This window comes from Nelumbo nucifera, chromosome 6, assembly GCF_055504915.1.
Source record: "Nelumbo nucifera cultivar China Antique chromosome 6, China Antique-T2T, whole genome shotgun sequence".
Lineage (NCBI taxonomy): Eukaryota > Viridiplantae > Streptophyta > Magnoliopsida > Proteales > Nelumbonaceae > Nelumbo > Nelumbo nucifera.
Genome location: NC_142654.1, coordinates 61,743,270 through 61,803,460, shown reverse-complemented (window position 1 = coordinate 61,803,460; position 60,191 = coordinate 61,743,270). Strand labels below are relative to the sequence as shown.

Genomic DNA, 60,191 nt, shown 5'->3' with positions numbered 1-60,191 from the left:
ACCCTAAATAGATTGTTGCTCGATGAATAAGCAATGAACGAAAGCCACATTAGATTAGAAATTTAGAATAGGTAAGGCCTAAAGCCTTGTTGATTGGTGGATAGCCTTGTTTCTATCTTTCTAACAATTTAGTTTACAAACAGTCAGCTAGCTAGGTAAAGTGCAAATGAGCCAAGCTTTTGACAAAGCTGCAGGGCTCCAGAGTGGCAGAGTGGACACAACCAAAAGGCAAAAGCACTTTGATCGACCATCATCATTTAGTGAGTACTGAGGAGGATCTTTTAAATGCCCAGGTCCCAGAAAAGTAACAAACAGGCTATATGAGTATATTTCAGCTCAGCAATCAACCAATCCTCGTGTGTCATTATAATCAATTTCATGCACCAAAAACAACGTGAGCCATGCTGTTACCATACTTTATTTTCATTAAGCAGGGTAAGGTTTTTAAAACCGGTCTAGATAGGGAATTGTTCTGGGACCGGTTTTTGGGTCAAACGGTTCGTCTGGGTTAATGATTTGACTGCTCGAGTTAATGGGTCACTGACCAAATCAATAGTTTTTTGTCAAAAAACAATTTTAAGGTGAAACGGAACCGATTATCTGACTGATTCTCGGTTTTTCTGGTCCAACTGTCCGATCCAGTCTAATCTTGACAACCATGGAGCAGGGAAATCTCATGAGAGGACATGGAACTGGAATGTTAAAATTGAGGGTAATGATCATGGCTTCACGAGGAAGCAGTCAAATAGTTTGAGACTTTGAGCCCTACTACTGTAATTAAAATTTGCCACGTCAAAGGTACGAGTAGCACAGGGTGTTCCATGTCCTTCATGCAAGGGCTACCACAAATAAATTCCCACTCTGCTGTTCCTGAGAAAGGAAGAAAATCATTGGGGAAACAACAAATCAAAGCAGTCTAGATCTACTACCTACAAATTGTTCCCACATCTTTACCCACATAACATCACCTTCGTGTATTGGGAGCGATCTCCCCATGAATGACAAGGGAAATATTTCCAATTTGCAGTTATAATGTCTTCCTATGTGAGAACAACTCATGGGCAGCAAACCCCACCCTGCACTCTTATGGAAGTCGGATTAGATCCTCACAAGACCATACACCATTTGCACCAAGGTTTTCAAAACCAACCTGGAGACCGAACCGGTCAGGGGTCCAGTTCCCAGGTCAAACGAACGATGAGCCTGTTCTGACAAAGAAATAAAAAGCGATCAAAATCGTTAAATGATTCGAATGGTTCAACCGCCCAAATCGACAGTTTACTGACCAAATCAACGATTTATTGCAAAAATCCGGTTTTATGGAAAATAGGACCGATCACCTGAGCGGTTCCCGATTTTTCCGGTCCAACCGATGAAAACCATGGTTCGCACAGTCCCTTACAACCTTGCATTAAAAATATCTCCCCATAAAAAAAGGCATACAAGGACAGAGACATTCCTAATACACGGCTGTAAAAGGCTGTGAGGACCGAGTGAGCACTGAATCCGATCTCATTTTTATGAGATGCCCTCCTTATTTCCTACACAATCGGAGCAGCGCTGAAATTCTATCTAAGCAAATCCAAATGGCATCGAATGGTGAACAGATCATCAAGTTTTACCCCCTGTAGGGTATAAGAGAGAACTTTGAGGCCAAAGCGCTCAAAATCAGTCGACTGCTTTGGTTGCATCATTTGCCTTAACCATGCTTTGATCCTTTATCTTATTTTGAGCAAGTTCCACTGTAATACCATTCCATTCATTTTAGTAGTTCCTAAAAACTTGGTTAAGGTCATCCATATGCGCAACCGATTAAGGTCATAGGGTGTCGATAAATAAGCATGTTAAAGGAAAACGTATAGCATTTGTACTCCTTCCAAACTAAGCCTAAACAATCAATAACTAAGACAAATGAAAGTGTAAAGTTCTAGAAAACTCTTGAGAAGCTGTAAATAAATTAGAGACCACATTCACAATCATCCCATAAACCCTTGGGCAGAGTACACTCTTCACTCTCTTAAATCACCTGTAACCGCTAAGAGACACAGAAAGGAAAGGAGAAACTAAAGAAGTAGAATCAAAATCTTCAGTAGCCAACGTCATAAATTTTACAGAAAAGAAAAATAAATACAAAATCGCAAGCAACACAATCAACCTCTGAGAAGCGTCTCCATGGCTTCAAAGAAGAGTGGTGCCATATCGGGACCAGGAGTCTTGATTGCACACTTGACGCCAGGGATACCAACAACTGCTGTAAGTTCAATTAGGAATGAGGTTCCCCTGAGGATTTTGGCTGAGAGATACAGTACCTCCTGGTTTGCATGCCTCCGCTTTGCAATGAAGAAAATGTTGGATGCAGCAAGGCGGTCAAGGGTGGCTTCAATGCTGTTCACCACGGCGCCTGATATGTCCTTAGTGACCTCATTTGAGTCGGGTAGGGACTTCCATGTCTGCAAAGCAACAGAAAATCTGAAATGATCAGAATGAGCAACAGAAATAAAACAAACTTCAATCCATATGCTCGCCCAGAGGAATAAAACATTATCTGACCAAGGTGAAAACAGGAGGGAAGAAATTCGCTTGTTATATAACAATCTGGCATAAAAGCAACAGGATCTGCCAAACTTCTAAGAATTTACCTCAAGAAAGGTTGTACGCTCCATTTTACCATCCTCGGAGAAGAAGACCAACAACGAAATTTTATCATTGAAGTACCACACAGGCTGTTGATTATTTTTTACCGCAACCTGCAGAAGGGTACTTGGAGGACCAGGAGAGACATTCTGGAACAACGCCATAGGTAGAAGGGTCCTGGTCGATGTGCCTGGTTGCAATTGTGGGACCTAAGGAACAGAAGAAAAATTATAATTTTGACAGAGACACAGAAAACGAACTAATCAAAGGCCAGGTATCTACCTGCAGGGGTGCAGCAGCTGCAAGACCAAGTGTATTCTTGTTGAACTGAATCAGGAAACCATCAAGAGTGATCTGTGTGTTGTTCTCAAACAACATGCTGTAAAATATCTGTCCATCATGTTGTGTAAGCTGAGCACTTATCTGTAGGCCCTGACCGTTGGCAGACGGTAGCAAAACAGGTAAAGGAGGGCTGCAGAGAGCGTTTGCAATAATAATCAGTGTCTTTAGCGTAATATGCATTTATAACCCCAAAACTGTTGGTTATACCGGTAGACAGGCGGTAAAATTCAACAATACTCACCCACTAGGTTTTGGAGGCTCATCAGCAGGGACAAGTGTATTATCCAGGCCAATCAAGTCACCCAGTAGGTCTGGCACTGGAGCAGGAGGTGCAGGTACTGGTGCTGGCTGCCTTGCTGCAGCATTGGGAACATTACTTGAAGCAGTTGGTGCTGAAGTACTACCATCAGCCGCATGAGAAGGAGTTTCAGAATAACCTGTCTCACCCCCATCAGGATATTCATCATCTTCTGGTCTTTGGACTGCAGTTTTCACACGACTTACAAATGCATCCGGTGGCTTATGATATACAGAAGATAGAGTAGCAATGTTCGCTAGAAGTTCATCAAGAAGTGAAGGATCAAGTTGGTTCGAATCATCGCTGATCACAGGCTTCTCTGCTAACACGACATCTTTAGCTGCCTGAGATAATGGGGGTCCAATGTCATGGGTTAATGGTAAATATTACAATTATCTTAAGATATTATAAACATGCACAACCATAGAAGTGCTTATATACACTAGATCTACCTCAGGATCAGTTGAAAGAAGGCGCCAGTAAATGTAGGCACGATCCCGGAGATCTGGATTGTCTGTCTCTACAGTGGCATTATTCAGAACAACCTGTAAAAGCACAGTTAAAGCATAAACCAAGATGGCACGAAATCATATAGAACAACAATTAAGAACTGTGAACTTCAAGCATTTTCCAATACACAGAAGAAGAGTAAAATCAACCTTCTAGATTGTAGTCCGATTTGTAATTATCACATGCAGTTTGATGGCATGAGCAGGGCATGCAGAAATACACAACAGAATCTAAAATACAAGCTATTTTCACACAGTGTAACATATCTGAACTACTACTATAGGCCAATAAATTCATCAAACATGGATTCAACACCTTTATAATTGGGAAGAGAAATGCATAACCAGACCCAGTCTATGTATGTTAGGGTTACCCAACCTAAACCCTCAACAAGGGAGGAGGAGGAAGGAGAAAGAAAAAAAAAAAAACAATAAGGTAAGTAGCTAACTGGCCTGCAAAGAATAGAAAAAAAAAACTAAAGGAAAAAAAAATCTATAAAGATCAAGAGGAAATTTACATATTAAATAGTCAAAGCATCATGTCTTCTTGTTGATTATTGGTCTTGACAATGTCTTAAGTGAGACCCTTCCAGTGTTGGGCCCCAAGTCTCCCAGACCTATGCACATGGCATATGTTTAGATATTGAGTGGTAGCAAACAGGAAGAAAAAAATGGTTGTGGTGGAAATAAACAAAACCTACAGTCATGTCAAGGATAAAGGATCTTCAAGTGGTATAGAAAGACTGACTAAAACAACCCCAACAGGAAGGTATAACCAGAACAAGTGACTGATTTACAATGGGGAGAAAAATTACTGACTACAGGAAACAGCACAGGAACCATTTGTATTAAGAACAAGACAGCTTGATAAAATGTCTCAAATCAACCACGAAATAAAAACAGAATCACAGTAATAGTAGCCATAAAGGCATACCTGAATCATCTGTTGCGGGCCTTCAGTTGGCTTCTTTAAAAATAGTTTGACGGTTGCAGTTAGTAATTGCAACTGGACTTGAGCAGGCTCTTCTGGAAAACTCTCTAAGAAACTTTCAAGGAGCTCATCAGCATTGTCAATTCTTTCCGCATATTCACCAATTATCCAGATCATTGATGCCTGTGGAAACCAAAAGAAATGTTGCAAATTTTATGAATATGAAGGACAATACAATAGAATTCAATGGGTCCACATAAACTAGACAACCTTTGCTTCGGGCTCATCTAAAGTGTCCAAGCTCTCACACAGTGTTGCAATAATAGACTCATAGCTGCACGGAAATATAGAATTCAAGAATAAGCTTCCAAACAAAAACTATCAATTAGCAGGAAACTCAACGACCAAATACACCAAAAAGATCTGAAACTTACGTGTTAGGGTATCTTCTAAAAATATCCTTGATTACTATAATAGCCTCCTGAACGACATAATTAACCTTTATTTTTATCAGCTCAAGCAAAACACTTATGCATCGCTCAGCTGCTCTCTCCAACTTGATAGCACAGCGACCAATAGCACGGACAGCCTTTCTAACAAAATCCACATCTACTTCTGTGGCATATTCCTTGAACTCCAACAGAACCTGGAAGAACACACTAATAGAGTAAATGTATGCCAAGAATGTAAAGAAACCCACAAGTTTCAATACAGATTTGTAATTTAGGTACTGGATTTGATCATATCAGCCAAGGTGCCATTATTTTTCCTTTTTCTTTCTTTTCTTTTTTCTCTAAAAAGCTAACTTGAAGAATTATGTACCTGGTCTATGTTCCGATCAGAGGCAAGCTTTATCATGATTTCTAATTTTTCCATCTTCACATAAATTGGATCATTGTACTTGCAGAAGAAAACCTATCAACAGACATCATAGCTACATATTCAGATTTCAGAACCACCTTTTATTTGTGGGTGTGTGTTGTGGGAAGGGGGGCGGGGGGACAGATAACATGACTTTAGACAAGGACTTTATATCTCAAATCACCTTAATTTCATGGGCAAGGATAGTAGGCCGCTTTTGTACAATAAGGTTGATGTTTCTAAGTGCAACATACTGTATCTCAGGTTCTGCAGAAAGTAATGTTACAAGAGGAGGAGCCATTTTCTTGCAAAGATTTCTGACCACATCAGTGCTAGTGATGAGTTCCATTTGTAGAAGGATCATCTGCAACATCCACTTCATGATGTGATTTAATGCATGGATGCCATAAAGAAAGGAACGTGAAAGAAAATGTGGAAATCATCAAAGTTTTGAATCAGCATACAGATGAGCATTTGGTATTTGACAGTTCTACCAACAATGATGACAATACAGTTTAAACCAAAGAAAATAAATGCCACCTTAACAGCTGATAGTACAACTGCACAATTTGCATGTTGAAGTCGTGGAGTAACTCGCTCCACTATATTTTCAGCTTCACGAGCATCAGCTGCCTTGTATTTGGAAAGAGCATCCAATATAAAAACTTGACCCCATCTGCACAGCATATAAATCACCTCAGGAGTTAGATACAACCCAGTCCACCAACATATAAATCACCTCAGCATATAAATCACCCCAGATAACCAACATTGGATATTGGCCTTTTTATATAACAAATGAATTACCAACTTACTAAGGCAACTCACTCAGACAACTGGCTGTGACAAATATATGAAGAACTAAATTTCTCTAGAAATTTATGTTGAGATTGATGTACAGTTAAGGACTTGAACGCTAAACCACCTCATGCATAGAGAGGCTAATAAAAGAACAGGCTCTATCTAAAGGCGAGGTTTAGAGAGTAATAGTGGCAAGTGATAGTTTCATTTCTGGTCTAATTCTGTATCAAAATTTCTCTTTTTTGTGTGATACCCTTCAGCCTCTTCCATGTAATATCTTTTTTTTTTTTTTTTTTTTTGAACAGGTAAAAGTAATTTATTGATGAGAAAAATAGTCACACAGAGGTAAGGTGGAGGAGAAGTAAATCAGCTCCACCTCATAAGGAGATCAGAGATCCCATACACTGACGGACTTAAGCATCAGAAATACATTTTGATTACAAAATTCTGGAAGGACTGACAACCAGGATGCTAATCTAGCCACTATACACTGGATCAACACCTTGGGGCTCTTCTTCTCTTTTCTAAAGATTCTGTTATTCCTCTCCGACCATATAGTGCTGATAACTACCGCAGGGATAGATCTCCAAATGAGCTTGCCTTTCTTTGATAACCTCGGAAGATTCCGGCCTTCTAGCGGCTCCTTTACAGTGTTCGGCATAACCCAGCAAACATCCACTGCAGAGAAGAAATGAGACCAAATCCTCCAGGACAGATCGCAATGAATGCAGAGATGGTCCATAGTTTCCTCGACCTGACCACAATTTCCACAACTTATGTCCTCTAAGCTGAAACCCCTCTTATCCAGGTTGCTTCTTGTTAAGCTTTTTCCTAGTGCAGAGGTCCAGACCAGGAAATTGACTTTTGAAGGGGAAGAGGGGATCCAGATTTGCCTCCAGGGGAAGTCTGCATTCCTACAACCAGTTAGACTATCAGCAAAGGACCTCACTGAGAAATTTCCATTAGCAATTCAGGCCCAAGTCCATTGGTCTCTTGATTGAGGTTGAAAAGAGAAACTGTTTAGGTTCTTTAGCAAGTTCACCACCTCTGCCACTTCCCAGTCTTGAAAATCCCTTCGGAGGTTGGGATTCCACACCACTTCACCCCAGACTAACTCAAAGGAATCAGCCACAGTTGCCTCTTTGTCCTCAGCCACTGAAAACATAAGGGGAAAAGCCTCTTTCAAAGAGATCTAATTTAGCCATTTATCCTTCCAGAAACGAACTCTTCCATGTAATATCTTCATCATTATCTGTCACTATAAAGCAGATGTTGGTGAAACATAGCAAGTTCTTCAGCAAGGAATCATGTGAATTTAGAATAGTCCCTGCCTATGACTGGAGATATTAAGTTGAATTTTGGTGGATGCAGTTTATACGACTCTTGTAGCTCAGTCACAGCATTATACTTACTATTTATTCTAGGCCCATAGACTATGGCGAAGGGTTCAGCTGCTAGAAGTATTACAAGGATTAAGAAATGCAAATCCCTAAATTATAGCAATCTAGTGGTGGAGGGAGATTCCAAGATGGCAGTGCAGTGGATAAAAAACAAGAATCCAAGATGTGTAGGCACATCATGAGGAAGGTACAACACTTGGCTAGGAAAATAGGAACATCTTTCAACTGGGTAAAGCAATCAGCCAATGATGTAGATATATAGAAAAGGGGTTCAAAGAAACCATTAGTGTTGGCAATTTGTCTTCTACCTTGAAATATAATGGATATTTAGTAGGGTAGATAGATAGGGCTAGTCTACCAAAGAAGGGTGCTTTGCACAGTTTGCAACACTGTAATTCATTAATAAATCAATGAAATGCCAGCTGCTGATTGTAATGATTATGTCAATATAATAATGAGGTGAAATGGATTTCATTTACTTGAAATGATATGTAAGTTGAAACCAACCTGCTTGAATAATCACAAGTGCTATTTTCAGCCATAAGACAAGTATCAAAAAGTCAATAGCATTTATATGCATATGTTTACTCAGCTCATTAAAGAGAGGGGGGGATAGATATGTAAGGCATATGTAATAAAAAAAGAAGTTGGATCTTTTCCTCTTTCAAAATACTAACTTACTCGGTACACTCATTTAAAGCAGTTAAGAGCTTCGAAAGTGTGTGACTTGTGATCTCAAATATTGGTCTAGTACTGGTTTCTTGAATTTCAGCAAGAGCTGCAACAGCGTTTGCAACAACCATAGGATTGTTGTCAGAAAGCAAATCCTTGAGAGTCTCCAAAAATCCTCTATCTTCCACTAGCTCAGCATTTATATCATAAAGTTTGGCAACACAAATAGCGGCTGTCTTTCGAACATAAGGATCATCATCCTGTCAAAGAATAGATCATAAGAAAAACATAAACTTAGATGTTAAACACTGTAGTTCCTTGTCTACACTGCAAAAGCACCATAATCACAAAAAGGAGTAAAGAAATTTTAACAACGAATAAAGTTATATGAGGTTCCACAATACTGAAGAAACAATTCTATTCAAGATGAATCAACCTTGAGGCATCTCTGAAGAGGATCACACAGATATTCTGTAATTTTATCAACCCGAATGCATCCCATTGTCCTTACAGCTAAAGCGCGGATTAAAGGATTTGGATCCTGTGAATCCTGAAAAGATGATCGGAAGTTAAACATTCAATAGGAATTTGCAAAAGCACATTTCATGATCATTAATGTAAATAAATACTTATATATTCAAAAAATAAAATTAAAATAGATATGCACATGTCATACTGAAGTACTTAAGATTACTGAATCAAATATAGAATCTCTAATTTGCTTTCAATCTCTAAATTTTACAACTAATTTACTACTATTTATTTATGAACTTTGCTTTCAATCTCTAAACTTACCTAGACCTTGGATTGTATTGTAACTTTTTTCCTACACATTGTGCCTTCTAGGACCGGCTGATGAGGCAAACAATTGGGAGTGGTCTTGAGGCTGGCAGTCTCTACCATCTCAATGAAGACATCAATTCAGTTCTTAAAGCTTCAACAAGTCATAGTGGTGAATGCAAGGAGTCTAGTGCAACAAGTCACCGAAGAGAGGAAGAATAATGTGAAAAGCAATGAGAGCGGCACTTGTCTAGACCACATGGGAAGAAAGGGATGGGAGGATCTTCAATGAAAAGAGTAGGTCTAAGTGGGAGATCATTAACACCATAAAAATAAAAGTTGCACTTTGGGTGAAGACTTCGGATACCTTCCAAGCATTTTCATTTGATGGTATTTGTTAGAGTTAGCCGAATAAGGGTAGATTAGTCAACTCACCTTGGTTAAGTTATGAGCTTATGTGGCAGTCTTATTAGAGGTTCTGTCCCATACTTAAGTAGGGGCAGTTTAGTCCTTGTACATTTAATTAGAAGCCTAATCACTATTAAGAGGTCGACTGGTAGGGTTTAGCTATCAGGTTCGACAGTTCTTTCATCTTCTTCTTCTTCTCTTCTTCTTCTTCTTCTCCTTACTGGTTCGGACTACTGTAGCAACAGTAGAAACATGGTATCAAAGCGTGACAACTTCAGTTCGTGACCTGTTTCAGTTCGTGCTTCAGTTCTCTCATTTTTCTTCTCTGGGCTGTCAATGGAGAAAAGTGGTTCGTCCCAGGCCTGAAACATCACAACTCTTCTTTTTTCTGGTGCACAGAACCTCATTTCCTAAGAAAACAATTTCAGCAGTGAATGGTTGGCTGAAGCTCTCAAACGAAGGTTGGTCATCTCTCCTCTGTGTGCTGTTGGTATTTCTGGGTTGAAAATCTTCAAGAACTTGAGAGGAGTGATCAGAACCTAGAGAACTAGGTTGGTTGTTGCCCTGGTTCTTGGAAAAATTCCAAAAACAGGCTGTGTTTACAGTGACCAAATGGTGTAAGGGCTGCTATTGTAGGTGGCCGAATGGTGCAAGGTGTAATGCAATGGTACTAGTTGAGTTTTTGTTGGTCTTGTGGTGCCCTCTTAAAAGCGTTAAAGCAGGTCTGTATTGTGTGTGACAGCTATGGCTGTGTGGTGGTGCTTGTGATGCACAAACTCTGTTGAGTAGTTGTAAGAGAGCTTGCATGTGGTTAGTAAGTGCTGAATTAATGTCGGTGTAGTCTGTGTTTTTTTTTTGTGAAATCAGTAGTGGTGTGGATAAGAACAAAGGCGTGTGTATCTATCATTGTGTTTAGGGACTGCTGTAGGTTCTGGAACATCAAACTCTTGACAGCAGCACTTAGTTGGTGATTGGGAATTCAGATTAGAGGCAGCATTGAAAGAGTATCATGGCAGCAATGGGAGATGGCTGTAGTGATTAGAAACCTAGTGTGGTGGTTTCCTTTGACTATCTAGGTGTACAGATGACCTCAATTAAACTGAATGGTGAGAACTATGTTCCATGGGCCAAGTCAGTGGAAGTTTTTCCCAAGGCAAAGAGAAAAGTGAAGCATGTGAAAGAAGATAAACCATCGGCTGACTCTCCAGGGTTCGATGATTGGGAACAAGAGGATGCTCAAATCATGACATGGCTATGGAACAGTATGGAACAGTATGGAACCCAAAGTAAGTGCCAACTTCATGTTCTTAGATACAACTAAGGACATATGGGAACATGCCAAGAAGCTGTATTCTGGGCAAGATAATACTACAAGGGTATATCAGCTCTATCAAGAGTACTTTGGTCTGCAACAAGGAAATAAAACCCTAGAAGAGTACTATGCCAGTATGAAGAACCTCAGAAATGAGCTCAATGTCTATCATTCTCTCACTCCAGATGTTAAGGTTCAGCAACAACAGAGGGAACAACTAGATGTCACAAGGTTCTTAGTGGGGTTGAAATCAGAGTATGAACCAGTTAGGGCCCAAATATTGGGGGGCTCTACCCTTCCTACACTTGAGGAAGTGTTTGCTCGGCTTCGCAGGATTTCTTTGGAACAGACAGAGAATCCCACACAGTCTGATAGATCAGCTTTTGTGACAGCCAGAGGAGGTGGACGTGGTACGAAAGGGGGAGGACATGCCTCCTGAGGAGGTCGTGGTGGTTCCATATTTGGCCGTGGTGGTGGTCGTGACTCAGGGGGAGGCCGTGGCAAAGAAAAAGGCAGCTCTACAAGGAAGTGTACTCACTGTGGCAGGGAAGGACATTCCGTAAATTTCTGTTATGATCTTCATGGCCGCCCTCCCTCTAAATGGGCCAATCATGATGTTGCTGGTGGGGTTGATGTCAGTGATAATCAACAGGCAGACCTAACTCCTTCCACATCTACATCTGTTTCCGAAAGGGAGATGGTGAGTGTACCGCGTGATGAGTATGAGCAGTTCCTTCAGTCCATTTCACAGCACACTACTGCTACTCTTGCCGACTCAGGTATAGCTTGCCTGTCATCTAAAACCTCTCCTTGGATTATTGAATCTGGAGCCTCTGATCACATGACTGGGACTCCAGGTGTGTTCTCTTCTCTCTTTGAAACTTCCACATCTCAAACTGTTACCCTTGCCAATGGTTCCTCCTCTCCCATCTGTGGTGTTGGCAATGTTGACATGACTTCTCTTTCTTAATCAATTGTTCTATATGTCCCTAAGTTTCCATTCAATCTTATGTCTGTTAGTAAATTAACCAAGACTCTTAACTGTTTTGTTACTTTTTTCCCTTCCTCTTGTGTTTTTCAGGATCTCAGGACGGGGAAGAAGATTGGTGGGGGGCATGAAGCTGGTGGATTGTATTATCTTGACGGTGGTGGATCGTCAGTTGCACTTCAGACTTCACTCACTCCTCTACAGTGGCATTGTTGACTGGGACATCCTTCTCTCAAGGCACTCAAGATACTAGTTCCGTCTTTGAGTCATTTGTCACTGTTACAGTGTGAGTCGTGTCAGTTTGGGAAACATTGTCGTGTTTCCTTCAGTCCTAGAGTTGAAAGTCGTATGTTGAGTCCTTTTGCTTTGGTTCATTCAGATGTTTGGGGCCCGATCAAAATAGAGTCTTATAATGGTTACAAGTATTTTGTCACTTTTATTGATGATTGTTCAAGAATGACATGGATTTATTTAATGAAAGAAAGGAGTGAATTATTTTCCATTTTTCAAAAATTCCATGCTGAAATACGTACACAATTTGGTGTTCCAATCAAAGTTCTTCGTTCAGATAATGGTCGTGAATATTTTCTAACTTCCTTTCAACAGTATTTAGAACAACATGGCATCATCCATCAAACTTCTTATGCATCCACTCCTCAACAAAATGGGGTGGCTGAACGGAAGAACCGTCATCTCCTTGAAACAGCTCGGTCTATTCTTCATCATATGATTGTTCCTAAACGGTTTTGGAGTGATGCTGTACTTACTGCGTGTTTCCTCATTAATCGGATGCCCTCCTTTATTCTTCATGGTCGGTCTCCCTTCTCTATCTTGTTCCCCACCTTGTCTCCCTTTCCATTAACACCTCGTATCTTTGGTTGTGTGCTTTGTTCACAATCTGAGTCCTGGAATAGACAAGTTGGATGCACGCTCCATTAAGTGCGTCTTTCTTGGCTACTCTCGGACTCAAAAAGGGTACAAGTGTTACAATCCCATTACTCGGAAGTGCTATGTCTGTCCTGATGTCACCTTTTTTGAGTCTATTCCCTTCTTCTCAGGAACTGAAGCATCTTCGTCTCCACCTTTACTTCCTCTTCCTCTTCCGGTCAGTGATCCCGTTCCGGGTGTTCCTGTTGAAGTTGACTCGTCAACTCATCCAGTGCAGATCCCTACTGAACGACCACCAATTCGGCAAGTGTATACACGTCAAACGACACCGGCCCCTCCTCCAGCTTCTACCTTGTCCACGGATCCTGTCGTTGCTCCTGTTGCTGAACCCTCAGGACTTGACCTACCCATTGCCTTACGGAAAGGTAAACGTAGTTCTACTCTCCATCCCATTTCCAATTTTGTTTTAGTATCTCGCCTTTCCGCCTCACATCGCCAGTTTGTTTCACTATTGTCATCTATTTCCATACTTAACAATGTCCAAGAGGCTCTTAGTTCACCTGGGTGGAGGTAGGCAATGGAGGAGGAACTCTCTTCTCTTCAGCATACTCACACGTGGGAGCTCACTACTCTTCCTCCTGGTAAGCATGTTGTGGGTTGTAAATGGGTGTATACTGTTAAATACTTGCCAGATGGTAGTGTGGAGCGTCTGAAAGCCAGACTTGTTGCTAAAGGGTATTCACAGTTGTATGGAGTGGACTATATGGAGACCTCTCCAGTGGCTAAGATTAGCTCTGTCCGTGTGTTAATTTCCCTGGCAGTTATGTATGATTGACCCTTATTTCAACTTGACATAAAAAATGCCTTCCTTCATGGTGACCTTATAGAGGAGGTATATATGGAGCAACCACCTGGGTTTGTTGCTCAGGGGGAGGCTGGTAAGGTGTGCAGACTGAAAAAGGCAATTTATGGGTTGAAACAATCGCCTCGTGCTTGGTTCGGGAAGTTTAGTGAAGTGGTGAAGAATTTTGGAATGAAACAATGCCAGGTTGATCACTCAGTGTTCAGCTATGACTCAGAAGCTGGAAAGATTTTATTAGTGATCTATGTGGATGATATTGTCATAACTGGCAGTGACAAATGGGGATCGACAAACTCAAGGTCTTTCTGCAAAATCATTTTCAAACAAAAGACCTTGGGACATTGAAGTATTTCTTGGGTATAGAAGTTGCTAGATCAAGACAAGGTGTAAACCTGTGCCAAAGAAAATATGTTCTCGATCTATTGGACGAAACATGACTGTTAGGTGCAAAACCGGCTGAGACTCCTATGGAACCAAATGTTAAGTTGAGCAGTGATATAGGGGAAATATTTGATGATCCTGGAAGGTATAGATGACTAGTGGGGAAGCTGAACTATTTGCCTATCATGAGACCGGACATCTCCTTTGCAATCAGTGTGGTGAGCCAATTTATGCAGAACCCTCGTATATCTCATTGGGATGCAGTTCTTAGAATTGTAAGATATTTGAAGGGAGCTCCGGGCCGTGGGCTATTGTATAAACCAGGGGGAAAACTTGAAGTAGTTGGGTACATGGATGCAGATTGGGCGGGCTCTGTGTCTGATAGAAGATCTACTACAGGTTACTACACATTTCTTGGAGGAAATCTTGTGACGTGGAAGAGTAAAAAGCAGACGGTTGTGGCTAGAAGCAGTGCTGAAGCCGAGTACAGAGCCATGGCACACACTACATGTGAATTAGTGTGGTTGAGGAATCTCCTACAAGAAATCGGGCTCCACATGGATAAACCTATGAAGTTGTACTGTGACAATCAAGCTGCGCTCCATATCTCATCCAACCCTGTTTTTCATGAGAGAACAAAGCACATAGAGATTGATTGCCACTTTGTGAGGGAGAAGGTTCTTACTGGAGAGATAAGCACAGAACATGTAAGCTCAGGTGATCAGTGGGCAGATTTGTTTACAAAAGCCTTAAGCTCAGGGAGAGTGAACTATATATGTAACAAGCTGGGATTATATGACATATATTCTCCAGCTTGAGGGGGAGTGTTAGAGTTAGCTGAATAAGGGTAGACTAGTCAACTCACCTTGGTTAAGTTATGAGCTTATGTGGCAGTCTTATTAGAAGTTCTCTGTCCCATACTTAAGTAGGGGCAGTTTAGTCCTTGTACATTTAATTAGAAGCCTAATCACTATTAAGAGGTCGACTGGTAGGGTTTAGCTATCAGGTTCGACAGTTCTTTCATCTTCTTCTTCTTCTCTTCTTCTTCTTCTTCTCCTTACTGGTTCGGACTACTGTAGCAACAGTAGAAACGGTATTTTTGAAAACATGGAAGGAAATGGCACAATCAGCACAAGAAAAGGAAAGAATAGTCATGGATTGGAGACCACAAACAACCAACATTCTAAAACTAAACCTTTTTTTTATCAATAACTGTGAATTGTATTAATATTATGAAAAGTTACAGAACAAGGGAGCTAAACAATCTTAGCTCCCGAGAACAACCATCGAACACCAAACAAACGATTACAGTACAGCCCAAAATATAGAATTTCTGTTCACCCCTTGTCTAGCTAGACCATCTGCCAATGAGTTCGCACTTCTTTTTACCCATTTGTATTGAATTTTCATGTCCTTAGTCAACCATTTAAATTTCCTCTTTTCATTGCTGTAATTCCAAAGTCTAGAGTTATCCTCTTTTAGCCAGTTTACCACCACTTCAGAATCTCCTTCTATGATCAGCTTGTTAATTTGCATATCCTTGACCCTTTGTACCCCTTCAAGAGCTGCAAGTATCTCAGCCCTCACCCTGATTGGTCCAGAAAACATAGCTAACAGATTCCCCTATTCATCTCTTATTACTCCCCCTATTCCGGATGGCCCTGGATTACCCATGCTGCTGCCATCAAAGTTCAGTTTAGTAAAGCCATGAGGTGGAGGGAGCCAACAAGAATTTGAGGCCTTCTTTATTGGAGCAAGTTCTGCTATCTCCTTCCATTTTCTTTGCAACTCATCAAATGAGAATTCTGCAAACAAAGCCAAGGTTTTGATGGAAGCTTTCTGGGAAATGAAGGAAAGATTGGATTAGGAGGTGTTTTTTGAGATTCAGAAGGTAAGGTACTAGCATTGTACTCGGGCCCCTTAAAGCATGGTGACTGATTGACAGCAGAATTCTTGGCTTTATTTCATGGTTTAAAGTTTGCAAAGCAGTTTGTATTCCAACTGTTGAAAGTGTATGGGGTCTCCTAGGTGGTTATCTCTTGGACAAAATTCCATTGTCAAAACCCATGGATTTACAGACACGCTATTAGGGAAATTGAATGATTAACAAGGGAGTTAAGTGTTACTTATAAGTAGGTGAGAAGAACAGCAAATGGGATGGCAGGCACATTAGCTAAACAAGGGGCAAATAGGTAGCAAATGTTTTGGGCTAAAATGTAATCTTTTGTACCTTGGGAATGGGTAATATCTACACATTGATGTACTCTTGGGGGGTAATATTAGGGAAATTGAATGCTTAACAAGGGAGCTAAATGTTACTTTTAAGTAGATGAGAAGAACAGAAAATAGGATGGCAGACACATCAACTAAACAAGGGGCAAATAGGCAGCAAATGTTTTGGGCTAAAATGTATTTATTTGTACCTTGGGAATGGGTAATATCTACACATTGATGTACTCTTGGGGGTGGGTAATATTCCCAGTGTTGTAACTTTTGATCTGAAATATAATAATAAATTCTACCTTTGCGAATAAAAAAAAATAAAGAAAGAAAGAAAGAGAGAGAGAGAGAGAGAGAAGTACCTAGAATCACCATGGTCTTTTGCATGATGATCGAGACTCAGTTTGGAAAGAAGATTAAACAATGAGGGCGAATATTTCAAGAACTCTCTGAATGTGTGCTTTGAAGATGAGAGAACATTACATCAGTCTTCTTCAGTTACACTCCATAGCGGAATGTAGTTGCAGAGAGGAAAAATAGGCATCTACTAGAAACTGTTCGTGCTCTCTTGTTTCAAAGCAAGATGCCAAAGAAGTTCTAGCCTCATATTGTTCTCATTGCATCTTATTTGATCTATAGGATGCCATCCAAAGTATTGGGTATGAAGACCCCCTTCTCTATTATGTGTCCAGATCAACTTGTTTTTCCTTACCACCAAAGGTTTACGGTTGTGTGTGCTTCATTCATGTCAAGGATCCTAAGAGAACCAAGTTGGATCCTAAGGCTACTCGTAGGGTGTTTTTGGGCTATTCTCCTACACAGAAGGGATACAAGTGCCTTGATTTAGTTACTAAGAGGAAGTTCATTACAAAAGATGTCACATTTCATGAGTCTCAATCATTTTTTGACCCTCCTCAAGATCCTCTTTAGGGGAGACTAGTGAGATGGAAGAGTCTTCCTTAGGGGCTAATCCTTTTGTCTCTACTCCTACTCTTCCAACTACTCCTCTTGATCCAGTTCCTACCAAGCCCACTGAGTCTACTTATCCAATTAAGCCTCCAATTGATGGGCCCATGTTGATGATGCAATGCTCCTTGCACAAAAGCCATTACTCCTAACTGTTGTGATGTAAGTGTTTATCAAAGAAAAAAAATGTGAAACTTTCCAGTTCATGATTGCAACCAATTGGGTCCTCCTGAGGCTGGCTAAGGTATGATTTCTCCTACTTCCACTAGTTTTGATTCGGATCTCCCTATTACTTCGTGAAAACCAGTTCAGTCCTGCACTCTTCATCCTATAAATGGATTTGTCTCATATTCTCACTTGTCTCCTGCCTATCACTCATTTGCTTGTGCTTTGTCCTCTGTCTATAATCCTTCCAGGTTCTCAAACGTTGTTGTTGATCCCAAATGAAGGAAACTATGAATGAAGAAATGAGAGCATTATTGAAATCAAAAGCTTGAGAGCTAGTGGATCTACTACATGGGAAGAACACCATAGGATGTAAGTGGGTGTACATGATCAAACACAAGGTTGATGGCTAGATTGAAAGATACAAATCTAGTTTGGTTGCAAAGGGGTTCCCCTAAAAGGAAGGTATTGACTACAAGGAAACTTTTGCTCTGGTTGCCAACCTAAATACTACCAAGGTGTTACTATCTCTAGCAGCCAACTTTTTCTGGGAACTACATCAATTGGATGCTGAGAATGTCCTTCTAATTGGTAACATGCAAGAAGTTTACATGAATCCTCTTCCAGTGTATGATATGAGAGGAAAGGTGTGTAAAACCAAAAGGGCCTCGTATGGACTCAAACAATCCCCAAGAGCATGGTTTGAGAGATTATGCAAAGCAATGAAGGCTATAGGATACCAACATAGTAGTGCAGATAGCACCTTATTTTACAAAACAAATGGTGACAAACTAAAAACACTAATTGTTTATGTTGATGATATGGTTATTATTGTAAATGATGCAAAGAAGATTATGAAGTTGAAAGGTTTCTTAGCCTCAGAATTTGAAATCAAGGATTTGGAACCCATGAGATGGTTTCTGGGAATAGAAGTGGCTAGATCCAAAGAAGAAAATCTACATTTGTCAGAGGAAGTATGCCTTGGATTTGCTGAAGCAAACAAGGAAATTTAGGACCAAACCAATTGACACTCCTATAGAACAAAACCACGGATTGCAAGAAGGTGATGAGAATCCTTATCATGATTCCTGGCAGAGAGAGATATCAGTTGTTGGTTGCAAAATTGCTCTATCTACCCCTTACCAGAAAGGACATTGCATATTTTGTCCATGTGGTTAGCCAGTTTATGCATTCTCCACAAGTCTCACATATGAAAGCAGTAGAAAGAATCTTGAGATATTCTAAGACATGTCAAAGGAAGGATTAGTGTTTAAGAAGCATGGCAAAGTAGAGGTTAAAGCATACACTGGGCAAGTTCCTAAGGAGATAGGAGGTCTACATCTAGATATTGCACCTTTGTGGGTGGTAATCTAATCACTTGGACAAGCAAGAAACAAGCTGTTGTAGCAAGGTCAAGTGCTAAAGCTAAATATAGGGCTATGGCTCATGAAGTTGTTGAACTACTTTGGCTCAGGATTCTTTTGAAAGAGTCGGGGATAGATGTAACCAGACCCCTAAAGCTTTAATGTGACAATCAAGCTGCACTCAACACTACAAATGGTAAAGGAGATCGGCTAATGGATTAGCTAGCTTTCTAGCCAAGTAGGGGGTGAATAGGGATCAGCTTTTCTAGGCTCAGTTATAACTTTTTTTCCTCTTTCTTCTTTGCTGCTGGTTGAGGTGAATCTCTCACCTCTCCCCCGGATGATTGAACCGGTGTCTTTCTGGTTTTAATAAAATTCACTTATCAAAGAAAAAACATTGCAAATAACCCAGTCCTGCATGATAGGAAAAAGCATATCGAGATCGATAGACACTTTGTATGTGAAAGGATTGTCTTAGGAGACCTTTGTATACCTTATATGCCATCAACTAGACAGCTAGCTGATGTATTCACCAATGGGCTTACACAATCAAGATGATTTATGGACTAGTTGTGCAAGATGGGCATGATAGTTATTTATGCTCAACTTGAAGGGGAGTGTTGTGGAGCCTAACATTATAGACTTGGGCCCTCTTATGTATGTTAGTTATCATTATTTCTTCCTTATTGGGCCTAATGGGCCTAGGTTTATATTGTATTTCTCATGTTTCTTACTGTCTACTAAAAAGGGCAGATTTGTCATCGTATTTTCTTTTTTTTTTTTTTTTGTGAATAAAGAACATTGTATTACTTCAAAAGATACTGGAGAACTTTGAACTCATACAACAGCCCTTGGAGAGGTGCGAGCTGCAGCCTCTCTTAACTAATTACAAGGAAACTAAAGAGAAAAAACAAGCATTACAGCTGAGCCCAAAACAAGACTTCCATATTTGCCCCTTGCTTAGCTAAACCAACAGCCAAAGCATTTGCTGATCTCCCCACCCATTGTGTAATAATAGACTTTTTCCTTGTCAGCCATTAAATTTTTTGACTTCATTCCTGTAGCACCACATAGTATCCTCAAGGTTCTTCAACCACCCCACCACCACCTTATTACCTTCATTAATAAGCTGTCCTACACCCAATTGATTTGCCAATTGCAATCCTTGTAGGGCTGCTAGTAGTTCTGCTCTGACTGAATCCCCAAATCCCAAGAGGCCTAAGTAAGAGAAGTACAATCTCTCCAACCTCGTTTCTCAAGACCCCCCCCCCCCCCTTCCAGAGCACTCTGGATTGCCCTGACTACTCCCATCAAAATTCAGCTCCACTTAGCCTTCAGGTGGTGGAGTCCATCTTGTAAATGCCTTGGTCTTCCTAGATGAGCACCTTGCTATTGCTGACCAATTTCTCCAAAAATATGGCTGGAGAAATGATGGAATAGTTCTAAGGTCTTTAATCAATGAGTTGTCCTACTTAACACATAATCCTTTACATCTTGGCTACTCTCCTTTTATTGGAAAATTCTAACATTCCTTTCTTCTTAGATTGTCCATAGAAGGCTACTCTAGCACATCTTCACATAATTCTCCCTCTTTTTTGGGGTCAATTGAAGGTAGAAGGGTTAAAGATCATGCACATTTCTGTTGGCATGTTCCACCTGCACCCAAACAACAAAAAAGACAACCCCATAATCCTGCAAAAAAAGGACAAGACATCAGTAGATGGTAATAGTCCTCCCCATGAGCTCTACAAAGAGTACACCATTTGGTGAAATACAAAGGAAAGGTTTTCTCTTTTGTGGGTTATCTAAAGTGATCACTTTCCCTTGATACACTTCCCAACAAAAAGCCATTATCTTAGGGGGAACCAGCCTGCACCAAATTTCCTTTGAAGGGAAGACATGTAGAAAGGAAGACTGACAAAGGGACTTAAAAAAAAGAAGCACAAGAGAAAATCCCTTTGGACCTGGAAGTGTATTTTCTTTCTTAATGCCCTAATATAAAAGATAGTTGAGGGATGGTTAGAGTGTACCACCCATTTCTTTCAAAACTTTCTTCTCTTCTCTTCTTTTTCTCTTCTTCTCTTCTCTTCTTTTTCTCCTCTTCTTCTTTTCTTTTCAAGGCTGAATGTAAACAAAATATAGTTGTTTTTGTTGTTGTAAGTGTTTGTTATGGTGTATTTGGTCCCCCTCCCCTAATGGTAGAATTTGGCCTCCCTCCCCTTATGGCCTTTTCTCTTGTGCCACCTTTTTCAACCTTCTTGTTCTTTCAAGACCTTTGGGAGTGAACTTCCTGGTGAAAGAAATTTGGTGTAAACCTATCCCTCCTAGGTGGTGTTCTTTTTTTGGATTTTGAGAGGGGGGAAAGTTGGTCAATGGGATTTTGGTTCCCATTGACCAAGAATCCCATGTTCATTTTTCAGATTTATGTGGGGAGCAGGGAAAGTTTACTTTCCTGGGTATCACTTACCCAGGTAAGTGATACCCATCTCCTAGGTGGGTAAATAACTTTCCCACCTAGGAGGAAAGTTGCTAACACTTGAATAGGACAAAAATGCCCCTTTTAATAATGGATTTTTATGGCTAAAATGGTCATTACCTTATTTACCTAGGAAATAAAAGAACATGGTTAAATGCACTTACCCGAGTAAGTGTTTTCCAGGAAAAACTTACCCAGGTAATTGCATTTACCTGGGTAAGTAACTTACTGAAAAACGAATGGGGCCCTAACGTACAAGCTGTGTTGGGAAGTGTTCCTTGGAAAGATTAACACCTATGATGTGCTACAAAAAAGTAGGCCTAACAAATGCATCTCTTCTAACATGTGTATCCTTTGCAAGGCTAGTGGTGAGACCCTTTCTCATTTATTAATCTCCTGCTCTTTTGTATCTTGCATTTGGGAATATTTCTGTTCTTTGGTTGCAAATGGATCCCCCCAACAGGATTTGATAAGTTTGTTCAACCCCAACTTGTTGAGGCAACAGAAAAAAGTGGAAGAGTTATGTGGAGGGCAATAAGAGCAGCAACAGTGTGGATTGTTTGTGAAGAAAGAAACCAAAGGATCTTTAATGAGAAAAGTAACTCAAAGGAGGAAATGGTTGAAGCTATAACAGTTAGGACTGCGCATTGGGTAAAAACATTGGAGCTCTTCTGCGATGTCCCAACCAATGACATAATAAGGAAATGGATTGAAGTGTCGTAAATAGACAAACATAAGCAAGTGTAAGAATGGAATGGAAACCTCCAGAGGTAAATAAGCTGAAACTAAACTTTGATGGCAACTCTTTTCGGAATCCGGGGAGGGCAGGTATAGGGAGAGTATTTAGAAACCACCAAGGAGTAGTAGTGGCTTTGTTCTTAGGACCAGTTGGCATTGGAGACTTGGTTCAAGCTTAAATAATGACTCTTTTACAAGGAATTTGACTAACAGTACAGCTAGGATCTAGGGAGTTGGAAGTTGAAGGAGGAGACTCACAATTAGTCATCTCATGGACCAACCTTGGAAATATAGATATGCTTTCAGGGAAATTGATCTTCTAGAAAAGAGGTTTAATTCTAAATTCATCTAGGTAAGATGAACTGCAAATGGGATGGCAGATGTTCTAGAAAAACAACGAGCTGATAGACCTAAAGTTCTAATTTGATTTAACATGGGCTGGTGAATTGCTATAACAATTGTACTAATTCTGAATTAAATAAGCAATAAAATTCTTTTTCTGATAAAAAACAAAGTGCTTGTTATGGTGTATGACTCCATAATTTCAGTGTAATGATATCATCTCTTCATTCAAGTTGTTGCTACTTCTAGTTTAATAAAACAGAGAAGTGATTCCTCTTGCAACATCTCTTTCTATCTTTTCCTATTGGATCTAAATTAACCATCAGTCTATCCACATGCACTTCCTATTTTTATTTTATTCTAAAGGGCCGTTTGATAATGGCTGAAGTGAATGAATTGAGTGCCTTATTGCTTTGTCTTTTTAGTGGATAAAATAATACAAAGAAGTAAACCATTCAGTTCAGCTGTTTTCAAACAGCTCCTTAGGCTAAGACCTTATTAGTTGTAGTAAATGGACATACACTATTTAGCCTATCAGGAAAGAAATTATGTTTATGTTGCCTATAGAAAAAATCTGGATTTTTTTATCAGCAAAAAGAAAATAATTCATTAAATTAGAAAGGAGAGATACAACAAGAAGTTGTGATAAGAAACAACAAACCCAAGGAAATAAACCATCCCAGTTACAAATAAGCCCAGAAAATGGATTGTCTATGAATCCCTTGTTTAGCTAATAGAAAAAAAAAATCTGATTTTCTTTTGGAAAAGGTAAGGTAATTTTATTCAAACAAAGAGATCATACAAACAGAGCTCAGGCCAATGAAAACAGCCTGGGGACAACACAAGTTACAAGCTCCAACAGGACTGACACTGAAACAAAAGAGGCAAATTCAGGTGTCTAAACTCCTCAGTAACAGACACCCAAGAAATCAGCTTGCCCACTGCTCTCTGCACAATCTCTTTAGGACTTTTAACTCTATTACAGAAAATTCGGTTGCTCCTTTCAGTCCAGATGGACCACAAGACTGCTGCAGGGATGGTCCTCCACACTAATTTTCCTTTTTTACTTAGGCCTTTAACTTTCCAGCAGCACAGGAGTTCCTTGACCGACCTAGGCATAACCCAGATGATGTCCATGGAATTCAGAAAGTGCTCCCACACCTGAGAGGAGACCGAGCAGTGAAGACACAGATGATCTTTAGATTCTGGGAGGGCGCCACAAAGACCACAAGAAGGATCCGAGATTTGAATGCCATGCCTCTCAAGATTAGATCTGGACAGACATTTGTCTAGGGCCATAGTCCACACCAGAAAGTTGGATCTAAATGGACTTGTTGGATTCCAAATCTGAGTAGCAGAAAAGTCTGTGGGTCCTGAGCTGCACAATTTGGAAGATAGAGACTTGACAGAAAAACAACCATCAGGGTTCCATTTCCAGCACCATTTATCTTCCAAGGAAAGGTCTATCTTCTGCTTCTGTAGAAGGTCCATCAGTTCTATAATCTCTTCCAACTCCCAATCAAACAAGTTCCTCCTAAAGAAGGGGGTCCAAGTAAAAGAGTCTCTAGATGAAAAATAACTCTCAGCCACTGAGGAATCTTGATTAGAAGCACATTGGAAAAGGAGAGGAAAGAAATCAGCTAGTGGGCCATCCAGACACCAAGGGTCCTTCTAAAATTTAGTTCTATCCCCTTTGCCTATCTTGATTGAAATTCCTTCCAAGAAAATAGAGAAATTCTTCATGATGCCTTTCCAAAGGGAGTTACCCCAGATTGGAGGAGGGTCCCTAGATCTCCAGTTACCCCACTCCACTATTTTCCAGCTATAAGAGATCTCCACCAAGCATTCCTTTCAGAAGAGAACCTCCAAATCCACTTACTTAGAAGGGCTGAATTAAAACTCTTCAATTTCCTTATTCCTAAGCCACCTTCTGCCTTGGGAAGACACACTTGGTCCCACTTGACTAGGCGAATTTTGTTTTCCTCTTCCCAACCCCTCCAAAGAAAATTCCTCTGAAGCTGCTCCAATCTTTTCGCTACTTTGTTTGGGATAGGGAAAAGAGACAGGAAATATGTGGGCAGATTAGAAAGGGTACATTTTATCAGAGTAACCCTGCCCCCAAAAGAGAGATATCTTGCCTTCCAAGAAGCTAATTTTTTCTCCAATCTTTCAATGACTGGGTCCCAAACCGAGGAGGAAGACCAATTTGCCTCCAAGGGCAGGCCCAAATATTTCATAGGGAGGAAATCAATCTGACAAGCCAGCACCTCAGCACAGTCTTCTAAATTGGCAACTTGGCCCACTAGAACGATTTGACTTTTGTTCAAATTAACTTTGAGCCCAGAAACTGCCTCAAACCAGGTTAAGATCCCAAGGACTAGATCCAACTGAGCAGGAGAAGCATCCACAAAGCATAATGTATCATCTACAAATTGGAGGATATTGACCTTTCCCCCTCAGGGGACATTGCAAAACCATCCCAACAACCAGAATCAGCTGCCTTCTTGCAAAAAAGAGCAAGAATGTCCATAACACAAACAAAGAGTATGGAGGAGAGGGGATCACCCTGTCTCAAACCCCTTGAACTGTCAAAAAACCCCGCTGACTAACCATTAATCAAGACTAAGAATTTAGGAAAGGTTATACATATTTTGATCCAATTCCTCCATTTCTGCCCAAAATTCATGTGCTGCAACACAGAATCAATACATCTCCAATTGACATGGTCGTAGGCCGTTTCAATATCTAATTTACAAATCAAGCCAGGGATTCCCTCTCTTCTTCTTGAATGAATGAACTCATTAACAATAAGTACAGAATCAAGCATCTGCCTTCCCGGGACAAAAGCACTTTGATTGTTTGAAATTACACTACCTAACACCCCTTCCATTCTCTCAGCTAGTACTTTAGCCAAGATCTTGTAAAAACTGTGCAGGAGATTGATTGGTCTGAAATCTTTGATATTTACAGCCCCTTCAATTTTTGGAATGAGAGTGATAAAGGTAGTATTTAAGCTTCTTTGCAGAGAAGCATTTGCATAAAATGCCTGGAAGACATTCATCAAATCTTGTTTCATTATATCCCAGCATTTTACATAAAAGAGATTGGTGAGACCATCCGGCCATGGGGATTTATCATCCTTCAACTTGATAATGGCACCCTTGGTTTCCTCCTCCGTAAAGGGTCTCTCAAGGAAAGATTTCTGATCATCACTCAACTGCTTGAGAGGAAGGTTTTTGGGAAAAAGGTCTAAGAGTCCAAAATTCTTTATAAAGGCTTTTATAGAAAGTAGTTGCCACCACCTTCATTTCTACATCTGATTCCCCTGTTCGGCCTTCCCACTCCAACTTGCTCATTGAGGAAACTTTAGCTCTGGTGTTTGCCATTTTATGCAAAAAGCGAGTGTTTTTGTCCCCCTCCTTCAACCAAACCACCTTAGCTCTTTGCCTCCACTTGATTTCTTCCTTGGCAGTCAATTTATCAAAATTAATTTTTGCCTGGGATCTCTTCAACCTCAATTCTTCTGATAAGGGACCTACCTCTTCTGCCGAATTAATTTCCTCAATGATGCTCAATAAAGCTCTCTTTTCTGTTTCTGAACTCAAGTTATTCTCCAATTTCCAAATTTTTAATCTCTTTAATTGCACCTAGTTTTTTTCCAAAATAAAGGAGCTAGTGCCCACCACCTGAAGGTCTCTCCATACAGTCTTCAACAAGGGAATAAGCTTCTCATCTTCGAACCAGGCATTCTCGAGCTTGAACGGAGATTTGATTTTACCTCTATAGCCACCGACAAGCTGAATCGGAATATGATCTGAGACTGGCCTAGGGAGGGCAATCAGGCTAAAATCAGGAAACACCTCCTCCCAACTTGAAGAGACCAAGAACCTATCTAGTCTCACCAGAGTGGGGTTGTCTTGATTATTGGTCCATGTAAATCGACTACCCTGAAGAGGGAAGTCCATCAACTGAAACCTGTTAATAAAATCAGCAAACTGAACATTCGCTCTTGATCTCCTACCTCTGGTATTCTTTTCTTCAACAGACAGGATAACATTGAAATCACCTCCAATGACCCAGGGATAAGTCAGTGTGCCCCTTGCCTCTACCAATTCCTCCCAAAAGTCAACCCGAAGATTCCGATCTGTAGGACCATAAACATTTGTGACTTGGCAGATATTACCATCTGAGAATTTCAGCACTAAAGAAATTGAGAAATTCCCAGTGTGGTAGGAGATTAAGCCGGAAAAAGACGGATCCCAAAGGCTCAACAAACCCCCTGCACTACCCACTGCAGATTTTGATTTCCATCTAACCTGCCCCTTTTCAGAGACTCACACACCACTAATCTTCTTCTACTTGAGCCCAAACCTCTTACATTCCAAGATAAAATTTTTAAATCCATGAGAACACTGCAAGAACAGATCAAAAGCAACCCTCAAACTTAAACTTTCTTTACTCCCTCGACGTCCCCTCACTACTACCTGCCTTATCATTTAGGCCCCAAGTAAGCCTCATCTCTCTGCTCCTCTTCGAATTTGTTCCTCCTTTCTTTGCCACAAGTTTCCCTCTCTCCATAAGGATTCTTGTTCTACCCCCTCCAAAAATTTAATTGTTTCATCCTCCATCCCCTCCATCAAAACTCCTAAGAATTTTCCCAAACCCATAAGTTTAGAAGAGACCCAAGAAGAGGAGGCGGAAATATTGGAGGATTTATCTCCCTGGATTGTCGAGCTAGGTGCCTTACCTTTGTTGTTTCCCGAATGAGCTGGATCTCCAATTGGCTCTCGCAGGTCAAATTTTCTTCCCCCTCCTTCCTGTGAATTAGACTGATAAAGCTCTTCTCCCCTGTCTTCGAACTGTTCATCAGTACCCACCACAGCAATTGGAGTAGCTTCTATCAGATTCTCTTCCACCCGCACCAAAGAAAGGTGTTGCACCTCCAACCTTGTAGCCTCCATGGTTGGTGACAGTTTCGAACAAGAAGGATTAGGAGACTGAAGAGGTATTGTCTGTGCGCAGATACGACCACCCGAATCTACCGGCGGAGTGGCCTGTGTATGAACATGCTCATCGCCAACAGTCCTGGCTTTCTTTGAAGGCTGGCTGGACCAAACTGGCCCCCTATGGACCAGACTATTGGGTTCATTTCTGCGGAGGACCCTGGGTTTTAGTATTTAACTACTTGTAAAAAATCCTAAAATTATTATTTATGATATATTTCAAACTAATTACCAAAAATATCATTTTTACTTTTCAAAATCAAAATTATTTATGACTTCTAATTACCTTTTTTTACTTTTTCTGGTAGAATGACTTCTAATTACCTGATCACAGCCTTTTTCAAGCCACACTTCCTTAACCTCAAGGATTATAGAATGAATAGAACTGACACACTAGCTACTATACATCATTTAACAAGGATTTCTATGAAGATAGCAACAACTACAACAGCTAATAAGAAAACTGAAGCATTACCTTCACAAATGTATTTACAGCAAGTATTGCTAGGTCAGGTTGGCTTTTAGCATAGTTTATAAGATACAAATAAACAAGCTTCTTCAGCTCCAAATTTTCTGTTTGCATGCAGTTCACAACATCTGTGAACAGTGATGAAACATCCTTCCCAACAGTCATTGCAGCAATCACCTTCTTTACTGCATCTTTTTTCTTATCCTGTAACACAAATTAAAAGTTTCAAATAGCTGATCATTCATTATGAAGAAAACACATGTAGGGGCACCAGTAAATACAGAAAGCAGTGCAACATAATAATAAAAAGATTTCTGTTGATACATAACTATGTTAAGACTGAACAGAATGGTGAAACAGGATTCATGTAGCCAACCCCATAAAGTTGGGATGAGGCTTAGACATAACTATGTTAAGATGCAGACCAAAAAGTGAATTAATTATGAAATATTCAGTTAAATAGCAAAGAAAATTTTGAATTAATTATATATTCAAAAACAAATGTTAGGAGCCCAGAACCAGCAGCCAAGCCAATAATACAACAAGTATATCAAGTATATTCTAGAAGGAAAAAGAAAGGAGCCACATCAGCAAATTCAGTTGCAATAGAGATGCAACTATTGAGTCTTGATCTTGATGTAATACTCTCTACAGTATAAAAGGTCAAGAGGAAATAAGAAGGGAGGAAATCATTCGAAGTGGTGCCTAACAACTGGTATCAGAGTCTACACCATGCCTCCCAATTGCAATTGTGCGGCACAGGTGGTGACGTCGGTATTGCAGTGTTTGGTCAGGACTTGGTGGACTAGTGCAAAGTAAGCCTAAGTGGGCACTGGGACTGCGGAGCATGGTGGAATGTTACAACCCCTTTGTCCCACAATGGTAGTATGGGATGCTAATGTGAGATATCCCACATCGGTAGTATGGGATACTGTTGCATGGTATATATGTGCTTGGGTTCCCTCCCTTTAACAGCTAGCTTTTAGGGGTGAGTTCTCCTAAGACACATATCAACTGGTATCAGAGCTGGCAAGCCAAGATGCCAAGCACTAGATTGGAAAATGTGGGAGATCGTATGGATCGAGTGGAGGTTGGAATGCAAAAAATGTCCAGCAACCTCTAGGAGCTGAAAACGACCCTGGCAGCAGTGGTTCTCCAACTGGAAAAGGGAGCCTCTGCGAGCAACAGCAAAGAGGAAGAAGGAATCGGCAGAGACAGTGGCAGAGGCGACATGTTCGGAACAGGAAGAGGAAGACCAGTCATCTCTCAACTGCATTTTCCCATCTTCAGAGGCGATGACCCTATGCCATGGATCTTCAGGGCTGAGAAGTACTTCAAATTCCACAAGACACCTAGTCATCAGAGAGTCCTGATCACATCCTTCCACATGAAAGGAGAAGCCATTTTATGGTTTCAATGGTTCCGTAGATCTCATCCCCAAGTATCCTGGGCAGATTTACAGAAGCTCTTTGTATACGCTTCGGGCCAGTAGGAATCTGCTGAATTAAAAAAATATGAAAGAAAGTAGTTTCTTGAAGAGAGAAGGAAGAGAGAAGGAGAAGAAGAGAAGAAGAGAAGTTGAAAAGAAAAGAGAGCTATATTCTGGTCGCCCCCTTCACTTATTATTTATACTAAAATAATAGAACAGTACAAAGACAACTATGCCCTTATAGGGCGGCAAAACATAAAACAGCATATATAACACTCAAAAAAGATTATAAAATTTGGACTCACATAACTACTATGGTCCCCACCTCCTATCTAACAACTAACATAAAACATCTACTCAGAAAAACATCATAAAACCAATTAATCTTCAACACTCCCCCTCAAGTTGGGAGAAATGTAACACATTCCCAACTTGCGTAGGTCATGTTTAAGCTTGTTCCTTGCCACCCCTTTAGTGAGAACATCGGCTAGTTGCAACTCTGAAGAGACATAAGGCAAACAACTTCTCCGGTTGTTACCCTTTCTCTTATAAAGTGTCTATCAACTTCAATGTGTTTTGTCCTATCATGCTGAATTGGATTGTGGGCAATATTGATTGTAGCCTGATTGTCACAGTAATAACATTATAGGTTCCTTTGCTTTCGCCCCAATCTCACTCAAAAGAGATCTAACCGAAAGAAGTTCTGAGACACCATGAGCCATGGATCTATACTCAGCCTCTACACTTGACCTTGCCACAACCGCTTGCTTCTTACTCTTCCAGGATGTTAGAGTTAGCCGAATAAGGGTAGATTAGTCAACTCACCTTGGTTAAGTTATGAGCTTATGTGGCAGTCTTATTAGAGGTTCTCTGTCCCATACTTAAGTAGGGGCAGTTTAGTCCTTGTACATTTAATTAGAAGCCTAATCACTATTAAGAGGTCGACTGATAGGGTTTAGCTATCAGGTTTGACAGTTCTTTCATCTTCTTCTTCTTCTCTCTTCTTCTTCTTCTTCTCCTTCTCTTTCTTCTTCTCCTTACTGGTTCGGACTACTGTAGCTACAGTAGAAATGGGACAGAGAACCTCTAATAAGACTGCCACATAAGCTCATAACTTAACCAAGGTGAGTTGACTAATCTACCCTTATTCGGCTAACTCTAACATAGGAGATCAAGTTTCCACCTACAAAGGTACACACTCCTAATGTAGACCTCCTGTCATCTAAGCATCCTGCCCAGTCTGCATCTGTATAGGATTCTAGCTTCAGATTCTCATGATTTGAGAAAAGAATGCCTCTGCTAGGGTGCTTTTTCAGATATGCAAGTATTTTCTCAATAGCTTCCCAGTGCTGAACCCGAGGTGCATGCATGTACTGACTCACAACACTGACAGCATAAGAAATATTTGGCCGTGTCATACACAAATATAGCAATCGGCCCACCATGCTTTGATATCTCCCCACATCCTTTACCAATTCACCATCCACACCATTAATTCTGTGATTTGGATCAATAGGAGTGTTTGCTGGTTTGGTCCCCAGCTTCCCAGTCTCTCGCAATAGGTCAAGTACATACTTTCTCTGTGAAATGAAAATCCCATGCTTGGATCTTGCAACTTCAATCCCTAAGAAGTATTTGAGTTCACTAAGATCTTTGATCTCAAATTCTTGCTGCAATGATCTTTTAAGATCACCAATCTCCTCCAGATCATTTCCTGTCACCACTATATCATCCACATATACAATCAGAATTGACACCAAAGCATCTCTCCTCTTCACAAAGAGGGTGTGATCCGACTGTGTCTGTGTGTATCCAAAACGGATGAGTGCCCCTCTGAACTTGTCAAACCAAGCCCTAGGTGATTGTTTCACATACAGAGATTTTCTGAGTCTGCATACCTTTCCTTTACCAACATTTTCATAAAAGCCTGCTGGAATGTCCATATATACCTCCTCCTGTAAGTCACCATTGAGGAAAGCATTTTTTACATCAAGCTGGAACAAGGGCCATGAATAGGTGGCTGCTAGAGATAAAAGGATACGAAATGAACTCATCTTAGCTACTGGTGCAAAGGTTTCCTGATAATCAACACCATAGGTCTGAGTATACCCTTTTGCTACCAACCTTGTCTTGTACCTCTCTATCTTGCCATCGGCCTTATACTTCACTATGAATACCCATCGACATCCGACTGTCTCCTTGTTTGGGGAGAGATCAACTATTTCCCAAGTTTGGTTTTTGACCAAAGCATCCATCTCATCTTGCATGGCTATTTTCCACTCAGGTTTGGAGAGAGCCTCAGTAACATTCCTGGGTATAGACACAAAATCCAGGGAAGAAAGAAAAGCACGGTAGGAGGGTGATAAGGTACTGTAGGAAAGATGGTGTGAAATGCAGTGGGTTGTACACTTTCTCTTCCCCTTACGAAGTGCAATGGGAAGATCAAGGTCAGTGGGATCAACTACAACAATCGTGTTAGGGACATAAACATTATAATCAGAAAACATAACAGGATCTAGAGTCAAAGAAGATGATTGGGATTGGTCGTGAGGTAAATGGAGTCTACCTTCTGGATGAGATTCCAAGACATCAGGGCTATCATGTTAGCAGCAGCAGTAGTAGTGGGTCAGAGTCAGTGAACTAGATTATGCTTTGGCACAATCGCTTGGGACATTTTTCTTTTAGTTATTTGAAATGTCTTTTCCTAAAGTTGTTTGAGTCTATTCAATTATCCACTTTGGAGTGTGAGAGTTGTCAGTTAGGAAAGCATTGTAGACAGTCTTTTAAACCAAGTAATAAAAGAAGTACTTCTGCTTTTAAACCAAGTAATAAAGGATTCACCCAGTATCAGTCTTTTAAACTAGAGCACAACTGATAGGAACTGAAAATGGTAGGGGCATTAGTCATATGCTCAGATGCTCCTGAGTCTATAATTCAGGGAGGTCCCTCCTTACCTGAAGTGGATGCAAGATTTGTAGTTGCATATGAACTACCTGTATGTGCAAAGGAAGTGGTGTAGTTGGCTCCTACATTCTGTTGTCCATCTGGAAGGCTAGAGCTGGGTGAATCTTTCTTACTCAAGCTATCCAAACCTCTCCAATTCTGTTCTCACTGTTGCTACTGCAATGGATTCCCAATCAGTTTGGGAGAAAGGGGCTGAAGAGTCTCCTGTAGTGGCTACATTTTCATTTCCCTTCTTGTTTCTTACCCGAGCAGGCATAAGATTTGGATGAAGCTTCCAACAAGTGTCCCTGGTATGCTTAGGCTTCTTGCAATAATCACACACCAAGTCCTTCTTATCTTCCCTTCTAGTCTCACTACTCCCGTTGTCTCCATTCGGCTTAGGTTTTGTTGTACCAACCATAGCTGATTGGTCAATCCCAGGCTGTCTCAGCATTACATTCCTCCTACTCTCCTATCCAGAGACAAAAGCATAGGCCTGAGAGAATGTCACACCCTCCCTAGAAAGAATATGTTGCCTAGCAATGTCAAATTCAGGGTTCAGCCCTGCCAAGAACTCAAAAACCCTATTCCTACTACCAGTTTGTGATAAGTTGTTGCATCATTTACACTTTCCCATACCACAGTTTCTAAGTGATCTATTTCCTGCCATAGGGTTTTCAGCATGGAGAAATACACAGCAAGAGGTTTTCCTCCCTGTTTCATACTTATCACCTGATTTCTTAGCTGATAGGCTCTGGCTTCATTTTGCTTATGAGAGTAGGTTTCAGTCACTCCATTCCAAATCTCCTTAGCAGTATTAGCCCATAGGAAATTTTTTGCAATGTGAGGTAACATAGAATTATACAGCCAAGACATTGCCATGTAATTCTCTTGCACCCATCGGGAAGAGTTTGTATCAAGTTTCTTCTCCTCCCCAGTGAGATACCCTGATTTTCCACGGGCACCAATAGCCATCTTAACAGATTGTGCCCACTCCAAATAATTTATACCATCAAGTTTTACTGTAGTAATGATCCCAGACCCAAAAATATCACTACTACCTCCAACACCCAGTCCCACAGTACCGGTAGATTTCATCTCGGTATTCCAACTCTCCATTTTACTTCAAACAGTTCAACAGTAAGAAAAAATAGATTAGAGACCTTCAAAAAATAATTTAATTCCACACACAAAAACCAACCCTTTCGGAAGAAGAAAACCCTAGCTAGAGGGAAATCTCTCTCCTCCCCATGCCTCCCAACAGAGAGAAAAGTGAATCGATCGCTCCGAGAGGCCTAGAAAATTTCAGAAACCAAACCGCCCTCTTCAGAAAATCAAAAGAAAACTAACAATACCTGGGTGCCCAAGATCAGATAAAAAACAAAGAGTCCAACTTTTCTGGGACTCTTCCCCGTACTCCAGTTCTTCCTGATTTTGATGTTGAACAGTAGATCACCTTCCTGATGTCTAGATCCCATCAAAAACTCCAAGAACTGGGCAATCTATTGCAGATCAATCAGCCCTTTACTACTTCATGCACTCGGCTGATCTAGGGCTGCATGAGAATGCTTCAAGAAACCCTAGCCGATGCTCTGATACCAAGTAGGAATCTGTTGAATTAAAAAAATATGAAAGAAAGTAGTTTCTTGAAGAGAGAAGGAAGAGAGACTTGAAAAGAAAAGAGAGTTATATTCTAGCCGCCCCCTTCACTTATTATTTGTACTAAAATAATAGAACAGTACAAAGACAACTATGCCCTTATAGGGCGGCAAAACATAAAACAACATATATAACACTCAAAAAACATAATAAAATTTGGACTCACATAACTACTGTGGTCCCCACCTCCTATCTAACAACTAACATAAAACATCTACTCAGAAAAACATCATAAAACTAATTAATCTTCAACAGGGCCAACATGGTTCTAAAACTATTATGAGCCCCTATCCAAGTTGAGGTAGACAGGCTCGACGCAAGAGTATCAACTAGAATTTAAGAAATTAGCTACGAGGGTACACAGGTGACCAGAAATGACTCTCTTGGGCTGTTTTATCAAAGGGCTTAAGGAAGAAATACGGGTCGAAGCTAAAGACATGCAACCGGCATCCATGCTAGCTGCGGTTGGTCTGGCTCAACTGCAAGAGGAAAAATTAAACCAACTGAAAAGAATGGGAAGATTCCTAAGAACAGAACCCATGCAGTTCAAGACGGACCTAGCTTCAGGCCCATTGCTCAAGAACCCGCCCCGGACCAAGTTCAAACAAGGTAAGAACACCAGCCAGGCCCTAACCCCATATAAGAGGTTGACATGGGCTGAGATGCAAGCTCGTAGGGGCTGAGGTCTGAGTTGCAATTGTGATGAGAAGTTCAGAACCGGCCACCGCTGTAAAACCCAACAGAGCTACTTGCTGCAAGTTGATGAAGGTGAGGAGCAAGACAAACCCAAGACCTGAAGGGGAGGAATGGGGGAACCCCATGAGCCCAACAAATCCCGAAATATCACTACAAGCCTTGCACGGGCATTCCACACCCCAAACCATGAGAGTCGAAGGGGTATTAATGGGTCGACCTGTCTCCATGCTAGTAGATAGTGGCAGTACCCTGAGCATCATCACCATAAGCCTCACCAAACAGTTGGGCCTGCAAGCCCATTACGTCTCCGCTTTTGACGTGTATGTGGCAAATGGGAACCACATCAAGTGCGAAGGAATTTGCAAGGAAGTAGCAATCCAAATTCAAGATTATATCAAGGATCAAAATTTCGTCACCTATCGGTCCGTATTGGCCGATGCATATTGTATCAAAGCCTTCCCGATACGCCCCTACAAGGGGTGTTTCGGGTCGGCAAGTGGTTCAGAGGGTAGACCGGCCTTAAACCGGCCCCTCTGAACCAGTTTCATAAAAAAATAAAAAAAGGCATAAAAACAATACCGATACGCCCTACCAGCATATCGGCTTTTGAACCTTGGATTATATAATAAGAGTTGATTTGCACCCATAAGAATTCAGCGGGGCAGACATTGTGTTGGGAGTACAGTGGCTGAAATAGCTAGAACCAGTCATATGTGACTAGCAACGCATTACAATGGATTTCGCCCTAGAGGATAAAATTTATCATTTACAAGGGGTTCAACCAACACCCCTCCAACAGCAGAGCCTAAGAACAATCACAAAGGGGTGTAGTCAAGGCCAGAATCACATCATTCTACGAATGGGCTTAGAGCCCACCGGGTTGGTGTTACAATCACCCCAAACCGAAAGCTTACCTGAGGAGAAGCAAACACAACTCCAGAAAATAATAGCAGAATTCAAAGATGTTTTCCAGGAACCACAGACCTTACCACCTCATCGCCTATATGATCATCACATTCCGCTGGTACCTGGGGCAGCCCCAACAAACATAAGTCCCTATCGCTACTCCCCATCTCAAAAAACTGAGATTGAGAAGCAAATTCAGGAGCTGATTCAAAAGAAATTTATCAAGCCGAGTTCCAGCCCGTTTTCAGCCCCAGTTCTTCTCATCAAAAAAAAAGGGACGGAGCATGGAGATTTTGTATTGATTACGGGCCCTCAACAAAATAGTGGTAAGGGATTGTTTTCCCATACCAATCATTGAAGAACTGCTAGATGAACTACAATCCGCGACTATCTTCTCCAAATTGGATCTTCAAGCAGGGTATCATCAAGTGAGAATGCATGCACATGACATTCACAAAACGGCTTTTTTGTACACACGATGGCCGTTATGAATTTCTAGCAATGCCGTTTGGACTCACAAACGCCCCCTCGACATTCCAAGCTCTCATAAGTGAGGTATTTCGCCCGTACCTCCACCACTTTATATTAGTTTTTTTTATGATATCTTAATATACAGTTCAGATTGGAAATCACATATGGAACATCTTACAACCACTCTAGCTATCCTGAGACATCAACAGCTCTATGAGAAAATGTGTTAAGTGTGAATTTGGTAAAACCCAAATCCAATACCTGGGCCATATAGTCAGTCGTGGAACTGTCAGGGCAGACCCAACCAAGGTTGAATGCATCCAACAGTGGCCTCAACCCACTTCAATCAAGGGGCTGAGAGGTTTTCTAGGCTTCATAGGATATTACCGGCAATTCATATAAGATTATGGGCCTCTTGCTGCTCCGCTAACCCAACTATTAAAAAAAGACTCATTTCATTGGTCCATGGAGGCCCAGCAAGCTTTTGAAAAATTGAAGGCAGCAGTTACAACACCACCTATCTTAGCCCTCCCGGATTTTTCCAAAACATTTCATTCGTCCCGTTGCATATTTCAGCAAGGCACTATCAGGACAGGCCCTAGAAAAATCCACATACGAGAAGGAGCTCTTGGCCCTTGTGATAGCAGCACGGAAATGGAGGACATACCTGATTGGTCAACATTTCATCATCCGCACTGATCACAAAAGCTTCAAGTATCTCCTAGAGCAACAGATACACATAGAAGAGCAACAGCGATGGGCCCACAAACTCATGGGCTATGACTATACCATTAAATACAAGGCAGGCCCAACCAACAAAGTGGCAGATGCGTTATCGCGAGTCCACGAGTTCAGCCAACTAACAGTATCTAAACCAGTCTATCCACTGGTGGGCCTTCTCAAACAAGAAGCCCTCTCAGATCCTAAGTTATAGGCCATACATAATAAATGGACCCAGGACCCAAATTCGGTCCCAAGCTAAGAAGAAAAACAGTCTTTTGAGAATAAAGGACTGTTTAGAACAGATGCAGAAATCAAAATAAAATAACAGAAATCATTCTTCTAAGGAAGAAAAGATGAAGAAGAAGATGGCGGCAATAGGGGTTCAGAGTAAGAGAGTTTCGAACCTTAATCTTTACTCTTACACCCCTAACGCTATTTTATTAAGTTAAACTTTGATAATTTACAAAGAGGCCCTTAGTTGGGCAAGAAATTAAAAGAACATAACATAGAAAGAATAGGCCCATTACAGCAAAGAACATAAAAGATAAAAAAGGATAAACAGCCTATGGGCCATTCGGCCCATCTCCTCTACAGGCTACAAGGTGGTGGGCTCTGATATCTTCTACAAAGGAAGGTCGGTGATTTCAGCCCAATCAAAGCATCTACAAGGTGGTGGCCACTTATCGTAGAGTTGCAACTCACTACTTTTGTATGGGTATGAAACAAGCAATTCGGAACTATGTGGCAGCCTGTCCCACATGTCAACAGCAAAAATATGAGGCTCAAAACCCGGGGGGCCTACTACAACCACTTAAGATCCCCAACATGGCATGGGAAGAAGTCACGATGGACTTCATTTCTGGGTTACCCAAGTCTAAGGGGTATATGGTCATCCTAGTGGTCATCGATGACTATCTAAGTATGGGCATTTTGTGCCTCTAGCACACCCATATACAGCCACTACAGTAGCAACAGCATTTGCCAAGGAGATCACCTGATTGCACGGCACACCCATGGCTATTATTACAGACCGGGATCCAACCTTTCTCAGCAATTTTTGGGAAGAATATTTTCGGCTACAAGGTACCTTGCTCCACAGATCAACTAGCTACCGTCCACAGACAGACAGAGGTACTTAATCATTGCGTCGAGACCTATCTATGATGCTTTGCCAGAGAAAACCCAAAGACATGGACTTAGTGGCTGCCATGGGCAGAATTTTGGTACAACTCCACGTTCCATAGTGCAGCAGGCATAACTCCTTTTAAAGCCCTATATGGGCGTGACCCACCATCAATATTACCCTATGAACTTGGCCCAACAGTAGTGGAGGTGGTAGATCAACAACAATCTGAAAGAGATAATGTCATCAAAAATCTCAAGTCCAACCTCATGCGAGCACAATCATGGATGAAGGCCACTTGTGATAAAAAACATAGAGGTGGAATTCCAAGTGGGGGAGCGTGTCTATCTCAAATTACACCCATATAGACAAACCTCTCTGACCCGGAAGGGGTGGCACAAACTATCTCCTAAGTTTTATGGGCCGTTTGCAATTACTGAACAAGTTCGGCCGGTAGCATACAGACTAGATCTCCCAGCCTCCTCGCAGATACACCTAGTTTTCCACGTCTCTATCCTTAAACGATGCATAGGAAACAACATATCAAGCTCAGCCGTTTTGCCAGCATTTGATGACACCGCCGTATTACAACTACACCTCGGAACATCCTGGACCATCATTGGATCAAGGTGGGGAAGCAAATCCAACAACAGGCCTTAGTAGAATGGACCGGACTACCAGTCCATGATGCCACTTGGGAATCTTGTGCAGTTCATGTCAGCAAATTCAGTTGCAACAAAGATGTAACTACCGAGTCTTGATCTTGATATAATACTCTGTACAGTATAAAAGGTTAAAAGGAAATAAGAAGGGAGGAAATCATTCGAACAAATCTATCTCTCGTCTTTCTCAGGAGGCAGCACCCCCTCGAAGTGGTGCCTAACACAAAAGCAAAGGAAAATTCATGAAAGTCTCAAACATAATATTACTATACTTTTAAATGGCCATCCTAATCGGAGACAAATATTTTTCCTGAGTGTTAGTGCAAACTGCAATAACCCCAAGTTGACAAATATGAATCATATTTGTCAACAAGCAGAAACCAATATTATAAATTAGGACCGATCAAATTAAATTCAGTAGTCCGGTATATGCAACAAATGGGAGGAAATTACCAAATTTTGTCTTCATAAATTATTAGTTTTTCTGCACTCAAATTTATGTTAACCTAGAAAACAGTGTGTTGTCTTCCTTTCCTGTTTTCTATTTATCTTTGTTCCCGATTCCGGCCAGATGGACAGCAGAGTTAGAAAAGAAGATGAGAGACTTCCTCTAGAGGAGTTGGAAGGAAGAACCAAAGTGCCACCTTGTCAGCTGGAAAAAAGGTCTGCAACTCCAGAAAGACTGGGGTCTAGGGATCAGATTAGTGAAAAATATCAGCACAGACCTGCGAGGGAAGTGGTTATGGAGATTTAGTGAGCAACCGGATAGTCTGTGGAGAAGATAAATTGTGGATAAATACAGTTCAATTAGCAGAGAGTGGGAGACTGAAGAAGTCAGAACATCATATGGTTGCTTTTTGTGGAAGGCCACTCAAAAAGTTCACCATCAGTTTTTGAAAGGAATAAAATATGAAGTTGGTAGTGGCCTCAGAATTCTATTTTGGAAGGGCTTCTGGTGTGAGGATGGCCCTTTAATGACTCTTTTCCCTGATCTATTTGAGATCTCAGTAAACAAGGATGCAACAGTGGCTGATTGTTTGGAGAGGCAGAAAGGACAGTGTATCTGCAACCCCAAATTCGGGAGAAATTTAAATGATTGGAAGGTGGCTTCTTTGGTCAGGTTGCTTCAAGAAACCGGGCACCTTCTCTGTGAAATCCTTTTTCACTTTTTCCATAGCTTGTCAAGGGAGGAGCCTTCTTCTTTTCCAAGTATCAGAATTTGGATTAGATCTGTTCCATCTAAGCTGGCTTTCTTTGTCTGGTCAGCAGTGCTGGATAAGATTCTAACAAAGGAAAAATTAGTTAAAAGAGGTCTAGAGGTGGAGGATATGGCCTGTATTCTATGTGAGGGAAATGTGGAATCTTTTGGTCATTTGCTGATCCATTGTAACTTTTCTCACTGGGTTTGGATGAGAATGCTGAATTTGTTTGGGGTTAAGTTGTGCTTCTTGGCTGACGTGAAGGGATTTATAGGGGCATGGGCACTTGGAGGTTTATCCAGGGCTGGAAAGGTCGCTTGGAGCATCCTACCTGCAGCAGTTTTCTGGGCGATTTGGTGTGAAAGAAATAGTAGATTATCCGAAGGAAGATATTCTTCAAAAGAAGAAGTCCTTAACAAGATCATGGGGATGGTGCATTCTTGGTTGGCAATCCACTCTTTATTCAAAAATAGACATATTTCTTCCTTTTTTGACTCAGATTTCCTGTTTGTAAGGAATTTATAGTTTTTTTGTTTTGAGGGGTTACTGGTTTTTGGCAAGTTGTTTCCCTCTGTACAGCTTCTCATTGTACAGAGGCTTCATTGTAATTTTGGCTCTTTGATCCTAATGAAATACTTTACCTTATACTTGCAAAAAAAAAAAACAGTTATTTGTGAAAAAAAATAAAGAAAATAAAGAGCTATCTGGATCCAGGATGGTTCATCATACAAAGCTTCAATCATATGAGTAGACTGTTGTTGTATAAATGGTAAAAGGAAATAGATCAGCCTGATGACTTATGAGATGAGTATTAGCATGGGACCAAAAGTTCAACACCTAAAAGTTGTAACTGACTCAGTCAAGATGCAAAAGGGCCTGATTTTCTTTTTCCTTTTTTATGGATGACAAAAAAATATTACTTAATTTGAAGAGGCAAAAGAAGTTACAAGTGACGAAACAAGGAAACAAGGCCCAAAAGTGAAATACAGAGAGACCTCAATTGAAGCAACAAAAAAGTGAAAGAATGGCAGAGCAAGTGTACAACAATCAAAACCCTCTACTACAGGTGACCAGATCCCCAAGCCAATTATCTTCTCTCAGCCCTTCTTCCAAACCAAAGCAGCAGCATGAAAATTATCTGGTATTTGAATCTATAGGAGCAAGAAGTTCAATCCGGATGCCAAGGATCTGGTTTCCCTAACAAAATAATGCAGAGACCAAGAATCCTCCAAGGTCACAGGCATCCATCTCATAATAAATTGAGAATGGCCTTCCACATCTACCCTATCATAACCCAAGGCAAACATTAGGGATGTGAGTTAGGTACACAATTTGAAGAATTTCAACTGGATTGGGCCAAGGCCGAGGTTGAGGCCCATTCAATATTCAAACTTCAACCCAGGTCTGCCCAATTTGCACCCTATTGAGAGTATAGACCAGCTGGTGTCTTATTATTTTTCCTTTTTTCTTTTTTATTTTTGGAAGATAACTGAAACTTTATTAATAAAAAACACAGCGAATTTAGAGAGCTATGAATTACCCAATAATAGGCTAGAAGATTTACCTATCACCCAAGAGAAAAAGAAAAATAACAATACAGGCCAGAAGTGATCCTTGTTTACCCCTTGAGAAAACAAGGGAGGTTACCATGAATAGCATTTCATAGGGAAACCAAAGTGGTGTGGCAAGATAAGCCAACACCCCAGCCATTTTCCTATGTGCCATGAATGCTAGCCATCACTTGATGCCACAATTTCTTGTGTTCAATTGGGAGTCTCCAAACAGTGCAATGTTCTTTACACATTCCCTATACCCAACCCTCCTTGATCCTTTCTCTTCCTAACTACCTCCCATTCTCTTACTAACTAACTCCCATTTGGCCATTTCACCAAATGAGCCTCGCTTGTTTTCCCTGTATCCCATGGGAAATCTCTCACAATCAATTCTATCTTCCATGCAATACTCCTAGGAATCATAAACACGGACGAGTAGTACACCAGGAGATTATTATGTTTCCTTTTATACAGGGGTATTACTGCATGTTTAGTTTTACAATTTAAGTGAGAGTAGATTGGCCTCTGTCCTTCTATTATTTGAAGATCAACATTGTAATTTTCATTTATTTCATTGACTCACATATATAAAAAAAAATCTGGCCAATTAGGAGACTATTTTTCTCTCATTCGGCAGTCCCTTCTTTCCCTTCTAGCATGACTGCGTTCTCTCTTCTAGGTTTCTTATCTGCTTCTAACACCTGTAACTAAAACTTTACAGGAACATTGTCGTGGACTTTTGGGTAGGATCTGCCTAGAATTACCTCGGACCAATAGCCCATTTGCCTTTTCCAACGGAGTGCTTTAGGAGGTCCTTCCCCATTTAGATTTGAAAATATGTGGCTTTCTCATCTGGAGTTCAAGGATGAGATAAGAGAGTGGTGGGAAATACAACTTCAATACCCAAAGTGGGAAGGGCAAAAATTCTTGAAGTTACAGAGGCTGAAAGAAGAAATTAAAGAATGGAATAGAGTAAAGTTTCAGAGCTTGGAGGAAAAGAAAACTAATCTGATTTTGCAACTTGAGAATATTCATGGAAAAGAAGAGGATGAGTCATTAGTGGTAGAAGGGGACAGAGAATTGAGATGGAATCTGAAAAAAAAAAAGAGCTAGATGAAACCCTCTTGAGGGAGGAAACAGTTGGAAACAGAAATCTAGAGAAAAGTGGATCAAATAGGGGGATTGTAACACTAGGTTCTTTCATGCTATTGCTAACGGGAGAAGAAGAAAGAACCTAATTTCATCTTTAGTGACAGGGGGTAGAGAGATTACAGATCAAAGAGGGATAGCCAATGCCTTTGCTGCACATTTCAGGTCTATATATAGAAGGCACTTTGGGAGCTCATCAAGTGGAATTTTTAAAGAGAGGATTTGAGAAGGAAGAAATTAAGGAAGCAATATTTTCTATGGACAGGACCAAAGGCTTCGGGGTCTGATGGGTTTATAATGGCCTTCTATCAGGATTGTTGGAACACAATAAAATTGGACTTGACTATTGTGTTTCGAGAGTTTTACAGAAGGGGAAGAATCGATAGAGGAATGTGGCAAGAGCAGAACTATTAGCTGCAGTATATGGGACCGAGAATGCAAAAGAGCTGAACATTGATAGACTAATCATTGAGGATGACTCGAGAACTGTTGTAAAATGGCTGAAGGAGGGGGAAGGGTGACATGGCACTTGAGGAATAAATTCAGGCGATTTAAATGGTTATCAAAGCACATGACAATCAGAGTTCAGTGGGTAAGAAGAACTACCAACAGTTTGGCAGATGATCTAGTTAAGCAAGGGGTACAAAGAATTCAATTGTTTTGGGCTCAATTGTAATATTTGGGTTGGGTCAATTTTTCTACAGCTGTGTTTTTCCTTTTTCACAACCTCTTGTTGTATTCATCCCTGATTTTTATCAATGAAATCAATTCTGTGTTGCTGATAAAAAAAAAAATAGAGGAATGAATTCTACCTTTATAGCTTGGTGGAAAAAAAGAATGACGCTTGTCACCCAAGAGATTTCAAGCCAATTAGTTTGGTTACTAGCATTTACTAGTTGATTGCTAAGGTGCTCTCATTAAGAATCAAGAAGGTGCTCCCCTCACTTATCTCCCAATCTCAAGGGGCCTTTATTTAGGAGAGAATTTTTTTTTGATAAATGAGAGTAGTTTTATTTATTCCAATAAAGAAAGTACAGTCAGCCTAGGAGGAAGCACGAGGTGTTACCTCCCCCGAGGACTGAACCATAAACACTAAACATACACAAGCCTGAAACACAATTACAAAGTAGCACAAAACAGATCTCCCCTTGACACCCCTTGCTTGGCCAGAGAATCAGCCATTGCATTTGCTGATCTGCTGACCCACTGAATCCTGACTGTCATATTTCTTGTCAGCCATTTAACTTTCTTTAACAGATCCCTGTAGCCCCAACAAGCTGTTTCTGGACTTGTCAGCCAGCCCACTACTACCTTGGAATCCCCTTCTACTATCAAATTGTTCACTCCAAGTTGACTGGCCAGCTGTATACCTTGTACCGCTGCTAGTATCTCGACCCTTACAGAATCACCAACACCCATTGGTCCTGAAAATAAAGACAACGTGTTGCTGTCTTTGTCTCTCAGAATCCCTCCTATTCCAGATGGCCCTGGGTTACCTTGGCAGCTACCATCAAAATTCAATTTTGCCACTCCATCCGGTGGGGGCTTCCATTCAACTTGTGGTTTGTTCTTTGTGGAGACTGTAGAAGCCACTGCTGCCCAATTTCTCCTTAAGTCATCAAAGGAATAATCTGCCAACAAGTGTGAAGATTTCAGCCACAAGGCTGTCCTTGTCATTATGCACTCCTTGATTTCAGCAAAACTTCTTTCCTTTTCTTGAAATACTCTAGCATTTCTCTCCTCCCATAACGTGTTCAGGCTCAAAAGAGATCAAGGAAAAAGGTGGTTGCAATCAGGTTGGATTTGGAGAAAGAATATGATTTAGTGGATTTGGAGTTCCTTATTAACATTTTGAGGAGTTGTGGATTTGGGGACTTATGGTGTAAGTGGATTAAGGGATCCTTGCAAACAAGTCATTCCCCCTTCCTTCTTACACTGATGGCTGAGGTCCTAAGTAAGTTGTTGTTCAGGGCTAACTGTTTGCAGTTATTCAAGGGGTGGTTGGTGGGAAGGGACAATGTTCTAGTTACTCACCTTGAATTTGTAGATGATATTTTGATTTTTTGTGATGGGGAATCTTGACAGTGTGGCCGGCCAGAGATAAAAGGAAGAGGAGAGAAGAGAAGAGAAGAAGAAGAGAAGAGAAGAGAAGAGAGGAGAGAAGAGAGAAGGTTTGCAATGTAACAGTACTGGCGGCACCAGTCTTTATTTTACTATATATAGGGCGACAGAAATAACAAGGGAAAAGACCCTTGTGCCCCTGAGTACAATAACAGACATAACAGAAATAAAAAAACGAAATAAAAAAACACTTTAATTTGCCAAACAGGCCCTAACATCTGCAACTAAGTTATTTTAACATTATTCTAACACTCCCCCTCAAGTTGGAGCATAGATGTCAATCATGCCCAACTTGTCACACAAATCTTTGTGCCGCACATGATGAAGACCTTTGGTGAAGATATCTGCAAGTTGCTCTTCCGAGCTGACATATGGTGTGCACACTTCTCCACTTTCAAGTTTCTCTCTGATAAAATGCTTGTCCACTTCAATGTGTTTCATCCTGTCATGCAGAACTGGATTAGCAACAATATTGATGGCAGCTTTATGGTCACAGTAGAGTGACGTAGGATTGCTTACTACAAAACCCAGTTCACCTAACAGATTTCTTATCCACATGATTTCCGCAACCCCATGAGCCATCGCTCTATACTCTGCTTCAGCATTGGATCTAGCCACCCCACTTTGTTTTTTGCTTCTCCATGTGACAAGGTTTCCTCCTACAAAGGCACAATAACCACTGGTAGACTTTCGGTCATTGACTGCTCCTACCCAATCTGCATCAGTATATACTTCCACTTTTAAGTGACTATGTTTCTGGAACAACAAACCAGCTCCAGGAAACTTCTTGAGATATCTCAAGATCCTCTCTGCAGCCTCAAAGTGAGTTGTCCTCGGGCTGTACATGAATTGACTAAGGACACCCACTGGATAGGCAATATCAGGCCTGGTCATAGACAAATACAGAAGTCTCCCCACGAGTCTCTGGAACATCTTTACATCTTTCAAAAACTCTCCCTGACTATCTCCCAGATGGTGATAAGGTTCAATAGGTGAATCAGATGGTTTTACCCCCAACTTGCCTGTATCTTCTAGTAGATCTAGGACATACTTCCGTTGGGAAATAAAGATGCCCTTGTGAGAGCGGGCAACTTCAATCCCAAGAAAGTATCGTAAGGGGCCTAGATCCTTCACCTCAAATTTAGTGGCTAAGAATTTTTTTAGTCTCTAGATTTCAGCCTCCCAATCTCCTGTGATCACTATGTCATCCACATACACAATAAGAGCTGCAATTTTACCTTCACCTCTTTTCACAAACAGGGTATGACCTGACTGGCATTGTTTGAATCCCATCTGTTGGACTGCTAAATGGAACTTACTAAACCAAGCCCGAGGTGATTGTTTCAACCCATATAGGGACTTTTTTAACCTGCACACCTTTTGTTCACTGCCTTTGGCACAGAACCTTGGGGGTTGGGTCATGTACACTTCCTCTTCCAAGTCACCATTCAAGAAGGCATTCTTGATGTCCAATTGGTGAAGATCCCAGTCAAGATTTGCTGCCAAGGAAAGGAGAATCCGGATAGAGTTCATCTTTGCTATTGGAGCAAAAGTCTCTGCATAGTCCACTCCATATACCTGTGTGAAGCCTCTTGCTACCAGTCTAGCCTTGTACCTTTCAACAGTTCCATCAGCTTTGTGTTTCACTGTGAACATCCACTTGCACCCCACTGGTTCCTTTCCCTTAGGAAGATCTACCAACTCCCAAGTACCATTTTTGTGTAAGGCATCAATTTCTTCCTGCATTGCATCTGCCCATTCAGGTTTTGACAAAGCTTCTGCCACGGTCTTAGGAACAAGGACACTATCCACAGAAGAGAGAAAGGCACGGTACGAAGGTGAAACATGCTCATAGGACACAAAATTAGAGATAAGATGATTAGTGGTACAAGATCTAACACCCTTTCTCTTAGCAATAGGAATATTAAGATCATTGGTGACAGGGGAATCAACATTTAAAGGAGCAATGGGAGCAAGTGTACCTGGCTGATGAGACGGATTTGCCTCGGGTGAATCCAATGATGTTGGTTGCATAGTCTCTGGCTCCACGGCTCTTGAACTTTGTTGGCTCTTATGGCGACGATGAAAAACCCGGAACGGAGGAGAATCGGGTAAAGGAGGTAGTTGAATCTGAGTCGTCGCCTGTTTCTCCTCAACCCTACTCTCCCCCTGAGGAGAAACCGAGAAGAACGGTTGATTCTCAAAGAATGAGACATCAATGGAAACATAGTACTTACGGGCAATGGGATCATAGCAACGATACCCCTTTTGAGATGAAGGGTAACCAAGAAAAACACAAGGAATAGCCCGAGGGTCAAGTTTACCACGAGTAGGTGACAAGTTGTGGACAAAACAACGACACCCAAAAACACGCATCGGAATGGTAGACAGCGGGGCTGTAGGGAACAAGAGCTGATGTGGGGCCTTATACTCTAGTAGCCGAGAGGGCATGCGATTGATGATATATGTCGCACACAATACTACATCCATCCAGAACTGTTTTGGCACATTCATATGAATCAGCAAGCCACGAGCAACTTCGAGAAGGTGATGGTTTTTTCGTTCAGCCACACCATTTTGTTGGGGTGTCCTGGCACAAGAGCTTCGCTGAAGTGACCCACTCGAAGCAAAGAACTTCCTGAGATCACTATGGAAATATTCCTTTGCATTGTCCGACTGGAAGATATGAATTTCCATTTGGAACACCATGCGTTGAAAATTTTTCACAATTTGTGGCACTTCATCTCAAGATCGCATAGGGTAAACCCAAGTGTATCGAGAATAATCATCAATCAAAGTAACAAAATACTTATAGCCAGCCGCAGTAGGTAGAGTAACAGGGCTCCAAACATCAGAATAAACAATATGAAATGGAAATTCAGATCTTTTATTTCGTAAAGGTAAAGAACTTCTACAATGCTTACTCAACTGACAAGTTTGACACTGTAACTAACTCACTGACAAGGACTCAAACAACTTTGGGAACATAACTTTTAACGACTCAAAAGAAAGATGACCTAAACGACTATGCCATAAATAGGCCTGACTCTCACTCAACGAACTTGTGGACTCAGTCGCCACTAGACCAGCATTATTCTCCAACACGTAGAGACCATCCACCATGCTTCCTCTACCAATCGTCTTCCCCGAGGTCAAATCCTGAAACACACATGAAGACGGAAAAAATGTGACCGAGCAGTTCAAAGAGTGAGTAAGACTACTAATGGACAGCAAATTAATAGGTAATTTTGGAACATGCAGGACATTAGGAAGAGTAAGGCCAAGTGGGAGAGATATGGTGCCTCGGCCAGCTATGGTAGAAAAAGAACCATCAGCCAATCTTACCTTATCTCTCCCAGAGAGAAGGTTATATGTCTGAAACAAATTTGACTTACCGGTCATGTGATTTGAGGCTTCGGAGTCAATAATCCAAGGTGAATCAGTAGTATGAGATGACACATGGAAGGTTGTGGCATTACCTGATGTAGACACAAATGAGGTAGAAGGAGTAGGCCCAAAATCCACCTGGCGGAGGGTCCTACCATACAATTCCAAATGTTCACGGAAGGAGTTGATAATATCTTCCTTAGGGTTAGAACCGGGATGTCTCTCCTGAGTTATGGAAGGACTAGTCTCTGTCGATGCCATATTAGCTGAGTTATACCTTTTTTGATTCTGCTAGCCTGGTTTCTTGCCCTGATCCGGTGCTGACTTCTTACCCAAATCCTGTGCCCATTTAGGTTTTCCATGGAGATCCCAGCATGTATCTTTCGTGTGTCGAGTCTTCTGGCAGTGAATGCACCAAAGCTTGCTTTTATCTTCTGATTTTTTCTGAGTGTTACCCCTTTTAAAGCCACCTCCGACATTTGTATCTGAATTTCCCCAGACCGCTAGGGAAACTGACTCCCTTTCTACACCATTCATCACACTTCTTCTGCTTTCTTCTGACTACACCAAGGCATACACCTCCTGGACTGATGGCAAGTCTTTACTACCCAAGATCTGTACCCTGATGGACTCAGACCGCTAGGTGTAGTCACCCCTTTTAAAGCCACCTCCGACATTTGTATCTGAATTTCCCCAGACCGCTAGGGCAACTGACTCCCCTTCTACACCATTCATCACACTTCTTCTGCTTTCTTCTGACTACACCAAGGCATACACCTCCTGGACTGATGGCAAGTCTTTATTACCCAAGATCTGTACCCTGATGGACTCATATGACAGATTCAGCCCTAGGAGGAAGGCAAACACTCGTTGTTGTGATACAAGTGACTTATAGGCCTTTGCATCTTCATCACACTTCCAATTTCACATTCTGATAGTGATCAAGTTCTTTCCATATTGATGTCAAATCAGAATAGTACATCGAGAGACTCCTCTCCCCCTGCTTGCAAGTAGAAGATTCAGCTTGTAGTTGATATATCTTGGCATAGTGTCTCTGTTCTGAATAGGTGGACTTCGCTTGTTCCCATATCTCACAAGCAGTTTCAGCCCACATAAAAGTCTTCCTTACTTGTGGCAGCATTGAAACCAAGAGCCAAGACATCACCATACTGTTCTCTTGGTTCCACCTATCATGCTCAGCACTTCCATACTTCGGTTCCTTTACTCTCCCATTGATGTATCCTATTCGCCCCCTAGCAGTGATGTAGAGTTTTATTCCCCTAGACCACTCAAGGTAATTCAGACCATCAAAGGGAATGACAGCCATGGGAAAGCTCATATCCATTCCCCCACTCACTCCATTGTGGCTCCCTGAGATCTCTGAAGTAGCAGAATTCTCAGTCGACATGGTCAAGCAGTTAATCAGTCCCAAACACCGGACTTAGGACCCCTCCTTACTCCACAAAACAATGCTCCACTCAGTTCACACCCACACACTCGGGTTTACCAACCAGATTGAGCACAAACAGTACCAAATTCTGGACAAAAACTGAGGTAATGTTCGGCAGATTTCAGACCTGTATAGTTTTAACAGTCCCCACCTACCAGAATTCCAGAATGTCTAACAGCCACTAATCAGCAGGAGAGATCCTTCTTACTTATAGTCAACTCAAACCATTGAGAAGACAGGTCATCCTTGACCTACAGTTGTCTTAACACATGAACAGGATCACACGATCCAAGAAAACTAGGGTTACACAGGTTCGACAGTATTCAGCCGCCCCAGATTCATAGGGTTTTCACTCGGCACATGACCAAAGAAGAGAAAAATAGGGAGAACTGTACCAGTTGTAGCTATTCTGTAGTCAAGAATCAGATTTCTGTTCTGCTAGTCTGTTCGATCTGTTCTTTGGGTTGATCGGTCTTCTCTTGATAGTAGGGTCCGGCTATGATACCATCTTGACAGTGTGGCCGGCCAGAGATAAGAGGAAGAGGAGAGAAGAGAAGAGAAGAAGAGAAGAGAAGAGAGGAGAGAAGAGAGAAGGTTTGCAATGTAACAATACTGGCGGCACCAGTCTTTATTTTACTATATATAGGGCGACAAAAATAACAAGGGAAAAGACCCTTGTGCCCCTGAGTACAATAACAGACATAACATAAATAAAAAACACTTTAATTTGCCAAACAGGCCCTAACATCTGCAACTAAGTTATTTTAACATTATTCTAACAGGGAAAATAGAGGTGTGGCAAATTTGAAACTGGTGATCAATCTTTTTGAGAGAATGTCTAACTTGACTGTAAATTTGAACAAAAACCTACTGGCAGGGAAATCTAGGAAGTGAAGAGCTTAGATCATTGCTAAAACCTTGGGGTGTGAGAGTGAGGAATGACCTTTAAGGTATTTAGGTTTACCTTTAGGAGAAAACCCTAGATTGGCTAGCTTTTGGAATCCAGTGGTAGAGAGAATTGAGAAAGGACTAACTAGTTGGAAGAGGAACCATATTTCTCTGGGAGGGAGACTTACATTGATCAAATCCACTCTAGCTAATCTCCTAGTCTACTTCATGTCAGTGTTTAGGATCCCTCAAGTAATAGTGAAAAGAATAGAGAAGCTTATGATGGACTTCCTTTGGGAACCGGGGGAGGGGAAGAAAGATCATTTGGTGAGGTGGTAAAAGGTGATTAAGAAAAAGGAAGGAAGGTTGGGGATTGGCAATGTGAGCATGAAAAATCAGGCACAACTAAGTAAATGGCCTTGGTGTTTCCCTGTGGAAAGTGAGAGATTATGGCATAGAATGGTGGTTAGTATTCATGCGCTGTCAAGAAATGGTTGGGATGCGGAATGTCTGCAAAGAGCTACTCTAGCTATACCTTGGAAAGCAATTCATGGCATTCTTCACATTCTTTCCTCAACCATGTAAGGTATGACCTGGCTTCTGGTAGTAAAATAAGATTCTGGGAAGATGTGTGGGTAGGTGATTCCCCTTTGAAAGATGTCTTTCCCTCCCTCTTTGTTCTTTGCAGTTTCAAAGGTAAACCTATGGCTGACTTTATTAAACCTCACCCTTCCTCTTTTGGGTTGAATTGGAGTTTGGGGCTCACCGGAAATCTAAGAGAGTCAGAAATCCCCTTGGTGTCTAACTTGTTGAGTGTTCTAGAGTCAATGACCCTTGTTAATGATGGGAGGGATGCTCGGTGGTGGTACTTCATCTCTCCCCATTTTCCCTGTGAAAGAAATCTGGTGTATTCCTATTCCTCCAAAGGTCAGTGCATTTTGCTAGGAAGTGTCCCATGGGTGCATAAATACTTGTGACTTGTTTGTTGCAAAGGAAAAGACCAAATTGAGCCTTATCCCCTAACTGGTGCTTTCCATGTAAATTGAGTGGTGAAACTGCTTACCACCTCTTAATCTCCTGTCCCTCTGTTTGTTGTATTTAGGAATGGTTTTTTTCTCTTTCTAGTTGTAAGTGGAACCCTCCTGCCAGTTTGGACAGATTGTTTAGCCCCCCCCCCCCTTTTGAGTAGCAAAAAAAAGGTAGGATTTTGTGGAGATGTACAAGGGTAGCAGTTTGATGGACATTGTGGGAAGAAAGAAACACAAGAATCTTTGAGGAGAAGGAGAGCATCTTGGAGGTGCTAATTGATTATATTACTCTTAAAGTTGTTCATTGGGTGACAACCTTGAAACTTTTTTTCAGACTTTAGAGTGGAGGATATTTTCCTGAATTGGGTCTTCCTCTAGGAAACAAAAACCTCTAGAGGTCTGGTCTCCCCCAATGGTTGGTTGGAAGATGCTGAACTTCGATGGTAGTAGTATAGGTAACAGGGTCTTTCAGGTATCGGAGGGGTTATTAGGGATAAGGGAGGCAAAATTGGTGCCTTATTTTCAGGCCCAATTGAGCAAGGTAATTCAGTGAAAGCAGAACTCTTGGCAGCAGTTTATGGGGTAGAGGAAGCTAAAGAACTAGGAATTGATAAATTGATTATCAAAGGGGATTCAAAGGTTGTTGTGGGATGGCTGAAAAAAAAGGAGAGAGGGCAACTTGGCAGCTAAGAAATGATTTCCGTAATTTTTGTGGCTGTCAAAAGACATGAACATCCAAGTTCATTGGGTTTGAAGGTCTGCAAACAGCTTGGCAGACAACTTAGCCAAGCAAGGCGTTCAAAGACAGTTAATGTATTGGGATCAATTGTAATATGGGTTGGGGGGTGTGCCTAGTATTGGGCATGCTTATTGTCACAACTCCTTGTTGTATCCTCTTCCTTTAATTTAATAAATCTATTCTTTGTGGTTGCTGATCAAAAAAAGAAAAAAAATATATAAAAACTTTACAGGGTATCAAAGCAAGTTCTGTGGTCTGGTTAGTACTTCTTTTTTGTAAAAGGTAATGTAAATTTATTCAAACCAAACTCAATTACAGACTGAAATCAGACCCAGGAAGGCAGTCTGAAAACAGCCAGAATTACAACCTCCACCAGGAGCAAGACTGAAAAAAATAAGACAAGTTTAGATTTCTGAACTCCTCAGAAGTAGAAATCCAAGAAATCAACTTGCCCACTGCTCTCTGAATTACATCATCAGGACTTTTAGCTCTATTACAAAAAATCCTACTATTCCTTTCTGCACAAATGGACCACAAGACAGCATACTTTCTATCCCTCTTTTCGTATTTTCCATCCCTTTCTCTTTTCTAATTGGTAAATATCAAAGAAGATTGAGATCCAGTCACCTTTCCCTCTTTGTGAGCAACCTAGAGATGTGATAAGATTCCCTCTATTTGTTTAAATATGAAGACAAATCAAGAAGACTGTGGTGGTAAACAGTTTGCAGAACCAAAAGTAAGAATTTTTATGCAGCTCATGAGCTATAAGACACACTACTGCTGGTTAATTCAGCCTTCTTTGAGAATTATTCATTCTTCCCTTATTAACAGTCAGCCAAGGCACCTCCTCACTCCCAGGCCAGAGCTAGATTATTTAATGGTGTTTGATGGCAGCTGTAGATCAATTTCCAGCCAGATTCCGGCAGCTGGCATTGGGGGAGTTATTCTAAACAGAGAGGGTTCAGTGGTTTGGGCTTATAGTAGTCCTGCAGGTGCAGTAGATGCTTCTGTGATGATGGGGTTATGTGAAGAACTTAACATATACCAGCCTGTTATCTCTGATATCACCATGATGCAACAATAAAAGAACACTTTTTATGTCACCAAAAAGTGAGTTTATTCTCCAAACCACAAATTTTCACTTCACACTCAGTGATAGATTGCATTGAGTGTAAAGTGTCCCAGCCCATGCATGAAGCTCCCGCCAATGTGGGGTCTGGGGAGGGACAGATGTATGCAGCCTTACCCCTACAGATGCATAGAGAGGCTGTTTCCAAATTGAGTGTAAAGTGTCCCACTTCAATAAACACTAGAGAGTTTCTTCTCCATCTAAAGTTATGAGTTAAGTGTCACATCCTTTATAGCTACTACATTCAGATGTTTGGGGACCATGTCCTGTTTTGTATTATTTGGGATTCAGAAATCTTGCCACTTTTGCTTTCAATTTTAAATTTTTTTATGGAAATAAAGATGTAGTTTGATTATACTAAAATAAAGATGTAGTTTGATTATACTATGTATGCACTTTAGTCTATAATGCAAAAGAATATTTATCATTCCCTTTTGATTATATATAAAAGAATACTTGAAACTATAAACTAGGTGACCTGTTTAGATAAATTATGTGCAAACAGGTAAAACAAGAAAATAATGATAATCCACACAAGTAGGAATTATGACTGCAATTGTCAAATGGTTCAGTTTTGAATTTCAAATTTCATGCCAATTTTAAGCTTGAGATTTTGGTCTCTTTAAATCTTATTTCCAAATTCCATGTTTTGTTTCAACATATTGTATGTGGAGCAAATAAATTTACAATAGTTCCAAAGTGTAGGATTTGTGTTCCGTTTTTTGTTAACTTGTCCAGAAAAATAAGTGAGCAAAAGACTTCTAACTGAATGTCAACTTGATTTTAAATCCTGATAAAACATATAGCCATGGAGACAAGTTTAGTGCTGCCAAATGTTAAACAGAAACTCCAATGAATTTAATCACAACCAATAAGTATTAAACCACAATCCTAATTCCAAGGGGAAGGCAAAAGGAGATACACTAAAAAGGATAAGCGGAAAGGATTCAATTCAAGTTCGAGTTCCAAATACGGTATATATGTCGTCAATTTCAGAATAAGAAGAACGCGGAAAGATTAATATGAAAAGAAAGAAAATAAATCCGATACAGGATAAGCCATTCTAGTGAGATCAAAAAGAGCTTAAATCAAAGAGAGGACCTATGGATCTGATAAGATCTTTGTTAATTGATTAATTAAAAACTAAGATCCATAAAAACGAAAGGCCAATAAAACCAGATCAGAGGTGAAACTTCGCAAATGAAGTCAGTTCAGAAGTAGAAATATACAGATACGCATGAATATCAGAGAGAAAGAAGGCGGGAGGAAGGGAGATGAGATGATATTACCTTGTACTGAGAATTGAGCTCGTCTTTGAGTTCAGGGATTTCTCCCTTTTTGGTGGTGGAAAAATACTTAGAGTCGTGTCCACTCATCGCTTCTCTCTCTCTCTCTCTCTCTCTGCTCAGTCGTCCGACGATGGAGCAGCCAGAGAAGAAGAAAATGGCCCAAAAGACCGGTGGTTCACCGAGCGAATAAATGAGTACGTTTTACAGTCGGACCATTTCCACGAACCAGTTATTCTGGCCATTTGCACCATTCAACAGTAGACCCTAATAATGGTATGCCTTCTCGGATATTACCCATAATGAGTCAATTGGAATTTACTCCTCACACGCGCGCCTCACAGCCACATCCCACCCTGGGAAATGTTCCTGATGTGCAGCCTGGACATGCTGTGAGGTCGGTGTGAGGCGTGCACTCTGTAAGGAGCAGATTCAGACTCATAATGAGTTTACACACCTTTTAGTTTTTTATTTTATTTATATTTATCTGGAATCTGGACTACCTTCCTAGACTCAGAGTCTCACACACATCCACGTCATAGAGCACACCTCATGCCAATCTGACAGCCCGTCCTAGCCACACAATAGGAACATCTCCCATATTTTTATTTAGGGAAAATTTCTTAAAGTACCCCTATAGTTTAGGAAATTGATTAACTCTACCTTGTTTATATATTGTCTTAAAGTACCCTCCAAGTTTTCTAACAATTGACATCACTGGGAAACTAAAATGTCAAATTTGCTATTCACTATTCCTTAAATTTTCAAAATGAAACCCAATTGATGAAAATTTTCAAGAACCGTAAGATAGTTTCGATCCATTGGAAGGATGAAGAGGAATGAGGTTATTCTTGTTTTTATTATTAATAAATTCTATAATTTCTTCGGTTTCACAGGTCTGGGTTTGATGGAAATCCATATAGAACTTTACTCTAATGCTCCTTAAAAAACTAGATTTGATCCGTGTGACAGTCACTTGAAGCATCAAGGGTGCAAACTGGGTTGATGATTTAATACATGGTTGTGCGATCCATGTCTCCAGTTAAATAGGTTGAACTACCAAACAAGCTAATTGATTACTGGGTTTTAAGACTATGGCTTCTCGGAGTACAAAACCACATGGAAGTTATAAAAAGAAGAGTTAGAGATTTAAACAAAAAAAAATAGAATTTAAAACCGATACATCAAACACATCAATCACTCTTGAGAAAATCATGGTGTTAGTAAAAGTTCTGGTCGTAGTAGAATCATAAAAATGAAGAGCAATGAGTTGGTTTATTCTTGAGGACACACCCTACATTAGAGTTTATCCGCATGGCTATATAAACCTCATTTTTTTTAAGGGAAAATTCCTAATTAGTACCATGTACTTTGGGCCTAGTGCCACTTTGGTTCCCAAACTTTAAAATGCGACAATTCAGTACCCAAACTTTCAAAATGTGTCAATTTAGTACCTACTATTAACCAGCCATTAAGTGGCATTTGAAAATACACAAATGCCCTTCGAGTGCCATCTAACTTTCTTTATCAACCATCCAAACGATGATAAAATATGATCAGTCCCAAATCCTCGCCTATTCTATTCAAGAAAGTTGGGGTCACCATAATGCCCACTGAAACGTGACCTTAACTTTCTTGAATAGAAGAGGCAAGGATTTGGGACTGTTCATTTTTTGTCAACACTTGGATGGTTGATAAAGAGAATTAAATGACATTCAAAGGGCATTTATGTCTTTTCAAATGTCATTTAACGGCTGGTTAATAGTAGGTACTAGATTGGCACGTTTTGAAAGTTCAGGTATTGAATTGTGACATTTTAAAGTTCGGGGACCAAAGTGGCACTAGGCCCAAAAACAAAATAGTTTTTTCACCCTCTCTATTCTTTCGAGAATTCTTTAAATGTACCTCATTTTACACCAGTGCATAAAGCTCTTATTCCTTGTATTGTGTTGGTTACCGGTGTTAAAATGATTTCCTTGATTATATTTGTAGTTGTCTGAAAAACACAAAGTTTTGTGGCAACATTAAGAAAGAGAGTTCCAATGCATTGTACCAATCTGTAAGCTTCGAATGAGCATTATATATGCTGAGATTCGAGATACTTGAGAGTGGACATGGCGGAAACACACTCATCTCAATCATCGGTTGATCAATTTGAACCATATCCATTAGTAAAGAGGGGATGATTAATCCTTCCTTCAAATCCTCATCACAACAAAGATTTTGGTTTCTTCTCAAGAAAATGGTACTTTAGGAATTAAAAAAAAATTATCAATCATGTGATGTCATGTGTGAACGGAGTGTGATGGAAAGTTAACAGTAAAGGAGGTTTTAGACAATTGTCAGAAAACTTAAGGGTACTTTAAGACAATATGTAAACAGTAAGAGTAGAGTTGGTCAATTTCCTAAATCATAGGAGTACTTTAAGAAATTTGCCCCTTTTATGTATTCATGGGGGGATGTTCCCAATACACGGTGGGATGTGACTGTGAGGTCTGTGTGAGGAGCAGATCCCATCACCACATCTGCGGCATCTGCTATGACCATGGTAGCAACAATACATTTTTGACCTAGTGAAACATGGACACACATCACCAATCATGGAAAAAAAAGAAGAAGCAATTAAGTGGATGTTTTAAACTTATTTCCATTGCTGGCATGATCATGTTTTATTAGGTCCAACATGGGGCTGTAACTTGGGTGGATGTAGCTAAAAGCCCAACCAGTCTAAGCCAGTTAAACTCTTGGACTTTGGACTGGACTCGGAAGTGAAATCGAGCATAGTTTATACCCCTGGGTGATCCAAGCTAGGGGTGAGCATTATTTGGTCAAAACCAACAAATCAAATAAAAAATTTTGGTTTGGTTTTTGAGAATTTTGATTAACCGGAAAAAAAAACTAAATTAACTGAATTTCATTATATAACATGTAATATATAATATATAATATGCTATATATTTATATATTTATATATTTATATATATTATAATGAATTTTAGTTTCATAATATATATATGTATGTATGTATGTATGTATGTATGTATGTATGTATGTATGTATGTATGTATGTATGTATGTATGTATGTATGTATGTATGTATGTATGTATGTATGTATGTATGTATGTATGCATGCATGCATGAATGAATTATAATATAATATATATGTCAGAATATATAATATTTCATGTATGTTAGTGAAATTTGATTTTAACCAAAATAACCAAAAACTGAGTTGAAAATTTCAGTTTTGGTTATTTCGATTTTCTTGTAATTTAGTTTTGGTTTGGTTTTTATTTTTTATTTTGGTTTTGAAAATTTTGGTTTATTCGGTTCAAAGTCAAACCTAATAAACCAAATGCTCACCCTTAATCCAAGCCCGAAAAAATCTCACTGCCTGAATCTGATATCTAATATAGTTTGAATTTTAGCATTATATTAAAATTATTGTTAGACCTCATTGTAGTATGGGTCTGTGACAAATACCCCATTGAACTTTCATTTGCGATAAATACCCCTTAAGTTTAACTTCACGACAAATACTTGTGACTATTAAGTCAAATGACGAAATGTGATAAATTACCAAAATGCCTACTTGAACTTTCCTTATTTTCTTTTTCTTGCCCTTCTCTCTTAAACCCTAATTGACCAAAAAATGCCTCCATTTTCTTCAAATGAAACTTGCTAAAATAACAAGAATCATTTCATTAACATAGAAAAAAATGTTTTCTTACATTCATTTCATTTCATTGGCATTTCATTGACATGAATGCCTACTCCTTTCTCCAATACATCAAGAAAAAAAAACAAACAAAATCATAAATTTATATCTATCAAAAAGAAACCTCTACCATTTCATTTGAATATTAAATCCAACAAGAAATCTACAAATATTTATTAGAGCAATCAAGAGGACTTCAATGTTATATTTAGAAAATTAATGGAATTATAAAACATTTATATAAATAAGAAAATGGTAGTTTGGATATTTAAAAATTTTTAAACAGCTGAATGATAGTATTTTTTAAATTAACTAACGGAACTCTAATGAAGAGGGTATTTATCACAAAGTGAAAGTTTAAGGGGTCTTTTATCACAAATGAAAGTTCAAGAGGGGTATTTGTCACTAACCCCATAGTACGAGGGTCTTTGTAATTTATCCTTATTATTATGATGTAAATTATAAATATAATTTAGGTATTTATGTAAAACAATTTGAACCCTAAGGCTCTGTTTGGGAAGAGTGTAAATAAAAATTCAGTGCAAAACCTTGTATATAGGTATTTTTAAACCTTGTATTTGCGCTGCACATATTTATATTTGTGGTATTCCCAAAGTGAACCTATCTTTTAGAAGGCCTCTCAGGGAAAATTCGTTCATTAACAAACTCAGTTTACAATAGTGAAGGAAAGAAAATTAGGTAATCAAGTTTTTACTCTTGTACAAGAAGTAGCATGTTTGGCTACTTTGTGGGCAACCATGTTCACTTTTCTAGAAATATGACAAACCAAGAAATTTGAGAAGTGACGCAACAGTTGTTTTCACTCAGCGACGAAAGCATCTGACTAAAACGAGTGCATCACTCTCAACTGAGATATTAGAAGTACCCACCTCCAACACCAAGTTCAGACCCTTCAGTAGTGCCAACGCTTCAGTGATCAAAGGGCTTTCTTTCTTACAGGGAATCGCTCTGGCAAAGAGGAATTCATTGGCACTATTTCGAAGTACCATACCGCCACCAGACATGTTTATTCCAACCATGGTTTTAAAAAGTGACCCGAAAACAGAATCCACCGGTTTCCGAGTTAATGGTTAAACCGTCTAATTCAAATGAATGGTCCATTCTAACAACAAAAAAATAACAAATAAAAATAAAAAATGACCAAAATCATTGAACATGGGTCAACGATTCGACCACCCGGGTGAATAAATTGTTGACCAATTCACCAGTTTTTGGACAAGGATTGAATTTGAGGTAAACGGTTTTTAGACAAGAACCGATTGCCTGAACGATTCCCGGGCCAAATGGTCTGACCATCCAAGTCAACGGCGATTTAAAAACCATGTTTTTACTACTCCCCGTGGTGTTTTTGACCACCTAATTGTGCTTAGGATCTAGTGAGAAAGGTATTACTACATTGTGGGCCATGGCATCAGAGATAGAAGTTTGGAAGATTGTTTTTGCAAGAATCTAGGCCCGATTGATGATGGAGGGTGAGGGTGGATGAAAAGTTGAGCCCTTGAAAACCAGGTCATTTCGGTCTGTCCATATGAACTACATCGTAATTGCACCTCTTAGAAAAAATGTGGTTTTCATTATTTTATTCCTTGTCCAATTTCATCGCAACCAAAAAATAGATATTGTATTGATTCTTCTTCTGAACTGCAAATGGGGCACAACCTTTCTGGTATGTAGTGGAGTCTGAAACACTCTTCCAAATAAATAGGATAATATTGTATTGATTCTTCTTCTCCGTTAGATGAAGAAGGAAGTTCACTTAGCAAAAGTTCCATGCCAGAGGAAGAGGAAGAATTAAATAGATAGGATTGATTGGATACCACAGAGCATTGTTTTCCTTCATAAATCTCCAACATAATTTAGTAAATAAGGCCTTATTCTTCATTTCAGCATCATGAATGCCAATACCACCTTGATCTTTTGGCTTCAAAAGAGGCTTTCATTCCTTCAAATGAACTTTGCTTTTTTCCTTCAGTTGTGCCCCACCAGAAATCTCTGCATAAATTATTGGTTGAGGAACAATTTATCTCTACCATCAAGTGGGTTTGCATGTGGTAATTTGGGATGGCTTTAATGGCTGACTTTATAAGTACTATGAATATT

General features: G+C 40.3%; 1 protein-coding gene across 1 annotated transcript; it reads right to left on the bottom strand.

Moving 5' to 3' along the window:
• Positions 1 to 1,925: 1,925 nt before the first annotated feature.
• Positions 1,926 to 54,613, bottom strand: LOC104604296 (beta-adaptin-like protein C). The gene is made up of 15 exons (XM_010268589.3): positions 54,355 to 54,613; positions 27,817 to 28,014; positions 8,885 to 8,998; positions 8,458 to 8,708; positions 6,116 to 6,251; positions 5,760 to 5,939; positions 5,537 to 5,629; positions 5,149 to 5,360; positions 4,985 to 5,048; positions 4,718 to 4,897; positions 3,727 to 3,819; positions 3,218 to 3,618; positions 2,917 to 3,106; positions 2,640 to 2,843; positions 1,926 to 2,450 (listed from the first exon to the last, which is right to left on the bottom strand). The coding sequence occupies exons 1-15, from the start codon at positions 54,439 to 54,441 to the stop codon at positions 2,151 to 2,153; spliced, it is 2,703 nt and encodes a 900-aa protein (XP_010266891.1). The 5' UTR covers positions 54,442 to 54,613; the 3' UTR covers positions 1,926 to 2,150.
• Positions 54,614 to 60,191: the final 5,578 nt, after the last annotated feature.

Coding starts and splice junctions, on each gene's coding strand:
- LOC104604296 (XM_010268589.3), bottom strand. CDS start 54,441: ATGAGTGGACACGACTCTAAGTATTTTTCCACCACCAAAAAGGGAGAA. Junction 5,049..5,148: donor TTTAGAAGATACCCTAACAC/GTAAGTTTCAGA, acceptor ATTTCCGTGCAG/CTATGAGTCTATTATTGCAA. Junction 3,820..4,717: donor GCCCGCAACAGATGATTCAG/GTATGCCTTTAT, acceptor GTGCTTTTACAG/GTTGTTCTGAATAATGCCAC.